Source organism: Haliotis rubra, unplaced genomic scaffold (assembly GCF_003918875.1).
Source record: "Haliotis rubra isolate DU_JTF1 unplaced genomic scaffold, ASM391887v1 Scf752, whole genome shotgun sequence".
In the NCBI taxonomy this organism is placed as follows: Eukaryota; Metazoa; Mollusca; class Gastropoda; order Lepetellida; family Haliotidae; genus Haliotis; species Haliotis rubra.
Genome location: NW_025767471.1, coordinates 1 through 72,089, shown reverse-complemented (window position 1 = coordinate 72,089; position 72,089 = coordinate 1). Strand labels below are relative to the sequence as shown.

At 41.8% G+C, this 72,089-nt stretch overlaps 2 protein-coding genes across 2 annotated transcripts; both read left to right on the top strand.

The window, feature by feature from the left end:
* Nucleotides 1–59,328: 59,328 nt before the first annotated feature.
* LOC124260170 (protein O-mannosyl-transferase TMTC4-like) lies at nucleotides 59,329–65,263 on the top strand. The gene is made up of 5 exons (XM_046694427.1): nucleotides 59,329–59,611; nucleotides 60,147–60,349; nucleotides 61,220–61,397; nucleotides 63,757–63,828; nucleotides 64,778–65,263. The coding sequence occupies exons 1-5, from the start codon at nucleotides 59,453–59,455 to the stop codon at nucleotides 65,261–65,263; spliced, it is 1,098 nt and encodes a 365-aa protein (XP_046550383.1). The 5' UTR covers nucleotides 59,329–59,452.
* Nucleotides 65,264–66,079: 816 nt separating this feature from the next.
* LOC124260165 (trichohyalin-like) lies at nucleotides 66,080–71,894 on the top strand. The gene is given in 9 exon segments (XM_046694424.1): nucleotides 66,080–66,298; nucleotides 66,300–66,360; nucleotides 66,443–66,647; nucleotides 66,988–67,162; nucleotides 67,204–67,937; nucleotides 68,213–69,181; nucleotides 70,392–70,848; nucleotides 71,127–71,482; nucleotides 71,537–71,894. Coding segments are annotated over 9 exon segments (3,534 nt in total).
* The last annotated feature ends 195 nt before the right edge of the window (nucleotides 71,895–72,089 follow it).

Sequence of the window (72,089 nt, the reverse complement as noted above, 5' to 3'; positions counted from 1 at the left end):
GTAAAGCTGTGAGAGTGAGTGACTGATTAATGCAACCATGAAGTGTATATCCCAAGTTATATCACGTGGTGTCAGCAGGGTAAATACAAGAGTGAAACAGGTTCTGACGTTTATCATTTTATAGAAGGGGCGGTTGGGTAGCCTAGTGGTTAACGTGTTCGCTCGTCACACCGAAGACCCGGGTTCGATTCCCCACATGGGTACAATGTGTGAAGCCCATTTCTGGTGTCCCCCGCCGTGATATTGCTGGAATATTGCTAAAAGCGGCGTAAAACCAAACTCAGTCTGTCATTTTATAGAAACCCACGCTGCTAACATTGCTGGAGTATTGCTAAAAGCGGCGTAAAACCAAACTCAGTCAGCCATTTTATAGAAACCCACGCTGCTAACATGGCCACATAATTTGGGAGAACCTGGAATCAAACCCACATTCATATGCATTTTGCGTGCCATAGGGAGGACACTCACGGCCCCATAAGAGAACAGGTGGATGTCTTTATCCGCAGATGGTAGACCTACGGAGCATCACCTCAGTTATTGTAGTACTCACCTCTGTAGCGCCTATGACAGTAATCCCCAACAAAGCCATCTGTGCAGAGACACGTCCTGTTCTGAGGGACGAACGTCGCACCATTTTCGCATGGATTCACCTACAAAGAGTAAAGTTCCAATCTGCTTTCTTTCAAAGCCCAACTCAACTCAACTCTTTCAAGTATAATCCAGCGTTTTTCAGTATCGTATCACAGTCTTACGTCTCACCAAAACACAATAATCAGATGAAAATATGATATTTAATCTTGCACGTAACAATACTACATAATTGCTGAAGGATGAATTTTTCAAAAGTTGAGTTGATTTGTGCTGCACGTCACATCGGCATTATTTCAGCCATATAGCGACGAGAACAAGTCTGCATTCATGGACATGAGTTTTAGTTTCAAAACACATACATTCATCACACTCTTATCCCAAAGCAGAAGATGCCATAGCACCACATCCAAAAGGAAGCGATTCGTTATTCACATTACAAGGTTACAATTTATGATACACGTCAACTTCCCTCAGGAAGTTAATAATGAGATGCCCGCTCACGCGGGAAAACAGATCTTTCAGATTTCTCGCATCATAATGTGCATCCATTGCAGTCGAAAAGTCCACACAGTCAAGCGGAATATGCTTGATGGTGAACACTTCTTTGCAAGAGACACACATGGGAGGTCCATCCCCATCCGTGTTCAGCAGATAGTCATGTGTAAACTGACTGTGGCCAATACGACATCGTCATTGAACTACCTCATCACGTCTTCACTGACAACCCAAGTAGATATAACCAATTGTTGGCTTCAATTCATACAGTTAATTTCTCCCCACTTGGGTGTCCCACCTTTTTTGCATTGGGTCCCAAGTATAACTTTTGATAGTAAGAACTAATCAGGACACCATCATTAATAACATAATATATGTTTCTAATTTGCTTAGTTTCAGTGAGTGGTAATCACATCTTAGATTACAGATAATGCGGCTCAATTCCACCTCGTACACGTTTGAATCTTGTATGCCACCATGATTAAACTGATACCAAAGTCACGTGAAACCGTAATCACTTAATCACTACATATGTTTAGATACGCATTTTGATACAATTATTTTAACTCACTCATTTTATCGGGGGCGGTGGGGTAGCCTGGTGGTTAAAACGTTGGTTCGTCACGCCGAAGATGCAGGTTCGATTGTCCACATGGGCACAAGGTGTGAAGCCCATTTATGGTTTCCCCCGCCATGAAGTTGCTGGAATATTGCTAAAAGTGGCGTAAAACCATACTCAATCACTCATTTTATCACTCTCTCATCACATGTCTACATTCACATATTAATTCTCAACCCACCAAAACGGACTGACTGCAGGCACTTTCAGCGGCAAACTCACTACAGCTTCCGTCTGCGTAAAACCCACTCAGCTGACACGTGTAGCCATTGGTTGTCTTGCAGTAGGAAACCGACAGACAGTGAGGGTCATTAAGGCATATCACAGAGCACTCAATCCTGCTTCCAGCGGGTTTGAATGTCATTAAATCATTTATCGGTTTTGTGAATGGACAGTTGATGAACCGAACACGTCTTCGTTCAGCAGAGATGACCAAAACGTGAACAGTTAGTATCAGACAGGCTTGGAGAATGTTCATAATGAGCATCAGTTTCGGGGTCGAGGTGTGGTTCTTCACAGTGTTTACCTGAAGCCAAACAAACCAACACAGATGGATCAATGCTCACTCTGCATGTCCAAATATAATGGGGGCAAACCTAAACATTATTTTCAATTGGATTATAATCATCAACTGAAGTTCACATCCAAACTATCTGTTTTCTTCCCATATTGTGGCAATAGAGCGTAATTTTGTAGAACCATGCAGTAAAACATAACAGAAAAGATCTGTTCGATCGCGTCAATGATAAAGTTAACTTTTACAATCAAAGATGTCAAAGGAATTTGCAAATACTAAATAACAATAAATCCAAAGACAAACCAAATCCACATTGGCATTGAGTAATTTCTTCCTCAGTTGTCATGCTAACAATCAGCTGTAAAACGTACCAATCCGTAAAATGGCTTGCCCAGATTACAACGACAAAGCATCAGAGAACATATATTTTTAAGGTCGTGTTTGTGCTCATGAGAATAATATGATATATGATTGAGCTGTGTAATCTTGATATATAGTGTATCACTTCAAATATTTAAGTTTTGGTGTATTTAATTCACGTAGAGGCCTACACACCAAGGCGACAATGTCTTCCTCCTTCATAAGCTCAACAGGACCCCAAACAAGTTTGTTGGATCAAACTTAAACAGAAGAATATCCTTACCTGTTCCGCGGCCAGTGCGTTGTGAGTAGGATTACGCCATTGCTCAGGAGTGTGCAGGCTTGTTTGTTTACTCTACTTTGACAAGTTTTTTTCATTTAAACAAATCTGTATTTCATTCATTCGCTATTTCACCTAATCACCAAACATGTTTTTGATGTCTAGATGGTGCCAAAAAAAAATAGTTTCTGTTGTGGCTATTAATTTGTTTGCACTGTTATTCAGTTGCGACAAATTTCATTTCATTGTATGACCGTTTACGTCAATGTATGTATATTACAATGTTTGTTATTTATACAACTTCAGCCCACGTCTTTACAATATGTGCTGCTGGTGCAAGTCGTACCACTTATAAATGTTAAATGCTTTCCTTGATACAAAACTAATCGATGACATAAACAATATTTCTTGATTTACGATTATGGTCCTTGGGTGTTTGCTAAAACAACAACATGATTTAGATTACATTAGTATTAACACGAAGAGAGTCATGTTAGATATGAGAAATAACATTCTACACTCACACAAGGCACAGGGAAAGTGTTTAATGTTACACATTCGTTTGCTGAAATATTGGCAATATGGCTTCTCGAAACACAGACCTTGCCAGCATAAAGCAGTTTGAATTAATTAAATTTCTATTTTGTGAACAACTATAATTCTGGGTGTTAGGGAAATATTGCCCTGAGTTGTCAAAATACATGTTTAAGCAAAACAAGTTGCATTAGTAGGCTGGTTTATTTGAGGTGTGTTTATTATACGCACATACGTATAGCAACTATTAATGTTTTATTCTTTGTATCTTTGATGTTAAAAATATAAATTTTCCACATTTTAAACGTAGTATTTTTGTTATTTTAACTGTCGGCTAAATTTTCCTACAATCGCCAGCTGCTGAAGGGATGGTGTAAATCCAGCTAGGGTCACTGCAGATAGCAAAAGTAATGTAAGTCCCCATGGTTCCTAGTATGGTGATCTACCTTCAACTGTTGGCGATCAATAGCCTGTGTTTTATACTGTATTGTCTACTTTAATTGGAATGTTTTAGCTTTGCTCGCTAGTATTATATTCATATCTGTGATTCTCTAGTATCTTTACTGTCCATCGTCGACAGGTGTTAATGTTCAAAATGTTTCACTCTTACTTGTATAAATAGTTTTCGTCACGATATGGCTGAGATATTGGTGATGTGACGTTAAATATTAACTCACTCCCTTTGATGTTAAACGCCGTTCGCAGCAACATCTCGGCTGTATGGCGGCGGTCTGTAAATAATCGAGTCTGGACCAGACAATCCAGTGATCAACAGCATAGGCATCGATCTGCGCAATTGGGAACCGATGGCATGTGTCAACAAAGTCAGCGAGTCTGACCGTCAGATCCCGTTAGTCGGCTCTTACGACAAGCATGGGCTACTGAAGATCAATATTCTAACCCGGACCTTCACGGGTGGATTTGGCAAGTCTGAACAGCATGGGTATGGTGCTGACGGACGTATTATTAAGGTCAGCGTAAAGCAGGGATTCGGCAAAAAGATGGGACGAGTCTGGCACGTAAAAAAATATTTAAATGGCATGGTGCAACTCCGTAAATGGGATATAAATGTTTTCACTGAACATCTTTCTCGTACAGGTGAATCCTTGTGAGAATGCAGGGACTTTCTCTTCTGAAAACAGGACCTGTCACTGTGTTGAAGGTTTTGACGGGGAATACTGCCAAAGGCGCTATCAAGGTACGTCCTTCGTATGTCCCATTAATTATAGCAGAAATATTGTAAACATGGGTGAGCATGCAAGGTAGCTTAAATGTAAGATAGCTTAAAAGTATGATTATTTACAAATAGAAGATATGTTAGGAGCCAAAATACTTCACAAAATACAATTGAATCATGCCAGATAAACATGTATAGGACATGCCATTATTTGGTACATCTACATCATGTGGTTGTGCATAGATTTATGTGTATAACATAATACAAGCAATATTTATTGTCACAACGTCGAGAAAGGAAATTCCACAACCACGTCCCTGAGTGGCATTTCGGCAAGCAGACTGTCCTACTATAACAGTAAATCTGTTAATCTTCCATGTCAATTTCCCTCTGCCGCGGGCCTCCTTTTTCAAACAAAACCTCCGAGTCGGTTTTGATCATTTCACTAATAGCCCATATGATGACAGACTGAAGGCTAAATATTTTATCTCCATTATGTACGGACATGATGCATGTATTTGTTCATCGAAATTACCATGTTACAAAACAAGGTCATCTGCTACATACATTTTCACAGGCCATAGTACAAGTTTGAAAAACTTCAGGAACTCATTGGCAGTTGTGCCATTTCGGTTAACTGGCCAGTACGCTCCATTTGGAGTAAAGTCCAAAATCATACATCCAAGTGGGTTGTACCACCATCCAATATTTTTTACAGCGGCACATCCATTGACGTCATTGTCATATGTTCCAAAACGAGCTCCGTTCAAATTCTTGGTTTCATCACCAGCACCCCCAAAGCCGTCTTGGTAAATACTAACGTTAATTAAACCAGACCTTTTGTCCCTTTCAAAGTAATCCCAGTGCATTGCATATCCCTCTGCTTCAGAGTCCACACGAATGTTTCTGTACCACAGCACCCCGTAGTCAGGACCCCATGTGTCTACTGTCACAGACATATCGTACGAGCCCTGTTTTGTCAACTGATGTAGACTTTCCAGGCCTAGAAAGAAAAAGGCTCCTGGTAGGATGGGAAGACCGCTACGTATGGCCTGCCACTTCTGGATGTAATTGACGGAAAGCGCATAAATGGTTAGGGTAACACTGTATGCTTCATTGCATTGCCATTCAAAGATATAGTCTGACCCAAATGGTTGAATGTGGTAGAGCCGATTCCTTCCTGGTGTCTCCTTACAATCTGGAATATGATAAAAGAGTAAACGCCTGTATAGCGAAAATAATTAATTATTGTATATTTAGTTGTTGTGCGGTCTCTAAACGTTCTAAAAAGCCCGAGACATATGTAATGCCATAACACATTTACAGTGCTTTACCATTCGTTTGTTGCAATTAACATGTCAGCGTATCTGGCTGTAATGACTTATCGTTGGTTGTAAGTCAGTACAAATACATAAGGCGTAATTCCTGTAGTTACTCCAGTATGAACGACAGATAGAAGCCAAGCATACCACTTGGGGCGGTGGGGTAGCCTAGTGGTCAAATCGTTCGCTCGTCACGCCGAAGACCTGGGTTTCGATTCGCCACATGGGAACAATGTTTGAAGAGCATTTCTGGTGTCACCCGCCGTGATATTGCTGGAATATTGCTAAAAGCGGCGTAAAACTCACTCACTTTATCAACAAGGACAATTCGCAAAGTAAGAAAAGTGATACAGGTTTTTGACGTTTATCATTTTAAAGAAACCCACGGATATTGGTATGCTACTGACAAACACAGTCACATAATGTGGGCGAACCAGGAATCAAACCCACATTCATATGCATTTTGCGTGCCATAGGGGCGACACTCATGGCCCCATAAAAGAATAGGTGGTTGTCTTTATCCACAGATGGTATACCTACAGAGCATCACCTGTGATATTGTAGTACTCACCTCTGTAGCGTCTATGACAGTAATCCCCAACTAAGCCATCAGTACAGAGACACGTCCTGTTCTGAGGGACGAACGTCGCACCATTTTCGCATGGATTGACCTACAAAGAATACTTTTTTATGAAACTTTCTTTCAAGTACATGTATAATCGAACAGTTTTCAGTATCGTAGCACAACCTTAAGTAGTACCATAACATCTGACGAAAATGTTATGTTTAATCTCTCACGAAATTATACTCTATATATACTTCTCTCCTCAAATTTTCGAAAAGACACCATCGTTACAAAAAAATAATCCGGACAGCATCATTAACAACATAACATAAATGTTTAATTTGCTTATTTCCAGACAGTGGTGATTAATCTCAGCATCTTAGATTATGTACACTCATGGAAACGAATAAGGAAACACCTGAAGGTATAGGTGTCCTTGTATTCTTGTCCAGGTTATCTGTACTTTCAGATGTTCCCTTACACGTTTCCATGAGTATATGATATGGCTCAATTCCAACTCGTACACTTTAAATCTTGTCTCCCACCACGATTAAACTGATCACAAATTGATGTGAAACCATAATCACTTAATCACTACATATTTCCACACACGAAATTTGTTATGGCTATTTCAACTCACTCACTTTATCACCCTCTCGCGATATGTCTCCACTCACATTTTTATTTAACTCACTCTCTCGTTACATGTCTACACTCACGTTCTAAATTTGAACTCACCAAAACTGTCTGACTGCAGGCACTTTCAGACACGAAGTCACTACAGCGTCCATCTGCGTAAATCCCACTCAGTTGACACGTGTAGCCAACATTAGTCTTGCAGAAGGAGGCTGACAGACAGTGTGGGTCATTCAGGCAGATCACAGAGCACTCTATCCTGCTTCGAGTGAGCCTAGTCGTCATCAAATCACTGTTCGGCTTTGCTGATAGACAATTAATGAACCGAACGCGTCTTCTTTTAGCAGAGATAACCAAAGCGTGAACAACTAGTATCAGACAGACTTGGAGAAGCTTCATTGCGAGTATCGCTTTTGAGTTTCTGGTGTGGTTCTTCGAAACAAAAGAACACTGGTGGATGCATATTCATTCCTGCACGTCCAAATATAATAGTGGATAAACCAAAACATGATTGCCAATTGGAATTTCAAATTCCGGAAGTAAACATTCAAACTCTCTCTCTCTCTTTCCCACGGTGTGGAATAAAGTGTTATGTTTTTAGAACCATGCAGTAAAACAACAGAAAGTAAAGATTTGTTTGATAGCGCCAACGATACACGTCCACATTCAAAATAATCAAAGGAATTTGTTAATACTAAAAAACCGAATAAATCCACATCAGTAGTGAATAACTTTCTCCTCATTTATCATGTTAATATTGCACAAAACAAATCCTTAAATCCTCCAATGTAGATGTGTGTTTGTGCTCATGACTGACTGACTGTGTTTGGTTTTACGCCGCTTTTAATATTCCAGTAAACACCAGAAATGGGCTTCATATACCCATGTGGGGATTCAGCTAGGCAATGGCTGCCCTTTACTAATTATATAGTTCAGCTAGGCAATGTGTTTATTAATCGAATATCCTCCTCCTGATATATAGTGTATCATTTCAAATATTGAATTATTTGTGTATTGAACTCAGGGTAAAGATGTCTTCACCAAGACAATATTCTGTCTTCCCCGTGGTCCTCAAACATGTTTGGTGTGTAGGATTAAACTTAAACAAAAGGATTTGCTTACCTGTTCCGCGGCCAGTGCGTAATGAGTAGGATTACAATATTGCTTGGGAGTGTCCAGATCTGTTTGATCACGTTACTTTTTAAAGTTAAACTTCATTTATTTCACTTTTTTGTTTGAACCAAGCACCAAAACGTGCTGTTAGTGTGTAGGTGACGAGAAAACTTTTAGTTTCTAGTGTGGTTATTAATTTGTTTCCACCTTTGTTCAGTGGAGACAATTGAATTTCATTGTGTGACTGTTTAAGTCGATATTTCTTTAATTTTACGTCTGGGTCCTTGGATGTTTGCATACACAACAACATGATTAATATAGATCACATTACTATGAACATGAAAACAGACCTATTTGACTTGATGAACAAGCAATATGTTGAGAGGAAATATTTGTCATGAGAAATAAACATGTACTTCTCATATCTCTGGTATTGTACACTGGCAGAAGGCACAGGGTAAATATTTACGTTACAACTTCTTTTGATAATATGGCAGGCAGAATCACAGAACCTGCAAGCATAAAGCATCTTGAATCAATTATAATTTATATTGTGTCAACAACCATGATGGTTTAGGAAAATATTGCCCTGGGCTTTAAGCAGAACCAGTTACATTAGTAGGTTGGTTTATTTAGGTGTGTCGCAAAATATCACTTAACAACTGTACGTAAATGCATACGATCCATTAGTGATGTTATGCTGAACTTGCTGTTCACCAAATCAAGTTTTGTATTGTCTGACTTAGCACCACCATACAGGATATATTCACACAGAAGGCATACTTTGATGTGTCACGTGCTTCCTTACAGGTTGACAAATAACCGTGCTGTTCATGTGCAAGTTAGCATCGATGTTGCAGTGGGACATCACTGCCATTAACTTGCCACCGGGTAGTTGTTAAAGTATGTGTCTTGTCATGTCAAGGACGTCATTCTGAATACTGACGTCCTTTAAATCAGTTAAGAAAACTGTAGTGGTCGTCCTGTGCCTATGCAAATAACACATTGAGTTTGGCGCCTTCGCAGCACTCTGTATCAAAACATTATGTGTACTGTGTGCGGATAGAGTATAATCACTTGTATAAACACTGGAAGGCCTGTCTCTTTTACATGTGGCACTTTAAAAGTTGGGGGAAGTAAAATAATGGCAAATTTATTGTTATCAACTTTGAGTTTGTGAGTGCGCACTCACGAAATAACAGAAGTTGTTTCGAAATACTTTTGTTATTATCAGACACACAGCTACCATTCTCCTAATAGATCCTCAATCTGTAGCGCAAAGTACAATTGTATTATGGGTGTGTGTCACTTGATTCAAAATCTAAGATATAAGACTTCATATCATGTTACCAGAGCGTTCTAAAATGACTATACTTATTCATGGGGGAAACGCGACCATTTACGATTTTACACAGTCCTGTGGTGTTCTGTGATTGTAACAAAAAGCAAAAGGATGTCCATTTAGTTATTTACCACAAACGAAAACTAGTTGTATGAAGCAAAGTGACCGCAGTCACATGTGTCAAATTTGATCTGATTTGTCTACTCTGAACTCTAACGACTGCCATATCAAAGTACACACCTTACCTTGCAAATAAAGGATCTTGCTCTGCGTTTCAACTTTTAACCTGTATTTTTCATTGTCCTGCATTTTAATCAAAGAATATGTTCTTATATTTTCTGAAATAAAGGTGTAGTGTAAACACAACTCCGGGATCTTTTTAGTACTCTTAAATATCATTTTATTATTGATTTTTAAAGATAAATTGAAATTAATTAAAATTTTGATTGAAATTAATATGTATTATAGATAGATGTATTGTTCATAATTATAAGTTTAAATCAGTACCTGGGATTGTTAGTGGCTGTGTCCTTAAAGGGGGTTAAAGTATTGTAAAATTACTGTCCTTCTCATAGGGTACGGTACGTAAGCCCAAGAACATTCAAAGAACATTGAATCTCTCCACTCTTTTCGATCGTATAATATTTGCCCTTATAATGTATTGCTAGATTTGTCTGAATTGCCAACAGCTGAAGGGGTGGTGTAAATCCAGCTAGGGTCCCTTGTATGGTGATCTACATCCAGTTGTTGGCAATCTATAGCCTATTCTGCTCCATGTCCACACGGGGGAAGAGTTGCTAGTGGTACCCATCACTCACCAAGAGGAGGCTGCTCTTCACCAGTGCCATAAATGCCAGAACAGTAGGACTGCGATGAGAAACATCTGGTGCAGCATAACAATTTACGTTCCCTGTGCTCGCTTAATTCGTCTAGAGGTTTTAAGGACAATATTGACCTATACATTTCAGTTTGGTTTGAAGAAAACAACAATTATTCTCTTGAAGTGATCAGTACAAGAAGTTCCTTCTATTTATTAAATAAATACCTTCCATGCCTGCTGATTAAGTATAAATAACTATATATATTTTACATGTTGCGTCTTTATAAAGACACAGTAATATAACATAAAAACATATAATATTAATTAATACTTTACGCATTTTCTAACAATAACTTCTGTTTGTGTGTGTTTGTCAATCCATCGGTTGGTAGTCTTAAAGCAGTTAAAGACGTTGCAGTCATAACATAAAAGAACATAAATCCCTAACTGAAGTACAACAGCTTCACTGGCTGTTCGCCATAACACAAAATGACAGAGAGCTGCTGTCGCATGTGAATTACTTCAATTTAGTGCTGGCATATTAAAAATGATATTTTGCGAAATGATTAAAAAATGGCACAAATGACAATGAATAAATTAGGTTAATTAGGTTCAAACATATTTGCAAAAAGCTTATATTGTTAAATATTCATTGAATGACTCTTGGTGATAGTTGACAATAGACAGGCATTTGAAGACATATATTATGCCGTATTGCTTTGGGAGACTGGCCACAGAGACAAACTTCCTGTCAGCAGTTTTTGCAGATTCAAGTTCAGTTTGGAACGTACGCATCCGCTTTATTCAGTGCATGCTACTTTTAAAAATAATAATCACTGTAAATGTGAAATTGTTCCTATAATGATATCATATAATGCATTCAAGCCTGTGTTTCTGGAACCCTTTTGTTTGCGGCAGCACTATATGTTGTTGTTATACCGAAAGTGAAAGTAAACAAAATACATAGCTAACTGGTATTGACATTATTATTTCATGATAAATTAAAAAATATACAACAATATTACAGAAACACTACACAGAACAACTTGTTGTGGCAACCGAGACCTACTACCACAAAAATGCAAGCTCAACATCTCCGAAGAACCACGTTTTCGATATCAAATAACAACTTTCAAGTAAATGCAACCACCGCGACTTCCCTGCGGTGAAATATGCACCATGGTGTATAAAGTATAAAAAAAGTTTGAATCATAAGGTATTTTAACTTCCTGGATACGAGGTCTGTTCGTCTTTTGCACCAATTTGTCCACAGAGAAGTTTATCTTTGCGCAAATGCTAAACGTGATGTAGAACGGGAATATTTATCACATCATATGTCAAAAGTCTCGTATGATGTACACATTGTACTGCCCAGTTTAGTTGTATAATTGTTCATATTCTGGTCGTGAATATCCTGGTTACAGGTTACATTTGGTGTAGCAATACCGAGTAGCAATGAAAATATGAAAGCCTGTGTTTGCTGTAGCAACTAGCCTACGCCTTTACCTCATCGCTGACCACCTGATACAGTACGCATCTTAATCGATTCACGTTCTTCAAAGCCAAATCAAACTTCAGATACGTATGCATAAACATACCTACATACCTACACTCCTTCGGTGATTTAGATTTCTCACAACGCACTGGTGGCCAACATGTAAGTAAATACATAGTTCTGGGCAATGTGTGATATCATGTGCTTGTTAAGAAGAATGTATATTTGAGCTTTATATATTGAAAGTCACCTGTCATGCTGGGTAGAGGTCCTCACCAGACATAACGTCAAACAGTAGTGATGCACCTTTAATTACTCTAACACAGATTTAAAGATAGTATAAGTAAACAATGTACAGTCACTTGTCGACCATTCAGAAATATCATTAATATTGCATAACATTTGTGGGACACGATGTTAAACAATAAAGACACTGGAAGACTATATTAACATAAATAATGGGACGTCATGTCACCTTGTCATTCTCTTGTCGCGAAAGAACAGTTGAATTAACTTCGGTGGTGATATGCTTGTTGTAATCATGGTTGTCTCTGTGTGTATTTTACCTGGTATTTCCTTTTGTGTGGACGTGCAAGTATAATCACAATTCGTCAATTTGTTCACTTCAGACAGGACTGTTGCAGATACTGACTGAGCTCACACTATGAAGAAGCTTCTTGAGGTCTGTCTGGTACTTGCTGTTCACACTTTGGTCATCTCTGCCAAACGAAGACGTGTTCGGTTCATGAATTGTCCTCTGGCCAAAGCAAACAGTGGTTTAATGACAACCCGAACAGCACGAAGTATGACTGAATGTTCCCTGATCTGCTTGAATGACCCTCACTGTATGTCTGCATCCTACTGCAAGACTACTGAAGGTTACACGTGTCAGCTGAGTCGGTTTTACGCTGATAGAAGCTGCTCCGGGCTTGTTGCTGATGGCATGTGTAGTCAGATAGTAATTGTAAGTTTAAATAAATATGTAATTATATAACATCTAAACAATCATAATTGACTGAATACGATACTAGGTTCTCATGGTCCCCATCATCGTGATCGAAAGCCCTATTTTATATTGTGTTGTTGAATTTTTTTAGGTAGTTTACATTGATCTCAAACTAGTTTTAATTATACTGAGATAGTTGTTATACTGTCCTTCGCGGATAGCTGTTTAAAAAGTATAGATATATTTATTCTCAGTATGTGACCTTTCGTCGTCAAGATATGGCTGAAATATTGCCGATGTGACGTAAAATACTAAGTCACTCACTAACTGAATGTGATGCATCACTGCAATGTAAAAGTAATCATCAGTAAAATCAGGAGCTGGAAATAGTTGCGTCTGGACAAAGCAAAAAGTCACTAAATGAAAGATACAAAACAGGGAGCGAGTTTTGTTTTATGCCGCACTCAGCAATATTCCAGCTATATGGCGGAGGTCTGTAAAAGATACAAAGGAAAGTGGGTTAATTTTAGAGTGGCATATTGTATGTATGTGCAACCCAACATCTGGACAATGATAACGACTGGGGTATTTATTAAATTATTATTTATGCAAAGCCTTTATCAGTCATTAACAAGTAGTCGCCTCGAGCTACGGGATGCCTGTGAACCAGGTACTCGTGGATGTACATTTCAATGTATACCTGTATGTACAACTACATTATATTATATAGGTGATAGGGTGTTGGATTTTACTGTTTGTATGTGAAAAAACAAAAATATAAGCGTAACCAATTCTGAACCAAAAACACAGATTAAAAGTTTCATAACGCCAACCAATACTACCGAGTGTGTTGGGTATATTCACTACTTACCCAGAGACGTATCATTGGGATCAGTGTTGGGATTTGAACCTAAGATAGGAGGATTCTTGCACGCAAAGAGTGTACTGAAATGGCATGATGCATCTCTGGAAACTCTCGAAATGGGATATAGATGCCTGCTTTTATTGTAAATCTTTCTCGTGCAGGTGAATCCTTGTGAGAATGCAGGGACATTCTCTACTCAGAACAGGACCTGCCACTGTGTTGAAGGGTTTGTCGGGAATTACTGCCAAAGGCGCTACCGAGGTACGTGCTTCATATATACCATTCATCATTTTAGACATGAAATAGTGCAAACATGAGTGAGCATGCACGATAGCTTAAACGTACGATAGCTTAAAAATATGATTGAATTTACTGATATCAAAAAGTAGAAGATCTGTTTGGAGCACCGACCAATACTTCACAACACACAATTGCATTATGCCAGATCACCACGTATCAGTGACTATTACTCGGTGATTCTACATCACGCAACACGATGTGGTTGTGCATAGATCTGTATGTATAAAGGAACATAATAATAGAAGCAATAGTTATTGTCACAACATCCAGAAAGGAATTCCACAACGACTTCTCTGAGTGGCATTTTTACTGTCCTTTGTCAACAGATATTTTAAAATGATTACCTTGTTTCTATCGCTATATGGCTGTAATATTGCCGATGCGATGTAAATTTTTACTCACTCACACTCACTGAGTGGAATTTCGGCAAGCAGACTGTCCCACGATGACAGTAAATCTGTTAATCTTCCAAGTGACATAGTCTTCGTAAGAGTGAGTGAGTGAGGTATTAATTGTAAAATATCTGTCGGGAAAGGAAAGAACAATAGTTTGGTATAGCACAGGTGTTGTCATTTGATGAAACCAACTTGGTGAAAGTTAAGACAGAATGGTTAGCAATGAATTCATTCTTTCAATAAAAACAACAGGCCATAAACCACTATCAACCAAGGTTTGACTGCCTACTGGGATTCAAGCGGACCTACTGTACTTTTGCTTCCTACATTATTTCCAAGCAGAAGTGAGTGAGTGAGTTAAACTTTATCTATAGGCTGGGTTCATAAAGTTGATAAAATATAGCTAACTCTTGATATAGTCAACACGAATAAATGTAATTTATCTACAATGAATAAACAGTCCAAATGTGAACACATGTTCAAGCTTTCATTTAGTGATTTTCATACATCAAATAACAAATTGAGGACATTCAGATTGGTCAAGTCATCTATAAAACTCGAGAATTATCTATTCCATTGTAAAACCACATGTCATATCTCAAAACTACGGCTAAGTAATTACACACTCAAAATTAAAACTGGTAGATATACAGAACAACGTCTCTGTGAAATGTGTAATGTCTTAGAAGCTGAGGCAACACCATGTACTTTCCTATACAAACTATACCAAAGAAAGAGAATCATTTCTACAAACAATCCTTAATCATGATCAAGAATTTGCACACACAAAATTGTCATCATTACAATTTTGAAGGAATTCTGTATATAACCATAGTCTCCTCATATTGTTTCCATGTCATTATACTTCATATGATTTGTGATATTGTTACAATGTACATCATTAGTATGTGAACTACATCTGTATATTTCTATATCGTTATACCTACTGTGTAGTTTATGGAATATTGGCACTGTTCCTTCGTGAAATGCAATGCATTAAATGACTTGTCTTATCTTATCAACCATGTCCTTTCTGGTCTAAATCGTCATGGTGAAGTAGTGATCCGTAGGTGTTGCATTTGACACTCTCATTATTGATTTTATTCAAACTATTTTATCCCTGTCATATTTGTGTACTTAGAATATTAGCAGATTGTAATTGCTGGGCAAAAATGCATGCAATCGCAAACAGCTAGAGAGATTGTGTACATCCAGTTGGGAAACCATGCAGGGATCAACAGTACTGTAAATTCACACGGTCCCATGCCAGACGAACAACCTTTAGTTACTGACAATTTAAAGCAGGTTTATATATTGTATTGTTAGTATTAAGATATATATTTTATGGTTACATAGTAATTTTTAAATATCTGTGATACTGTCCTTTGATGACAGGATTGTAAATTAACTATATTATACTGACGTTTCTAGTCATCGTGTGGCTGAAACACTTCAAATTAAATTTTTATTCACTCATTTCAAATGACATGGTCCCACACAAACCAAATGACACATGCATTCTGGTCCAGCTCAACGTTTGGTTATCACTACAGTTTTCGTCTTATATGACTCGGCAATATCCATGTCTAATGCACAATTAAAAAGGTGTTTTCATGGCTATACAATGATTAAACATGTGTTCATATTGAATGGGGTGAGTGAATGAGTTTGGTTTTACGCCGCTTTTTGCAATATTCCAGACATATCACAGCGGGGAACACCAGAAATGGGCTTCACACATTGTTCCCTTGTGGGGAATCGAACCCGGGTCCTCGGCGTGACGGGCGAACGCTTTAACCACTAGGCTTCCCCACTGTCCCCTCATTTTGATTGGTGTAAATAATGTGATTGCAACGTTGTGTCTCTCTTTTCATTTCAGACTGCATGGAGACGTCACAGCTCCAGATATACACCATCCAACCGTTAGGATCTGACAGGAGTTTTCAGTGGGTTTGTAGCCGACACGGGTCGAACTACACTTTGATAACACTTACCACCGACCATGTACCCATGAACCATACACAGCCTTGGCGGGATATGGAACGTGGTATTGTACCAAGTATTCCTGTGTCAGAATATTTTTTCATTGGCTTGGAAAACGTGCACCAGTTAACTGAGCAGGGAAGATACGATATGTTAGTAATTTTCTATCCCAATGCTAAACCAAGTGGAAGGGTTTGGTACAGAAACTTCAGGGTCAAGTCAAAGTCACAAGGCTACGCGTGGTCTTGGGACTACTTTGAAGCAGACATTGATCACTTTCCTGACAGTGGCGACTATCTAGATGGATTCGGAGGTGCGGGTGATATGACAACAAACCTGAATGGACAACGGTTTGGAACTTTTGACAACGATGTTAATGGTTGTGCCGATGCCAAGAAGGCATCATGGTGGTATAACCCAAATGGATGCACGGTGTTAATTTTTGAACAGAAAGGAATATCTGGCCAACTAACCGATCCGGGATATTTACTATTGAGTATATTGAAATCGTAATGATAGGCATAATGCCAGTTTATTGGTACGTAAACGATGACATTGTTCCTGAATAACGTTTGCTCTTTCTACTTATACAAGTGTAATGTCGTCTTTTCGAAGTTCAGTCATTGGCGAGGTTTTGGATTAGACCTCGGTGGATTCAATAATTTGATAGTGCCGGCAGTTAACATAGCCCAGAGGATGTCTATACCAGAATGTTTGGCAAGTTTTGTGACCAGAACACTTTGAAAATCCTCAGACCTTTCAACACTAGACACCAGACGCCAGAACAGACGCATGAGGAGTGATGATTTGATTACTTAGGTATATTTACTTAACTATCATTGTCTTGGTTTCGTTTTTAAACACATGGTCCGAAGATGAATAAAGTATGAACTGAATAGAGGTGTGTTTATGAGTGAGTAACACATCATACATGGTACCCCTGTGGGGAATCGAATCCATGTTTCGGCGTCACGAGCAGACGCTTTAACCACTGGGCTACTCTCACGACCCTATTGTGTGTATGAATTTAATGGGATTCAGAACACTATTGGTTAACGAATCTTACAAGGATGCAAGAAGATGACTTCTATTAACGTTGACTCTACATATGGCTGGACTATTGCTGCGTGTGGCGTTTCACACCAACCAATCAGCCAACATTATATTGGAATCAGTAAGGGAACGAGTGTAATTGAAACACCATCATTGACATTTTGAGCTGAATTCAGTACTTCCTAAGACAAAATGGCAAAGGCATAAACATGTTTAGTGATTATGAATTTGTTGTTGTTTGTCAAATTTTGGACGCAAACACGAAAGTCTTTGCGCGAAGAGGCATTATGAATCGGAAGCGGAAACTTGATGTGTTTATGCGTAGCGAGGAGGATATGCTGTGGGAAATAGGGATCACAGAAGAACACCGCAAGAAATGCTGGACACAATCTTCTACCTAAATCGCATCGGTTTCTGTTTAGCTGCTGGTGCTGAGCACCATGATATATCAGTTGGAGAATTTGGTAATTTTGAAATCTCTATGAAAAAAGGTACCAAGCATTTGAGGTATTAAGAATGTGTAACTAAGATGAACAACAGTGGATTAAGCACAAGAGTTGATGAGTTTAGTTTTACGCAGCACTCGGTAATATTCATGTTATGGCGGCGGTCTATAAATAATCTAGCCTGTACCAGACAGCCAACGTCCCTAGGAAGTATGTCACTGTTGGACCAAATGCAGAAAATACTCCAGAAGTCGAGTTCAAATTCACGAGAACTACATGTCACACAGGTGAAGTCAAACACTTCGTGTACGTGATATAGGTTATGGTTGGGAAAGTAAGACCCGACTAACTTTCCCAACCATAACCGAGGAGGAGTGCTTTATCATACATATAAACCGTTATAAGATTTTAAAACCATATTATTGTAAACAAAATCGATGTGAAAATGTTTTTTCTCGCCCGTTACCGATTTTAGCAGTATATCGCGAGAAGCGTTATAGAGACGACCCAAGGGACTGATAGTAGCGCGCATTTTGGCTGCACGTGCACTTTACGACGGGGTCTGATGCTCACCACTGTCAATACACAATTCAGTCAGTGAAAAGCAGAGCTCGCGATGGAAGACGACGATATCTTCATCACATAGTCTGTGTTTCAAGAAAATAACATTGATAAAGACGAGGATGATTTTGTGTTTCGGTTCAAAGAACCATTAACAGAGAGCGAGTTGGCGACAAAAATAGAAAAGAGGATTTCGAAAGCAACTAAATACAAGGTGCAGTGGGCGACATCGGTTTTCAAAAGATGGCAGGAGGAGCGACGTAGCCGAAGTATTGGTGATAACATTGCTTTGCAGGGTGAATCCTTATGCTGTTCTATGGATGATATGAGTGCTTATGGACTAAATATAGCCCTTAAATACTTTTTGTTCGAGGTTTCAAAACAAGATGGGTCTGATTACCCGTCGTCAACAATATATGGCCTTTTTGGCGCTCTACAATCCTATCTGAAATCCCAAAATTCAATTGTGAACTTATTTGAAGACAACGAATTTATTGAGGCCAGAGCCGCTCTCGATTCCGTCATGAAAGAACGTTCAGCAACCGGTTCGGGGGAGTCTTCCCGAAAAAAAGACCGAAGTAATCAGCGACGACGAAGAAAACCAGCTTTGGGAGAAGGGGGTGCTTGGCGAAGATTCCCCACAGAAATTGCTTGACACCATTTTGTATTTGACTGGTAAGTACAATTTATAACTGTTTGGTATTACTTGAAAAGGTATAAGTGAATGAAACGTGGTCGTAGCCTGTAATTGTTGAAATTGTTTATTTGCACATTGTGTACTGCTACATGTATACGAAAAAGCTGATGTATAGTTTGGTTAACATTATTCAAGTATATTTGATGAATAAGCACTGAATTTTCTCACAAGCTGTTTTATCATGTACTATTTATATTTATGTTTGCACTTTTCACTGAGAGGTGGAAATGAACATCGGCAGCTGAGACTTTTCGACAATCCACAGATCACAGGACCATACACAGATAAAAACGGCCGGTCTTACCTTCTGTGCAGAGAAGACACATCGAAAAACAACTCCGGAGGTCTCAAACAACGACAAGGAACGCAGAAGGAAGTCCGAGCTTACGATAACCTGACTGTGCAGAGAGATGCGTACCAAGTCATTGTGGTAAGTTACAATATAAACTGAACCTTTCAGTTTTCCAATACTAATGAAAACCATTTAAGAAGAAGAAATGAAATACTATTCAGACAACATTTAGAAATTGTGAAGTGTATAACACGTTCTTTGAGAATAATTTGAAAGTCATGTAATCGGATCGATTTTATTACAGTGAACATTTGCGGGACAGGAAAGTCTTTTACTTCATGACCTTGAAAAATCATGAGAAAGGCACTTGGTATTCAAGTAAACCGGTTGGACATAACACACTTCAAGGAACAGTTAAGAGGATGTGTCAGAGAGACCTGGGCACAAAACGAACCATTCCCTGAGGGCCACCTCCGTAACGAGACTGTACCAGTCAGGCGTCCAGGAACAGCTAATTTGTGAACAGGTTGGTGAGATTTTACGCATTCCATATCGGAAATTTACTACAATATGATTCTATTGATTATATAATTGTTTTGTTGGGTAAAGATGGCACTAATGAAGTGAAATCAAAGAAACGTTCGTTAAAGATAGCACGTTTCTTATTTCAGAACATCGCAGCGAAGCGGTCAGAGCGTATAAGCGCTCTTCAGATGAACAAAAGAGCAGTGTTTCAGATATGCTGTACGTGTCGGAGAAGGAGCGAAAAGAGGACCAACCGGCTGCGGAAACCGTCGCTGAGAAATCCAAACCAACTACTGTGACAGTTGATAAAACAAAGGAGACTGACGCAGGAAATCCTGATTCTGTTGTCCTGCATTTGTATTGAATATTAAAGATTTGGCGTGTTTCTTTGACAAGTGTTTTGTTATCTTTCCTTATTGAGAATGGAGGGGGTTTACTTTTCAACAGTAAAACCTCTGAACAGGTTTTACTTTATAATAATAACCTGTTCAGAGGTTTTACTTTTGAAAAGTAAAACCTCTTTTCACTTGAAAGGGGTTATTCCGGGAAAAGAAGTCATGCTTAATATATAGAGAGAAACATCCTTCAGGTTTATATGTTAAATACAAGAATCCTTCACGCCATGTGTATTTAAATGTTCTTCGTTTGACGCAGACTAGAAAAGTGTAGCGATATTCTACACACGACCCCTCAAATATCAGAGACCGGATATGTGGCATTGCCCCTTACCCATTGGCAGGCTGACGCTGGAGGGATGTGGGGGCTACTATCCTAATCATTCACGGCGAGCAAGCGGACTTGATGAGCAGTTGATCGCTATTCGGACAGGTCACAGGTCATCTGCTACCTGAGGGCAGTGGGTGTTTTGAACGTTAACTTATTATGTACAAACCCAAATAAAGGACAGTTGCACCACGTTCTCTAGCTACGAACGCTTAAGTTAAAAAATAATAGATGTATAATACAGAAACACTATAATAGCTTATATATACTAGGCACATAAAGAAACTGTGCATACAAACATTTAAAATCTAAATTTATCAAACCTGTGTAGACACATAAGGATTTAAACTCCGAGATTAGTGACATGTATCCAACATGCATGTACGTGCCACGTTCCGTGACGTCAGTGGGTTCGTTCTTGAGACGTGCAATACGTTGTTGCACGTGCATTCCGGGAAAGAGAAACAGAGCAAATGAATGCCACACAATACTGTCACTTTGGAAAGCTGAACCCTGCCCTTGCGATCGTTCAAAATATAAAACGGCTATTGAAACGCATAGCATGCCAAGGCTCACGTCTGCACAACGTCATGAGGCCATTGGATGGTCCGTGGGGGAATGTCTCAACGACAAGTGGCTGCACATTTCAAGTGCCACCGGAACACCATTTCTGCACTAGTGAAACGCTACCAGAACACAAATGACGTCATCGGTCGGCCACGTTCTGGAGGTCCACGTGTAACAACGCCAAGACAGAACAGATGGATAAGGGTGGCCCATCTTCGCCACAGGTTACAGACTGCAGTGATGACTGCCCGAACCATCCCAGGACTTCGCCGTATCCACCCCAACACAGTTCGACAACGTTTACGTCATCACGGGATCAGACCACGACGTCCCGCCATACGGCCTATCCTGACACAACGTCATCGACAAGCTCGCCGAATGTGCTGCCGAAATCATGTCCGCAGACCCTTGTTTTGTTGGAGAATGTTGTTTTTACAGACGAGTCCAGGTTTAACATTTCCCATAGTGATTGACGTCAACGTGCCTATAGACGCGTGGGAGAACGTTATGCACAGGCCTGTGTCTTGGAGAGGAATCGCTTTGGTGGTGGTTCCGTGATGATTTGGGGTGGAATAACAGCACGCCAAAGAACTCCTTTGGTGATTGTTCAGGGCAGCTTAACTGGTGTGGGCTTCGGGGATCAGATTCTTCGACCTGTGGCAATTCCTTTTCTGCAACGTCATGGCCCTGGGTTAACATTCCAACAGGACAATGACCGCCTTCATACGGCAAGGGTTGCTATGGATTTCTTGCAACACAACAACGTTGACTTACTGCCTTGGCCTGCAAATTCACCGGATCTCTCCCCGATAGAGCATGTTTGGGACGGGAAGGATCGATGTCTACGCCCTCTTCCTCATCCGCCAGATAACGTCCTTGACCTTGCAAGAGAACTTGAGAGAATCTAGCGTGATATCCCACAAGCCTTCCTTGCACGTTTGATAGGCTCTATGCGTCGTCGTAAGTAAGTCCCAGAACATTTCCAGTCAATTTAAGTGTACCAGGTTTTTAATCGTAGTATTTTTGTGTTTTTAATGTATGGCTAAATCTGAGCATCAACACCAATGGCTGAAGGGATAGTGTAAATCCAGCTAGGGTCCATGCAGGTAGCAAAAGTAATGTGAGTCCCCATGGGCCTTAGCATGGTGATCTACATTCAGTTGTTGGCGATCTATAGCCCGTTTTTATCCCCCGCAACGCGTTTTGCGGGGGGGATTAAAATGGACTCCGTCCGTGCGTGCGTGCGTCCGTCCGTCCGTCCGTGCACATTTGTCCTTTCCGGAGCAGAACTCTAAAACTGTTCAATATTTCTTCACCAAACTTGGCACATAGATAGATCTGGTGGTGTACTGGTGCCTTTTGGTAGTTTTGGATTTCTGAATAAAATATTGTTGGCGTTTCCGTGGCAACAAGTTTGACTTAGCCTGAAATTAGTGGTAGTGCACTTTTCCGGAGCAGAACTCTAAAACCGTTCACTATTTCTTCACTAAACTTGGCACATACATTGGTCTGGTGGTGTACTGATGCCTTTTGGTAGTTATGGAATTGTGCATAAAATATTTTTGGCGTTTCCATGGCAACAAGTTGACTTAGCCTGAAATTGGTGGTAGTGCCCTTTTCTGCAGCAGAACTCAAAAACCGTTCACTATTTCTTCACCAAACTGGACACATAGATAGATCTGGTGGTGTACTGGTGCCTTTTGGTAGTTTTGAAATTCTGAATAAAATATTTTTGGTTTTTCCGTGGCAACAAGTTGACTTAACCTGAAATTGGTGGTAGTGCACTTTTCCGGAGCTAAATTCTAAAACCGTTCGTTATTTCTTCACCAAACTTGACACTAGTGGTGTACTGGTTCCTTTTTGGTAGTTTTGGAATTGGTGGTAGTGCTCCTTTCTGGAGCAAAACTTTAAAAACCTTTCAATACTCTCTTTCCACTTTTCTATAATACACACCTAAATATTTGACATAATCATACCTCGTAGACATAATCATGAAGAGTATTTTGCCATTGCGGGGGATATTGATGACTTTGTCTTCTTGTTATATTGTATTGTTTTCGTAATTAAAATAGTTTTACATGTTCATGCTAGTTTTAGACTCCATCTGTGATACTGTAGTTATTTTACTGTCCTTCGTTGACAGGGTTTTATATATTATATGTATGTATTATAAATTTAGAACTAGTTTTAGTCACGATATGGCTGAAATATTGCCGATGTGACTTTAAATCTTAACTCACTCACTGACTTTATGCGTCGTCGATGCACTGCTGTTCTAAATGCCGATGGTGGACATACCCGTTATTGAGCTTGTGACATGGTCGTTTGACCCCTGTCCCGCTTGTGGACTCGTGACGTCATTGTGATTGAATTCTTCCCACTTGTTATGGTCTTATGATCCCTCCATTAAAGTGTATATGAACCTTTGACATTGTTATCGTACAACTGGGATAATATTTTGACAATGCACAGTTTCTTTATGTGACTAGTATACATTGCTGGTAACTGTACAGGACAGGTTGCAGACGGTGACTGTATGCTTTCAGCAGTTGTACGTTTATTCTTGTGTGGTGCTGGGTAAAGCTAAGAGCTCTTCAACCCCCAGCTGTGGACCCTGGGGTATATTTGGTCCACCAACCCGTTTGTCGTGGGTTGCGATCCTGTGTCGGTGGAGGACGGGAATCTGGTGGTTGAGGGCAATAGGATCCTGGAACCGTGTTCCTTTTGCCCAACACACCACTTTGGTCCTTACTTCACCTAGACGGGTGGTAGGACTGGCCCTGTTCTATCAATTGGCTGGTCAAAAAACTAACTGTATTAACTTCATGAATTTGTAACTAGTTTTAGTCATGATCCGGCATTTGTGGTGAAGTGAAATACTGCCGATGAGACTATAAACTTTAACTCACTCACTCACTCTTATTTTATTTTTTCCATTTTCCTTGAGCTAGTTTTAACAAATATTTGATAATGTGGTTATTTTAATGTCCCTTGACAACAGGATTTTACACTGTTTATAAATAATAGTTACTTAATACCTTTGTCTCGTCATGATATTGCTGAAAAATAGCCGAGGTTACTGAATGTGAGGTTACATTTAACTCATTCATACATATAAAGATCGGAAATGTCAACCAACATTTCCCCCATTTGTCACAAAAAAAGTTAGTTCAAAAGTCTGCACATCATAGAGACAGGTCGTCTTCAGTATACCAGTAAATTGGCATTAACCCAACACTAACATGTTCACATTGCTGAAGTTCCATATTGCCAGTTCGATTGCTAGGCCAGTAAAGCCCATCAGCGTCAAATATCAACATTGTACAGTTGAGCGGGTTATACCACCATGATGCATTATGTGAACGAGCACCGCCATTGACGTCATTGTCAAAAGTTCCAAAACGGGCTCCATTTAAGCTCATGGTGGCAACCACCTTCTGCCCCGAACCATCCAGCAAGTAATCGATGGTTGACCGGAATATGTTATCCTGTTCGACCTTATTCCAATGCAATGTGTAACCTTCTTCAGCTTAATCCACGCGGACGTTTCTGTACCACCCAAATCCTCTTTTCTTGAAGTTAGGTATCTAAAGCCGCACAAACATATCAACACGCCCTGCTTCGTTAACTGGTGTAGTGTTTCAAGACCAAGAAAATAAAACCCAAACCCAGAATTCTTTTGAAAGGGAATACCATCTCGCATATCCTGCCTGTTTATTGAGTTGAGTAAAAGAATGAGTGAAAACATCCAGCTCAGTTCCATTCAAACATGTAATCAGTTCCCAACGGCTGAATCAGATGATTATAGTTATCGCTTGTGTCTCAGTGCAGTTTGCATTCAAAGATAGATAACATCATATAAATATATTGGTTGTGAAATATGAGCCAGCTACTGATTCACATTGTCCTACCAATAGACTATGACTGTGTGAACCACTGCCATCTCATTAAACTTTAATGAATAACATTATTGTTTAATACTGTTCTATTTTCAATTGATTGTGATCGAATGTCAACTCACTGGAATGTAATTCTTGTGATGATATGTCAGTCAATGCTTGCCGTTAAAAGTCATACCGAAAGATATGATATATATTATGTATCTTGTAATAAGCAGCATTTGTATTCAATGTAAATCTACATGAATAAAATACGTATCCCTGTAGCGTCTTTGGCAGTAATCCCCGACAAAACCTTCAACACAATGCCAGGTCCTGTTCTCAGAATAGAAAGTCCCTGTATCCCCACAAGGATTCATCTGTGAACGAGTGAAGAGTGAATTCAGGCTGGAGAGTGGTATGCTTAAGTCATTGATGTTAGCGACATCACCAACCACCACAACAAGAAATGCAGATTATTTGCTCCACAATCTTATGAAAACGTATCAAATAGTATTTAAGGTTTAATGTTGATAACAGCAATGTAGGTTAACTAATAAGTACTAAAAATAAGCACATTATCACTGTGTGCGTGCGTGTGTGTGTGCGGGGGTGTGTGTTTCTGTGCGGAATAAATTTTAAATTGCAGGTTTTAGAGAGAATTCTCTGAGTATGAATATCCTTCATTACTTCTGAGGAGCAGGGAATGTAGAGATAGTAATTAGAAAAGTTCCCCCCACTAATAGAATGAGTGCTGATGTTGGAAAAGCAATGCCAGCGAAAACCGGTCTTAACACACTTGTCAGTTCACTTCGAACCCTCCAGATCACCTTGAATATGCCTGTGAAGGTGGAGATGTTGAGATAGTGAAGTATGCCCTAATCCTTACATTTGTGGACATCAGATATTTGTGGAATTGTGGAGAGCTGGTGATGTGGGTAGCACAGAGGGGCAATACCGAAGTTGTTAAGGTGTAGAGGAGAAACATGTCTTCGCTCTCACTTCTTGTGGAATGTGTACGGAGAAAGCAAACCATCATGTGTTTAGCTTAACGCAGTTTGTAAATGTTGCCTCTGCACAATACACTAATCCCGTATTGTGGAAACATTCCAAACCTCGCACACATTGCACTTCTAACTTCTACTAAAACCCGGATATGTTAACATCGGAGTGCAGCTCCAATTCCTCTCCCGTGTTGCAAGTGCCAAACGTCTGGTGTTTGTGCCAGGACCTGTACATGCAACATAGGTAGTCGTTACAGCGGGGCGCGCGTCTGCCCTGAACGCATTAATGCAATCACGTGTGCCAAGAAGTCCACATTACATGAGAAGTGAAGAAAACACTACCGACAAAGCCCCCAAAGCATGCGGGACCATGTTAACATTACATCCCTTTTGAACAAAAAGTGTACAGCCAAGCAATGGCGACCCTATTGATGAGGTTGACACAGGTTGTGTACAGTATTTTAGTAAAATCTTGACGTATTTACCATATGTCAAGTGATGGCATTCGTACAGGTTCGGCACTAGTACAACGAGCTGACAGGGTCGTGATGCTTACGAACGTATGTCGAATTTGACCTGACGATCGACGGATCCTGGTATAAAATGTGACCTGGTGAAAAGTTGACAGACCAATGAATTTAACCATTGAACTGTATTGAAAACACAATTTACAAAAAGAATGCAGATATGTAGTATACAAGCGTTTATTCAACCCTGCGTTCGTTCCTTAAGATACAAGAAAACAGAGAGGCTTGGCGTAAGGAAATATTGAAAGTTTTACCGTGTTTGTGAAATTGTTGCCGCTTTCACCGATATTCCAAAATATCACCATACATCTCCGACTATGTAGGCTAACAACATCAACTATCGAATTGCAAATGATATATCATCCCTTTCGGAAAGTAAATATGACTGAATTTCGGCTTTGGCGATTGTATTTTGCAACTATAAAGGGAAATTGTTCACAAAGATCTGTTTACCGTTTTCATCAAAGTGACTTCGACACAGTGTAATCCTTCTAAGACTCCTAACGTGAATTCCAAAGATTGTTTGAAAGTATCGAATGAATACATCCAGAGTAGCATGGCTCAACCACATCTGTATATATTCATTCATGACAGAGGCCGAAATAAAGTATCCTAATGATCATGACCAATGGAGGGAAACGTTGAGGCTGTATGTGAACCTTTACATATATATATAACTGGGCATTAAATCCTGTACATTAGAAAACATTGACGTTTAGTCTCTTATGTAAATTTGAATGTATACATCCAGGGCAGCATGGCTCAACTACACCTGTATATATCCATCCTCCCAATGGAGACCAATATACATTTCATGGGACGGTTTGAGTAAGTGCTAACACAGGGGTAAATAGTATTGCCAAACAATAGGGCTGCTATGTGATGAATGAGGTTGACAATGAGTTTGGTAATTCCATTTAAGCTAAGCGTGTAATTATTACGTTGAACTAACAATTCAGTTTACTAGCAATGTGTAATGTAACAAGTAGCAGGGGTTGAATTGCAGACGTTTGACAAAGACATCAACTGGTATGTTGAACTCCATCGTGGTGATAATGATTATGAGTGTTGTCTTCAGTGACAGGGCCGAGTAGCATGGCCATTGGGAGAGTCCATTCCTTGGGATTTGATCCGGGAGGAAATGCCTGTTGGTGAGAGATGGTGGATCATTAGAGATGCATGATAAGTTGTAGATGTAATATGAATGAAAGATTTGACTAATTAGAACCGAATGGCACATTGTAGAAGCTGATATGACGGGTGATATTTTGATGAGGATAGCGACATCAATATGAAAGCTTAATTTTCAGTGATAATCGACACATTCGATGGGTAATTGATTTTACCATTTGGGTTAACAACTACTGTTAAAGGCTGTAGGTAAACTACAGTGATATTTGTAGATTTCCGTAGTATTCACTGGGAATAGAGATAAACTGGAGTTTACCGAGCAGACACGCACAGACTGGAGTGTAGTCAATTGCAGTAGAAAGGTAAAGGGGAGTGTTATTTTCTAGCATTTCCATATATAATTGCAGTTGTTATACTAACTTTATTAGCTGATTCTGTTCATTTATCCATCTTCGTGGTAGATGCCAATTCCATACCGTAGTACCGCTCATGATCAGGAACAACTGTCTAGTGATAAGCGTCCTCAACTCATTATCCATGATAATAAAAACAAACTTTTCATATGTGCTGATTTTCCGGCCAAAAAAGGTAATTCGATATTTGTATAGACACTACTGTGAAATACACCAGAACAGTCTTCTCAGTGAAAGGCTTTGAAACAATAATATGCCAAAAAACGTTGACCAAGTACAAGTTATCCAGGAGATGCTTGTGAATACAACCATATCGTCGTTCAACCAGAAGGTGTTAGCGGGAATTTCAGGTAGGAATGTGAGCCATGAAACATGAAAGACCCCTCAACACCTCAAAGCTGCCGAGTCATCAGCAGGTACTCAGGGAACACCACCTGGGGTTTTTAAGTGGACGATCATTTCACGTTTACACTGAAAACAGATTGCATTACCATGTAACCTTGGGATTATGCTGGTGATTTCAAATCGTCGAAGTAGTTTACTTCCTCGATAGGATATTAAAACTGGTTCAAGTTCACACAGGATAAAGTAGTTTCTGTGGAAACTGCTTTGGAGCACTTAGTCATGGATATGGAGAGTATCAGAAGGAATGAATTCCTGTACATGAAGCGGTTTAGGTGGCAGGTGTTCGAGAAAGAACATTGTCTTGGTATCTGAAATAGAACAGTATCATTTGTAGTTTTTCGGAATTATTAGGTTGCTTCAATAACGAATCATAACAATTCACGAGTGTCGAGCCTTTTTTTAATTCAGGTTGGCGAAAAATGGCTTTTATATTGCTGAATGCAGTGTCAAACTAGATTTAGGTTCATAGTGATTGTTTGAGGGAAAGTTGACCTGGACATACAGAGAGAGGACGGTAAAATGATAAGCGAGGACAAGTTATCACATTTGGGCTGCTGGATGTTAACTTTGCAAGAATATGGTACATAGCTGCACAACCTGCTATAGAGACTATAAGATCATATAGGAAATGACGTAGTGAAATTAGTGGCAAAGTAGGCAAACAAGGAACTGAAATGTCGGCGACTGCGTTATACGAAGGCTGGTTCCAGAGAATCTCTTTATAATAGAAGCTATACTGTTGTGAAACACTTGCTTGATAAGCTGTATGTACAATATCAGTGACATTTGGAAAATGTTGTTTGTTTGATGTCGTTATGGAGACGTCTGTAAACAGATCCGGTCTTTATAGAATATATGCTATTTTGTTAACTGCAGCTATGGGCTTTATTACTCACCACAGACAAGAGTGGAGACAGGCGTCGTGGACGTGGTGTGCACAACTGTGGCAAAGGCGCCTGTAAATGCATAGAATGTAATCAAATGTCATTTCAAAATCGCCAGCAACTAATATTTAGAATAGCATTTGTATGGTTAGTTCATCTGAGAAGAAAGTCTGAGGTCCTCGATATCTTATGAAAAGGTTGTTGGGAACAGTAAGTTTCAATGTTTGTAAAAATCAAATAAGAGCAGTATGAAACTCACCATATCCATTTGTCCTTTGAGCAAGCGTGGTCAAGCCAACACCATTCCGTAGCACCGCACATGGCAAGGAATGACCCATGTCACCTTATATTATGGAGGATACTGAATGATTTTATTGAGGTAATTTAAAACCTTGTCAGACATACACAGACGTTCAAATACAAGTTAACCCGAGGAAGCTTGAGAATACAAATGGAATCATCGTTCAACTAGAAGGTGTTAGCGGGTATTTCAAGTAGGAATTTGAGCCATGAAACATGAAAGACCCCTCAACACCTCAAAGCTGCCGAGTCATCAGTAGGTAGTCACAGGACATCCATTAAGGTGTTGCAAGTGGACGATCGTGCCAGGTGTACATACGAAACAGATTGGGTTAATACCAACATTTGGAGATGGAGGAAATAGTATCTGCAGAGAGGTGAATATGGAGTAAATGAAGGTATCAATTCCTGCACATGAAGCGGTGTAGTTGGCAGGGGTGTTGGGGAAGGTATCCGTGACTCTCACAACACCTGGAGAAGAAATTTGATTTCATTTATTTTTACAGATCAATATGATCAGCAGTTCATATAAATTGCTGATCATACACCCATACAGGATACTCGACAGACCACTTAGTCAAGAGCTGTTAAGGTAAGATAAGTAGAAGCGTATTCGTGATTGAAGACAAATCATGTTAGCCCAAGAGAATTAATTCCTGTGATATGATTCATTTAGCAGTTTACTTACTGCATCTGGAGAGGTGACACAAGGTTGAAGTGGCGTCTAACCATGGAGGAGGAAAGACTCATTGGCGGTTTGACGTCGACAAAACGTTGGAGCTATTGACTTGCGACTGGAAGGCAACTAGGAATGGCAAATGAAGACAGAACATAAGACCGCCAGCTATTCACCCCGATGTGTCTAACGTCGGCGGCGTTGTTGTCGCTGTTGCCGCTGTTGCCTTTGTTGTTGCTGTTCTGGTTGCCGTCGTTGTTGTATAAACGTTGTTTGTTCTGTTGTAACAACATCTGAAGTGAAAAGATTTTAATCAACATGTAACATCAGGTAATGAAAATTATTAGCACAAAAAAGATCTACAAATGTATAAGCAGATATGTAGATTGTTATTGTTAACACAGCTGAGGATAATCTCTTTGAAGAATTGGGCTATGATACTCACACATTCATAGTTTACTTTGAGATATTTTTAAATACTGCAGAAATCTAGAGGTTAAAAATATTGAGTAGCACGTCCCCAATAGACTAAATGATGGTTGGGGAAAAAAGGAAACAGTTTATTTTCTTTTGATGAGATGACATGAAACTGTCATCTATGCAGTTCATCCCATGACAAACAATGCTATGTATTGTGTATTGTTGATTCCCAGGGAACCTGCACACTGAATGTTGAGGGAATGAACTTGTTCACCGCCTTGAATGGCTGTAAAATATATTCATGTTTAAAACACATGAAGGCATTTGCTAAGTGAACAGCAACGTGTTGGGGCAGTAGTGCATGTCTGACCCTGTAATAGTGGTGAACATTGGCCTAATAAAACCAGAAAGGGAAATTACTCAAACACGAGCCATATGTGTGTTTAAGTTGTAATATTCTTGACAGCAGCAAGCATGACTGGCAAGCATATGATTGTAGGAGGGTTGTAGAATAATGTACTTGGGCAATGCATAATGTATTCAACCAAAAGGATAATGTAGAGGATGACGTATTCACGGATTTCCCATCGAGAATATATAGACGGTGAGTGAGTATAGTTTCATGACATTTAACAAGATTCCAACAATATCACAGTGAATAACACCAGCAATGGGCTTCCCACAATGTACCTATGTGGGGAATCGAACCCAGGCCTTTAGTGTGATGTGTTTAACCACAAGGCTACCACACCGACCCTATAGACAGGGAAGTAGCACAAACAGCGTGAAGTCAGGTTGGTATTTGAATAAAGACATATGGGGTAATAATTCAGCTGTATGGAGGCGGTCTGTACAACTTGTGACCATGGACTAGATAATCTAATCAGTGGCAGAATTAACATCGGTCTGCTGAATGACCTGCACACTGACCACGCAATCCCGTTTGACATCTTTACAACACGCATGGGTTGCTGTAGGTGTAAACAATATAGGGTGAAATGTGGGTGAGTGGGTTGTTATGCCTGTATAGTCACTGCACTAATATCAGGGCGTGGGACAAAAATGAACTCACCAAATGTTATGGCATGAGATCAGTAACCGTTCTGTATGAGAAGCCGGTGGATGAATAATAAATTAGACAAGAACTGTGGAATGGCTAGTTAACTTACTTTGATGTCAGAACTATACTACAGGAACTTGAATGAACACTTTGAAGTCAACTTACTCGTCAATCCTCCACCCATCGTCATCTGGAGAACACCAGCAGGTCTCCGAATACGGCCTCTGCTCTGTAATAAAGAAAACAATACTTTGCCTGTACTGTAGCTATTAGGGCTACAAAGTCCATGTACCAGGTCAAATAGAACGATATAAATCATAATAGTTCCTGTGCTGATTGAGTGAGTTGCGGAGTATGTAGTGCAAGTGTCACATGTTAGAAGTTACTTTGAAAACCACGAGGATGTGTTTTGGGGCAGAGAAATTCAGAAAAATTCTTGGGACGAAGTGGAATTCGAACTCATGATCATCGATCTTTATGTCAGCAAGGTATTCGACCATGTACAGGACATTTCAGCGCTTTTTAGTGCTGGGTAACCTGTGTCTCTCACAATAATGAAGCAGTACAATGTACTGTTACATAATATATGATTGACAATGCATTTCATTTGTATGAAAAGGTATGGCGAAATACAAGTATTTTTTCAATGTTTCGGTTCTGAAATCTGTCACAATATGACATTTAGACAGGGAACAGATGAAAATAAAATCTCACTGAAGTTCTCTGTGTTTCATCGAACTGACGAAGGAGTTCCTGGTAGGGCTGTTGTTGCTGCTGCTGAACTTGTAGGGCCTGATGCTGACGAGCCCGTCGCTGTTCTTCCGCTCTTTGGGCTCTCTGGCGTTGTTGGTGCTGTTGTCGCTGTTGCTGTTGCCTGGCCTGTGTGAGCTGCCTGTGCCTGGCGTCTCGCTGCTGGTTGAGAAGTGTCTGAGTCTGAAATAATGGCCATTTAAAACAATATCATAGTAACAGTTGAGTTAATATTTTACGTCACATCGGCAATAATCCAGCCATATCGTGACGATAATTATATACTGAGAGAAAATATATACATATACACTTTTAATATGCTGTCAGCAAAGGAGGTTATATCAAGATGATGACAGTCATTAAACCTAGTATGAGATCAGTTAAATGCTAAGGCAGTCATCAACACCAAAATATAAATCAAACTATAGATCCCCAGCAACTGTAGGTTGGTTGGTGGGTGTTTAACGCCGCAATAATCAATATTTTAGCTATATGGCGGCGGTCTGTAAATACGAGACAAATTAGTGATCAATAGCATGAGAATCGAATTACGCAACTGGTATACTATGGCATGTGTCAAGCAAGTAAGCGAATCTGAGGACGCTTTCCTGTTTGTGGCATCTTGCGACAAGCATAGGTTACTGAAAATCAATTCTAAACAGGATCTTCACAGGTGAGCAAGTGAAGGTATAAATAGTTTGAAAATAGTGCCACCTGGATAAGATAGACAAAACTGAATGTGATCAATGGTCCATATCATCGGTGTTCATGATACTCAATCTACCAAGTGTTTGAGCTGGTCGGAGGAGAGTACTTAATACCAGAGATAAGTTCCAACCCAACATCCACATGAGGTAGCATGTTGATTATACAGTTCTCCACAGATGTTGAAAATGATGTTTAAATAGAGTGAGGGAACCAAGATTAAAGGAAGATGGAGGTAACAAAATAACCTTATTGCAGGGTTTAAGGTCTTTCGGAAACGTCAGGTTAATATGGTAAGAGCGAATGTAATTGTTCCTAAAATTGTCGTTACTCACAGTTGGCACGGTCGCCAATGTCGCCAGCGTGACTGTCGCTACAGATGGTAATGCCAAGGTGGAGGCCAATGCCGAAGTCGATGTGGATGCGGAGGAGGAAGCAGAAGTTGAGGCGGAGGTCGAGGCAGAGGTGGAAGTCGAGGCAGAGGTCGAGGCGGAAGTCGAGGCAGAGGCCGATGCCGAAGACGATGCCGGGTAAGGAACGAAAACCTGCAGGGATGAAATAGTGATCATCGAGTGTACTCGTTAACATTTACGCACTAAGACTACACTTGTTCAGTTTGTACATCCAGTTAGGGAGAACTGAATGTTTTCCAGTAATGTGTTTGTAATGAACTCCAAGACGGGCATTCTTGGTAGGATGAAATATCCCGGTCATATTTAGCAATATATAAGATTATGTAATTGTCAGACATAAAGCTGCTTGTTTATCAGTCATTAATCATAATCAGAAGAAGAATTAATCGCACTTACAATTGGCAACGTCTGAGTGGCTACGCTGACTGCCGCTGATGTCACTGTCGCTGCCGATGATGTTGCTGCTGATGTTGCTGCCGATGATGGTGTGTTTGCTGGCTGTTGTAAAACCAAAAGGATACAGAGCAGATAGTACACATAAACACATGAAAACACTGCACTTTTGTCTCGTGTACATTGTTAGGCGCATTAGGACGGAAATAGTAGGTGGCCCAGATGGATGTGTTCAGAAATTACAGATGAAGTAATTAGGAAAACTTCCAAGAAATGATTACAATATATTGTGAAGTTACATAAATAGCCGGAAGGTATTTCAAGCTGGTCTATAATCAATTACCTTCTTATGCAGAGAAAAGAAATATCGCTAACGCCGTATGTCCGACCTGTGCACTGCACATAACGGTTACCCTATTCACATTAATTTGTTTGGCTTACGTTTGCTTTCAGTCGGCGGAGTTCCTGTGTCAGCTGCCGGTTCTCCTCCTGTGACCTTCTTAGCTCCTCCTGTGACCTTCGGAGATCCTGTTCCAGCTGCTGGAGCCGAGCGTCGACAAGCTGTAACATAACAAATATAAGACGGGTAACCCTACTGTTATTATCAATTTTGATATGTATATTCAAGTGTGTGTTCATGTAAATGATTACTGAAATACTCCGCTTTGTTTAGAATTTAACTACACACCCAGCAATATCTCAGCCACATGACAACAAAACATGGTTTTTCTGCGCTTTGAGGGCGATTTTATTATCCCGATCGGGGTTTTAGTTCCAGAACAGCCTCAAGTACACGTTTGGGGTTGTACCGAACCTGATAAACTTATCTATCGTCGGTTACACACGATCATACATGCTGACTTGTCAGTGCTTTCTCACTCACCCACTACCTTTTGTAAGGCACACAACCACATGCTACATAGGAATAAGACGGTAAGGGTGTAAAGAACGTGTAATCATATGGTAGAACAAGTTGAATGAGTGATACAGAAACATTAACAAATATTTTGTTTACTCACATTTATTGCTGTTGCACCCCCACGTGCAGCTGTGGGAACGGGTGCGGTAGCCATCGGTGTGGCAAACGGCGTTGATGATGTCGACGAGGTCGAGGCCATCCTGGGATGCCGATCCCTGGGTCCCGTGCTGTGTCGTCGGGGTCGCCTGGGTTCCTTGGGTAGACTGGGTGGTCTGGGCTCCCTGAGTGGTCTGGGCTCCCTGGGCTGTCAGTCTTCCGAAGAAACTGAACATGATAACCGCAGAGTGAAACGATTGTAATAACAAGTATGAAAGTAACAAAGTAACAAAGTAACGTAATAAGGAAGTAACGAAGTAACAATTGCGATAACGTAGTAAGGATGCTGATAACTAGAGAACGAAGCGATAAATCGACAAACGTGACAGACGTGTGAAGGTATTAGTGTTATATAGTACATCAGGGAGAAACCATTTCAAAGGTGGGGAGGGGAGGGGATTGTGGTGTGAGATTAACATTTTCTACATATGTTAAGATTCCTTCTTGCCAAATTAAACGAAAACAATGGATTACTAAATTAATGTTTCGATTCATACCAACTGCAGGATTAAGGGACATATATATTCCAGTAAAACAGAGGCTTTACTATATAGGACCTCTCCCCACCGTGAAAATCAAATAGTTGCGCTCTTGAAACCAATGAGCACGTGCGAATCAGCTGAAGATATGTGCTGTCGTACAGCCCCGTGAAGTTCAAGCCTTATGTCAAATCACAAGCGTCTGAAACAATGGAGCAGGGGGAAACCTCCCCGAGCCCCAGACCCATCGGACTGCGTTATGCAACAACGTCAGGCAAGCTCTGCTGTTCATGATTTTCATAACTTTCTGGTTTATCAGTGTGTGTGTCAATTTATACTATTTTAAAAAGTTATTTTTCGCAGGTTGATGGTCGCCAAAACAGTATTTTTAGGTTACTGATATATGTATTAAATGAATACAAGTGTGAAGTAGGTAAAACGACAGTTGTGACAGTGAGATTAGCATTGTATAGAGAACTGCCGCACATCATGTGGGTAGGTGGGTCGCTAAGCGTTACGTAATCGAGCTAAGTAAGTGGTTACACACAGCAGAATGTGTTATCTGGTTGTTGTTGTTGTTTTTGTGAAAATGCGATCCTGCGTTTAGTACATTTCAAGTTAGTCCGCTTCGTTCATTCATAACAACAGCAAAACCAGATAGGAATATGTACACTTATCGTGTCCACCACGTGCCACACAATTAACCACCACCACCTACTCCACTACTATTACTACTACTATTACTACTACTACTACTACTACTACTGCTGCTGCTGCCACTACTACAGCTATTACTACTGCTGCTACTACTACAGCTACTACTACTACTAATGATACTACTACTAATGCTACTGCTACTACTACTACCACCACCATTACTACCAATACTACACGTGAATCGCTGGGTTAGAATTGAGCTTCAGTAACCCATGCTCATCTGGTGGTCAGGCACGCTGACTTGGTTAACACATGTCATCGTATCCCAGTTGCGTAGATCGATGTTCATGCTGTTGATCTGGTCCAGACTCGATTATTCACATACCGCCGCCATATAATGATAATGATAATGAATTTATATAGCGCCTGCTTCAAAAAGGTATTTGCTCAACGGTGCTGAAGAAGCTGGAATATCGCTGAGTGAGGCGTAAAAATTAACTCACTCAGGTAGGAGAAATAGTTTTAATATTCGGAATAGCACCTTACAGGAAACAGCTGCAAGAAATGAACGTAGTTGGGTCAATAAGCGTTTGGTAATCAAGCTTGTCAAACGGTACACTCATGAGAAAGTGCCACTGTTTTCTTTTGTGAGTGATTGAGTTTAGTTTTCAGCCGCTTTTAGCTCATTTTAGCAGTCACGGAGCGGGGCACCACAAATGGGCTTCACACATTCTACCCTGTGGTCATTTGTGAAAATAGTTTATACGATTCTGCGTTTAGTACAATTAGGCAAGTCGACAGTGAAACCTGTGGCTGATAGAGTTAGTGAGTGAGTGAGTTTAGTTTTACGCCGCACTCAGCAATATTCCAGCTATATGGGGGGCAGTCTGTAAATAATCGAGTCTGGACCAGACAATCCAGTGATCAACAGCATGAGCATCGATCTGCGCAATTGGGAACCGAAGCCATGTGTCAACCAACCCAGCCAGCCTGACCACCCGATCCCGTTAGTCGCCTCTTACGACAAGCATGGGTTACTGAAGGCACATTCTAACCCGGACCTTCACGGGTTAAATGTCTGAGTACAGGGTAGATCAAGGGTAAGATATTTCCCTGCAGCATTATATTATATTCATCACAAAGACAATTCTATGAATATTTATCAGACATAAACTCGTCAAATTACTGTTCTTCTGGTTGTTGTTTGTGCCTTTTCATTCTTCAACGAGGTCCACACCCATCTGAATAGGTCGGCTGATAGAAATAGGTACAATTATCGTGTCCACCACCATCACCACCACCACCATCACCACCACCATCACCACCACCATCACCACCACCACCACCACCACCACCACCATCACCACCACCACCATCACCATCACCACCACCACCACCACCATCACCACCATCACCACCACCACCATCACCATCACCATCACCATCACCATCACCACCACCATCACCACCACCACCACCATCACCACCATCACCACCATCACCATCACCACCACCACAACCATCACCATCACCACCATCACCACAACCACAACCATCACCACCATCACCACAACAACCATCACCTTCACCATCACCATCACCACCACCACTACGACCACTACCACCATAACCAACACCATGACCACCACAACCATCACCACCATCACCAGCACCACCACAACCACAAACATCACCACCACAAGCACCACCACCATCACCACCACAACCACCATCACCACCACAACCACCGCCACCATCACCACCACAACCACCATCACCACCACCACAACCATCACCACCACAACCATCACCATCACCACCACAACCACCACAACCATCACCACCATCACCACCACCATTACCACCACCACCACCACAACCACTACCACCATCACCACCATCACTACGACCACCACACCACCACTACCACTACTACAACCACTACCACTACTACTACTATTATTAGTAGTAGCAGTACTAGTACTGCTACTGCTACTACTAATGTAGCTATTGCTGCTACTACTACTATTACTTTCACTACTACCTCTACTATCGCTACCGCGAAGACTACGATTGCAAAGCGATTAATCTTGAAAACAAGAGTCTGGCGTGCTTTCTGTTTACAGAAATGTCTGCTCTAGTTGAATATGTTCAATAATTTATCATCTGTTTATTGTGGTGCGCTTGTGTAATAGTGTGACTGAATTTACTGCTACGTTCATAAAACAACAGTGAAACCAGTACAGTTATCGTGTCCACCACGTATCACACAACCTCCAACCAATATCTCTACTGCCACTACCACTACCACTACTACCACCACCACCACTACCACTACTACTGCAATACGATTTGGTTGATTGCAAAGCGATTAAACTAGAAAACAAGAGATTTATGTACACACAAAGGTCTGATCAAGTTAAATATGCTGAATAAATTATCATCTGCTTATTATGGTGCGCATGTGTAATATGTGACTGAAATTACTCATACGTAGATACGGTTATTCTCCATTTCCGTGTCCGTGGTGGTAGTAGTGGTAGTTGTAGTGGTAGTGGTGGTTGTGGTGGTAGTGGCAGTTGTGATCGATCGATCTGCGCAATTGGGAACCGATGACATGTATCAACCAAGCCAGCGAGTCTTACCACCCGATCCCGTTAGTGGCCTCTTACGACAAGCATGGGTTGCTGAAGATCAAGAAAAAGATGTATAACAAGGACGAATACACTTCACGTATCCATGGATTAAACCTTTATCAAATTAGTGTTTCAGATACAACGAACAAGCGAGGAAATGCTACAGGTTGTCGACAATGTTGAATGGTGACTATTAATTTAGACACCTATCCTCTCGCAAACAAATTCATTGTTGCATCTTCGTCCGCATCGACGTCCGTGACGACAAAACGTTTACCAACATCGGCATTACTGTCTCCACAGTCGGTGGAGCAGCCGAAATAATTGTTGGTCCTTCCATTAGCCGGGGAAAGGAACAGAGCTGAAGTCACATTCTACATGTAATCAACTGGTTGTTGTGACGAAATAGAATAAATATGAAATAACATCGTTGCACTTTTCATGTTCATTGTCATTCCACCTCCTCATTTTCGACACTCATTTAGTCTAAATCGACTACCTTCTGTAAATACAATAATGTCCAAAATTATACAGATACTTGTACTTGAAGTCCCGTTTGGAGGATCATTTTCCATAAAACGAGTAGATTGACAAGTACCCCCATATGTCCATCAAATGTAATCGGTCAAAAGTTGAAAATTATTAATGGTTAAAAAACTATTGAAGGTATTTTGGGATCTAAGATGGAATATTGCCGACTATGGCCTTAAACAACAAACAAAGGAAGCAAACCTCTTGATAATGAGAATCCCTTTTAATGGCAATATCCACACAGTCAAGCCCAATGTGCATGACAGTGAGCCATATATTTGGAGGCATGTGCTTATAGGATTTCAGCAGATAAGCCCACTGTGGCCGATATGACATTGTCGCAAAATGATCTCAAATGTTTTGAATTATAAGTCAAGGAGGTGATCAATTGTTGCCTGAAATCAGTGTGAAGCTTATTGATTCCTATCTGGGTGTCACACTGTTTTAGCATAAGCTACCGAGTATGACTTATGATAGCTGACTTAGACAAATCAGATCAAATAAACTACCGGGCAAAGGAAAGTTATCACCGACTTCATGTGACGAAATAATTGAAACAAAGACATGTATCACCATCCTGAACATCTATACACGCGAAGACAGTCTCCTCATTGACGTCCTACAAAATACTCTGTTCAAGTACCTGTCGGTTCGCTGGGAGTAGTACATGCTGTATCAGCTGACGATGAAGAAGATTCAAGAATTGTTCAATGGGGTTTATGTCTGGAGAACGCGCTAGCAAAGGCAATAGGTTGATGTTAACATTGTGCAGGTATTCTCGAACAACTCTGGCGTTTGAGGCCTTACGTTGTCGTGCTGAAAAAATGACTCTCCGTTACTCTTGTCGAATAGAATGCACCACAAAATCACTTCATACCTCTATCGCTGGGCGTTGAGATTTGCTCCTCAATCGAGCGCATGAACGTCTTGCACGTAGTTTGGCGCTAGTTCCTCTCCTCTGCGTCGACAAATCTCGAACTCTGCCATCGTTTCTAAACAGATTGACCCGACTTCCATCTGTAAGGAGCACTCTCTGCCAGTTACAGCGTTGTCACCAACGTAGAGTTCATGTCCATTGCAGCCTGTGATGACGGTGTAGACGGGTCAAAGCCACTCCACGGAAGGGGCGGTAGGCTGGTATACCAGCCATAACAAGTCGTCGAGGGACTGTTCGTATGCTGATGGCGTATCCTAGTGCGGCCACCGTCAAGGTTCTGTGCTGGAGGTGGATCTGCCGGATGTCGTGTTTTTTTAGCCGATGTCGTGACTCTTGGTCTTCCCGATCATGGGCGGTCTTAGGTCTACTAGGCTTCCTAGTAGCGGTTTATAATTTTGCTGATGGTGGCCTTTCTGTAATTAAAGGTGGTTGCCAGCTGACGTTGTGAAGGAAGACCTATATTGACCATACCATCACATACGGTCCCGTTGCGCTTGCGTAAGTCTTGGCATATTTGAAGGTTAATGCATGCTTGCTCTGTTCTACATCGGTATTTATGCCTCAAGCATACAGGTGTTTTTGGAACGATGTCTCACAATTACTTTTTTGTCATTTTGAAAAAATGCACGATTCCTAATACGTTTTCGGACAGCTGTTATCGGGGCCATGTTGCATTTTGTCGAATGTTTTCTGCTTGTTGGGTTCAAACCTGTAAAAGCGTTTTGTGTTTTATGCAATTACTTTAGAAGTGTTACCTATCTATTGCCCGGTTGTTTACATGCAAATTGGCAGTTCCTGGTTTCATCACCTGCACCACCCAAGCCATCGAGATAGTGATTGCTCATTTCAACGTCATCCCAATGCAGAGCATAACCTTGCGAGTCCACGCGGAGGTTTTTTTTGTAGATTACACGACCCCTATCTTCAACGGAAACAGCTAAAGCAATGTGTAAATCATAAACGCCCTGTTTGGTCAGCTGATGGAGATTTTCAAGACCGAAAAAGGCGAAGCCTTTAAAAAATGGACAATACTTTTTCATCTGTTGCCATGGAAGTGAAAAGCTTGCATTGTACTTTTTCGGCCAAACGTATATGTCTGCCAAACGACTCCGATATTCATTTGAAGGGACACAAACCCAATCAAGTGCTTCTGTTGATCCAAAAGGCTGGATGGTGTATGGAATGAAGACTGATTTCCAAGGTACCTCCAAACAATCTGAAAGCGAAGATGCACATGCATGAAACTTAGACATGATGTAATACACAAAGTGTGTGGAAAGAGTATAATATGCAATGGTGCAATATGCAGAGAAATATTTCATTGACTTTAATACTACTAAAAGGCACTAATTGTGTTGATATCTACACTTTTAGTAAGACTCGTTTTGATGCGAACAGTTACAAAATCGTTGCTGTCAACGATATCGATAAGGTACTGTGTTGCTGTCAGTGATATTGAGAAGTTACTATGTTGCTGTTTGTAATATCGACTAGGTACTGTGGCACTGTCAATAGTATCGATAAGGTACTACCAGTGTTGATGTCATTATCGATAAGGTACTGTGCTTCTGTCAACAATATTGACCTGGTACTGGCTGCATTGATTTCAACAATATCAATCGTTACTCTCCACAACAATTTTGGAGTGATTGGTGTCATTTTCCCAAGTTATGAAACAAAAGATTGATTCCTGAATTAGATCTGCCTACCACGATAGCGCCTCTGGCAGAATTGTCCCGCAAAGCCTTCAGCACAGAAGCAAGTCCTGTTCTGAGGGTAAAACGGCCACCTGTGGGAGTTATTATACCATGAAAGATGATATCATTATGGAAGTGTTGGAAATTGGGCGAGAGAATTAAGATTTTAGGTCCCAACTGCATTATCCCTGACGTAAAATGACGAGGTTAGAGAGAGAAATGTCCTTGCCCTAATCAGTTCTTTAATGTTTTCACTGTGTGAGTCACAATATGGACGTGGGGCCAGCGTGCGCGTTAACGCATACACCTGCGTGTTACACGCAAATAAATCTACATTTCACGCACGACATTTTCTACCTGCGTGTTCTGCATGTTGTGTTCTGGAAACAAGTAACCGAGAAACCTATTTCCCCCAAGGAAGCAACAAAATAAAACAAAGTTTCTCTCACCTAATTTTACTTGCGAATGATGACAACATGCTCTGAAATGTAAGGAAATGATGTCCAAATTTTAAATTTTAAATTTTTACGGGAACCGCGCCGCTTTTGGCGCGGGTATACACCTGCGGTGCATGCACACGCAGGATTCTAGGGGCTTTGCATTTTAGGAACGCAATAGAAAGCTATTTTTCCGACCGCAAAGCCTGCATGGAGCGTTGATGGTTAAAGCGTTCGCTCGTAACTCCGAAGACCCGGGTTTGATTCCCACATGGGTACAATGTGTGAAGTCCATTTCTGTTTGTTCCCCGCCGTGATATTGCTGGAATCTTGCTAAAAGTGGTGTAAAACCATACTCACTCACTCACAATACACACGTGGCTTATTTTCTATGACTTACATGCCGTTACAAAACACAATATAACGATAATTTCTTAGGAAGTGCTCAACAAAATATTTAATAATGGAAATAAAAAAACTCACCATGACTTTCTGACCACAGCTATTATCAGCACCACGTCTCGAGCAGTTTGATTCCACACTGACAAGTGTATCCGATTCCTTCTTACAGTAGCCCTGGTTATTTATGCACAGTATAGAACACTCTATCCTGCTTCGGGCTGGTCTGGACTCCAGAACGTCAATGTCCATGTTTGTTAACATGCAATTCGCAAACGAAACTTGCCTCCTGTTTGCAAAGGTCACCCAGGGGTAGGTAACTACCATCAGCAGGACAATCTATGGAAGCTTCATGTTTTTTGGATGAGCTGGTGTGGGTCGAATTCTATTATGTTCACCTGCAAAACGTTGGCGGTATCTCCTGTAGGACGTGCCTCCGAAGGAGAGTAATTAGAACATGAACGAAGAAAAGCCAAAAAGACTCAGATGTGACAGTGAATTTTACACGTAATTAGCTTGTTGAATCTCATCACCTGTTAAAACTGGTCATGTGAAGGGGTGACTTTGATAATAGCGAGTACGTGTATTACACTTCAAAAACCTGGTTCCGGGAATTAGGGTAGCCGAGTGTTTAAAGTGTTCGCCCGTCACGCCGAGGACCTGGGATCGCTTCCCCACATAGGTACATATGTGACGACCCCGTCAGAATATTCCTTGAATATTCGACCGCCTCCGTGGTGTAGTGGTTAGAGCGTCCGCCCGGAGAGCGGAAGGTCGCTGGTTCGATCCTCAGCCGCGTCATACTAAAAGACGTTAACATATGGTACTAGTTGGTGCCTGCCTGGCGCTCGGCATTAATGGGTACAACAAGGACTGGTCGGCTCGGGGTCATTATAATGAGAGAGAGAGAGAGAGAAATTGTTTATTGTGTTCTCACCCAACACATTTACAGATATATAAACAATGCTGCCATAGTAAAATGCATTGGCCACCATAAAATGGTTATGAGAGAATTTTAAAACATAGTAGGCCATATTAAAATATTATATAAAAAAAGGCTTTTGCCCCATAAGTAACATTTTTATTTCAATCATTCAAATACTTTCATCCGGTTAATAAAAAGATATCAAAACCATTCATACTTCAACAGTGAGTGAGTGACTTATTAGTTAGCGGCACACAGGCACTATTTCAGCCATATTGTGACGAGAACAATCTAAGTTATATCAGTATTAAAATCAATAAGGTTAGAACATAAAACCCTGTCATCGAAGGACAGTAAAAAATATTAGAGTATCAGAGATATACAGTACACTATCGTAAAATTAAATGTTTATAGACAGTACAGAATAAAAACGGGCCATAGATCACCAACAACTGAAGGTAGATCACCATACCAGGGTCCATGGGGACTTACAGTACCTTTGCTACCTGCATGGACCCTAGCTGGATTTACATCATCCCTTCAGTCATTGGCAATTACAATGTGTCTAGGAGGGGTATTCATGCTTCACTGCGGCATGGTATCTCGGTGAGCTAGCACTATGAAACTAGCTTAAGTCTGGGCTAGTACAAGCAGCCACACATATACACGCATGCACGTCGTCATATGAGCGAAATAATCAAGTACATGTACGACGTAAAACCCCATTTCACCTCACTTTGAATATTCGTAAAACCTCACTCACGCAAGATTTTAGCGGACATAGGCATAATGGTTGTAGATTAAGATCATACTTTCTTACATGATGATACCAGTAATATATAGAAAAAACAGAAACAAACATGGGTACATAATGCTCAGAACCGTGAAGATCCGTATTAGAATCGGTGTTCAGCAATCCGCGCTTGTCGTAACACACATGACATCGTGTCCCAATTGTGTAGATTGATCACTGGATTGGCTGGTCCAGACTCGATTATTTACAAACCGCCGCCTATACAGCTGGAATATTGCTGAGAGCGGCGTTAAACAACAAACCAACGAAGCAACCAAGCAGCAAAGTTTCTTAATTTTTTAACATTAAACAACCAATATAATGATCAATACTGAAGCATATGAAACACAATAGAACTTACCGTCACACTTCTCAACTGCCGCGGTTATGGCATCTGTAAAGCGAGTTTAGGGCGTACATACAGGTTTATCTATTCTTCACCGTGACATTATCATTAACTCTATTGAGTACAGGAAGAGTTAAGTTTGTGAAATAGATAAACTGAAACCCCAAACGGGTTAACACATAAAACAGTACCATGCAATACGTGGCCACAACAACGGAGACATGTTTACATGTTTATAGTACGTACGAATAATAGATTTATCATATTCAAGAAGAAATATGGCGTCAGTGGTGGAGGGATGTTTAAAGTCGCAGGGCCAACAAATGAGACCAACAGATTCAAGAACTTTCCAGTACAACTGAAGGTTTTGTTTGTTTGTTTGCCGTTTAAAGCCGCACTCGGCAATATCCCAGCTATATGGTGGCATTCTGTAAATAATCGAGTCTGGACATGACAATCCAGTGATCGAAAACGGCGCAAGAACTTGTAAATACAGATTTATATGGACAATAGGTTTCGACAAATATGCAGACTAAGAGCAAGCATCAATTTACATTATTTCTTAAACCAAATGAGATAAAATTACATATCAGTTAACTGTGGTTTACAATATGAATCTACTATTATCTATTTGTGGGATGGTTCAAAGGTAGAATGAACGAATATCCCCCACGATACGGGACGCACTACGCTGGGTCAGGTCGATTACTTAGATTTGTATACAAAACGCAGCAATATGCTTGTAAAGGGCAGGCGGTCAAGAAACTTTATCCTATGTAATATTTAGCTCTTTAGCCCTCGATCTCTAGATGTCCACTTTAATTTGTTATCGGATAGTATTTGAGCTATGAATGTGTGGACGGGTCGGAGTGAATTGTAATCAGAAAAGCCCTACGGACCCGTCAACCACTGGAGAAAATAATTGTTTACATTCTTTACATAATAAGCATTAGCGCAAGTTTATGAAAACAATGGAAATCGCAGATCGTAAAATGATAATAAACACGATCTGAATTCACATGTCAAGTTTCTGTGAGTGGCACACAAAAAGTACATTTTTTACGTGGCAGTATTTATTGCTTAACACCAAACATTATTTTTACTACTATTTTCTGTCCTCAACGATTTGCGTTTTTGTAAATAAGCGAAATATCTAACCGTATTTCAAAGTCATATTGTTAATATTTGGATATGAAACAATGCAGTTAACCATTTGCAAGAGGCATGTCATGAATCAACATCGCATGCATGTCTAAGTGGGCTGTTCACTGAACCTGACTTAAGAAAACAAGTAACAGCAACCTAACAAACATACAATGAGATGTAATTTGTTTTCTTTCAACAACAGTTCACGGAAATCAAACTGGAGGCTGTAAGTTTGAATCATCATTCAGATAGGTAAATAAACATATGACCAAGTATCGCCATTGCATTGCTACACATGTTACAATACTAATTTGTGAGGGAGTGAGTTTACTTCTACTCCGCACTCGGCAATATTCCTGTTATATGGCGGCGGTCTGTAAATATACGAGTCTGGACCAGACAATCCAGTGAACAACAGCATGAGCATCGTTCTACGCAATTATGATATGATGATGTCAACTAAGCCAGCGATCCTGACCACCCAATCCCGTTAGTCGCCTCTGGGTTGCTGAAGTTCAATTATAACCTGATCTTCAGGGGTCTACTGTGAAGCAAACATAAACAGAGTAATGTGTTGTGGGAACCAACACTGACGATTTACAGTATGTTACAGTACATATACAGTACAGTAAGATTTACATGACACATTGTTTATAGATAACAACTTATTATTCTTTATACGACGCTTCAGAGATTATTCGTTCTCCTTCAGGTGAATAACCAGAGAAAAAGAAGTTGTCTTCAAAAAAATCCGTGTCATCTATTTCATCTTCGTCCAACGTATACATGTCTTTCAAGAACTTCATGCTTCGATTTGATTTTCAATTAAACATGACAACGAGCCTACTTGAAAACTACAAGGAAAGGGCCCGAATAATAACGCAATGGTCACGGAAAGGGTAAGCAAGTAGTTCTGTTGTCCAACGAAATATTTGATGAGGTCTCATAAACAAATAGGCTTTTCAGTTGTAATGTAGCAGTACATGGATGCCCCGAGCGACTGGAGTGTATATTACACAGTGTCATCAACAAAGACTTGTGTATGTCAGTGTTCATTGATGATATACGTCAGTCAGGCTAGACATGGCCGAGAGAGTCCATAGCAACCTTGACAACGTCTTAGGGCGTACGTTTCAAGTACACTGTAACTCTTCACAGGGCAGTTTTGGGGGAGGGTCGTTTAAAGCGTCCGTAAAATATGACACAGGACCAGTGAAGGCGTGTGCTCGTGAACGTCATGCTCTGCTGTTGTTTCTCCTACCAAACAACACAATAGTACTTGGGTAAATGCGACTATATTCGAAAACCTTGAAAATCATAATCACTTATCACTTGAGTAGGTTAAGCATATCGAATACATGATTAACATGATTAAGTACTTCTGCAAAATATTGAATTGGGTGTTACGAAAATGCAGTAAATGTCACGGTGTGTTTCTCACTGACTGGTGTGGGGCAGCAGGCACTGACACGAATAAACCGTGAAGATCCGTGTCAGACGTGGCCTACAGCAACCACGCTTAACGTAAGGGGCTACTAACTGACGCTACTGACGCTAAAGGTCCGGATAAGAATTGGTCTTCAGTAACCCATGCTTGTCGTAAAGATACGATGACATGTGTCAACCAAGTCAGACGAGGATGTGTTACAGCCTAGTGGCTAAAGCGCTCCCTCGTCACGACGAAGACAACAACGTGTGAAGCCATTTTCTGGTATCCCACGCCATGATAATGCTGGAATATTGCTAAAAGCGATGTAAAACTAGACTCACTCACTCACCACTCGTATCCTCTGGTGTATTAATGCTAAAGCGGTGTAAAACTAGACTCCGTCACTCACCACTCGTGTCCTCTGCCGTATTAATGATACAGGAGGTGTAAAACTAGACTCACTCACTCACTACCCGTGTCATCTTCCGTATTAATGATAAAAAACTAGACCCACTCACTCACTCACCACTTGTGTCCTCTGCCGTATTAATGCTAAACGCGGTGTAAAACTAGACTCACTCACCTAGTACTCGTGTCCTCAGCCGTATTAATGCTAAAAGCGGTGTAAAACCCGGCTCACTTACTTTTTTAATGCTCATACCGCCAACAGCTGAATTGCCTGTTCAGACAGGATCCTCATTCCCTCATCAAATCAAACAGGCCACAACTCCCCGTATTTAAGCCCCATTCATTTGCACAACATTTGCCCATGTGAGTAAAATTCCATATTTGCAAATATACAAACGGATGTAGATAGATATCGTCTCCCCTAAGAATGCGGATACATCCTAGTTAATCGAGGAAGCCAATAGTTAAACGATCAGTAATCATATGATCACGATAAGCTGCTTCCGTGTTGCACTGCTATCCCAACTAATTGTCAACGCGTGGTATGTGGTCGACTGAAGAATTAGCTCATGATTAAGATGAAGTGTGCGTTGACGAAGACGAAAACTTCTTTAGTTACATACAAACAAATACACAAGACATAAATGCGGTGAGCGGAGTACCTGCTCAACCCCGGGGCGTTTCCTACGAGCGGCATTATCCTGCTCGTGGTCGTCCCAACATAGACAGTCGGAATACCGGACCTTTTCTCTTTGACAATGCATATGTGAGCATATATATATATATATATATATATATATATATACAGTTCTTGACAACAATGGAAAGGCGACGACTCAACAATGGACAGACAGAAAAACAATAGCACTTCCTTGACCAGTTAATGTGATGGCAGACACGGCCAATGGGGATGATCAATTTAGGTTATAAAGGTCATATACAGTAATTAATTGCCTGACAAGTCAATGTACAATGCGGAAGTGATAAGGATTACATAGAATACAGTTTAGCGTCATATAAATAATTACAATAAAGTCTCACATATCTTTACTACATAGTTTTTTACTTTTTAAATATTTGGACGACGGCTGTCCTACATTAGTCCCTATAACATAATCATTCCAAAGCCTTGAATATATAACTCAGTATTGTAATGTGTGTAATTCATTTGATGATACATGACAATTAGTAATAATAATACTAATAATAATCCATTTGTAATGTGCATTATGTGAGTGAGTGAGTTAATATTTACCGTCACATCGGCAATATCTCAGCCATATCGTGACGAAAACACTTTATATAATACAAAAATGATAACATTATGTCGACGATGGACAGTAAAAATACTAGAGTATCACAGATATAAATATAAAACTAGCATGTAAAACTACAACAGTGTAATTAAAGAAGACAATACAATATAAAACACGGGCTATAGATCCCCAGCATCTGAAGGTAGATCAACATACTAGGAACCATGGGGACTTTTGCTACCTGCATGGACCCTAGCTGGATTTACACCATCCCTGCAGCCGCTGGCGATTGTAGTGCATTATGGGAAGTATTAAGAATTGCAGACGTAGTTTCTTTAACACTGCTACAAGTGATATTATTCATTTGATGATTCCCGACATTCCACGCCATAGTTACTGCACTCTCCACCATATAAAGTTATTGTTTCGTCAGATAATCGATGAACTGGAGAAGCAGGGATCTTTGGGTAATATATCAAAACCCAGTCTTTTCTAATCAAACTTTTATTCTGCTGCGTATGAATATTGCAAAATTTATGAAATATTTGACATGATTGGTGTTTGGTTTCTACTTTTGAAGTATTGAAACATGACTTAACGATCTGTAGATACATATATAGCGTGCATTCTGTTTAAACTTTATGTGTCCCTGAATTTCACCACGGAGATGCAACGTTCGTGGAGTTTTACACGCCAAGTTGCACAGTTAACAACAGGTTTACATGCGTTGGGATTACACATTCCCCGTACAGTATACACATTCGCCGTACAGTATACACATTCGCCGTACAGTATACACATTCTCCGTACAGAATACACATTCTCCGTACAGTATACACATTCCCCGTCCAGTATACACATTCGCGTACAGTATACACATTCGCCGTACAGTATACACATTCCCCGTACAGTATACACATTCCCCGTACAGTATACACATTCGCCGTACAGTATACACATTTGCCGTACAGTATACACATTCCCCGTACAGTATATATTCCAGTACATTCGGGGGTTGAGAAGTTGGGAATCAAGCCTCATAGCACTAGAATATCTGTACTTTATAACGGAAGTGTGCTTCCAAAAATAACACGTGTTATATTGAACACATTCTAAAGGCTGTTGGTATTCACGGCGTGAGCGCATCTGTTTTGTACAGCCCAGTTAATACCGCCATTGACGATTAAAAAAGTGGAGCCTCATGATTTCAATAGCTAATGCAGATTTGATACAACCAGGTGATATCCTGCTGCGAATCAAATGAAGATATATTGTAATAAAAAATTGTATCGACACAACACAACCCCCTCTCAACCGGGGGCCTCTCCTTCTCTTTTGTATCCACACAAGGGCCTATCTGCTCTCTCTCTTCCGTATGCACACAAGGGCCTCTCTTCTCTCTCTCTCTTCCGCATGCACACAAGGGCCTTTCTCTCTTCCGCATGCACACAGGGGCCTCTCTTCTCTCTCTCTCTCTCTTCCGCATGCACACAGAGGCCTCACGTCTCTATCTCTCTTCCGCATGCACACAGGGGCCTCTCTTCTCTCTCTCTCTCTCTCTCTCTCTCTCTCTCTCTCTATCTCTCTTCCCTATGCACACAAGGGCCTCTCTTCTCTCTCTCTCTTCCGCATGCACACAAGGGCCTTTCTCTCTCTCTCTTCCGCATGCACACAGGGGCCTCTCTTCTCTCTCTCTCTCTCTTCCGCATGCACACAGAGGCCTCTCTCTCTCTCTCTCTCTCTCTCGCATGCACAGGGGCCTCTCTTCTCTCTCTCTCTCTCTCTCTCTCTCTCTCTCTCTTCCCGCATGCACACAGGGCCCTCTCTCTCTCTCTCTCTCTCTCTCTCTCTCTCTCTCTCTCTCTCTCTTCCGCATGCACACAGAGGCCTCACTCTCTCTCTCTTCCGCATGCACACAAGGTCTCTCTCTCTCTCTCTCTCTCTTCCGCATGCACACACAGGGCCTCTCTTCTCTCTCTCTCTCTCCGCATGCACACAAGGGCCTTCTCTCTCTTCCTCACTTCTCATGCACACAGAGGGCCTCACTTCTCTCTCTCCCTTCCGCATGCACACAGAGGCCTCTCTTCTCTCTCTCTCTCTCCGCATGCACACAAGGGCCTCTCTTCTCTCTCTCTCTCTTCCGCATGCACACAAGGGCCTCTCTTCTCTCTCTCTCTCTCTTCCGCATGCACACAGGGGCCTCTCTTCTCTCTCTCTCTCTTCCGCATGCACACAGGGCCTCTCTTCCTCTCTTCCGCATCTCTCTTCTCTCTCTCTCTCCGCATGCACACAAGGGCCTCTCTCTCTCTTCGCATGCACACAGGGCTCTCTTCTCTCTCTTCCGCATGCACACAGGGGCCTCTCTTCTCTCTCTCTTCCCGCATGCACACAGGGGCCTCTCTTCTCTCTCTCTTCCGCATGCACACAGGGGGCCTCTCTTCTCTCTCTCTCTTGCACATGCACACAGGGCCTCTTCTCTCTCTCTTCCGCATGCACACAGGGGCCTCTCTCTCTCTCTCTCTTCCGCATGCATGCATACAGGGGCCTCTCTTCTCTCTCTCTCTTCCGCATGCACACAGGGGCCTCTCTCTCTCTCTCTCTTCCCATGCACACAGGGCCCTCTCTCTCTCTCTCTCTTCCAGCATGCACACAGGGCCTCTCTCTCTCTCTCTCTTCCGCATGCACACAGGGGCCTCTCTTCTCTCTCTCTTCCCCATGCACAGGGGCCTCTCTTCTCTCTCTCTCTTCCGCATGCACACAGGGGCCTCTCTTCTCTCTCTCTCTTCCCCATGCACACAGGGGCCTCTCTTCTCTCTCTCTCTCTTCCGCATGCACACAGGGGCCTCTCTTCTCTCTCTCTCTCTCCGCATGCACACAGGGCCTCTCTTCTCTCTCTCTTCCCCATGCACACAGGGGCCTCTCTTCTCTCTCTCTCTTCCGCATGCACACAGGGGCCTCTCTTCTCTCTCTCTCTTCCGCATGCACACAGGGGCCTCTCTCTTCTCTCTCTCTCTTCCGCATGCACACAGGGGCCTCTCTTCTCTCTCTCTCTTCCGCATGCACACAGGGGCCTCTCTTCTCTCTCTCTTCCGCATGCACACAAGGGCCTTTCTCTCTTCCGCATGCACACAGGGGCCTCTCTTCTCTCTCTCACTTCCGCATGCACACAGGGGCCTCTCTTCTCTCTCTTCCGCATGCACAGAGGGGCCTCTCGTCTCTCTCTCTCCCGCATGCACACAGGGGCCTCTCCCTAACTGCTTCTTTTGTATCCCCACAGGGGTGTCTCCCTCGCTCTCTCACTTTCGCAGTAAGTATTGCCTAATATCATGATCTGTTGCACAGCTCAGTGTAGAAGTTGATGTTTTTCTCTGATGGCTGACTATGCTATGGAAATACCTTTGAATTATCCATCGATTTTGTGGTAACATGTGGATGGTAGTCACACGAGTATGTCAGGTGAAGCTCATGTCTGAGACGTCAGTTGTGAATTCGACAAATGTAAGTAAACTACCTACTTTAATCCATACGTGCAAGGTGAGGTGAGGTGAAATTGGGTGTGACGTCGTGCTTGATAATATTTCGCTCATATGACGACGTGCATGCGTGTGTATGTGTATGTGTGGCTGCTTGCACTAGCCCAGACTGAAGCTGTTTTTATAGTGCTAGCCCACTGAGATACCATGCCGCAGTGAAGCATGAACATCCACTCAGACCCATTATACAGATACATCTATGCCGAACGCCAGGCAGGGACCAACGAGTACAATATTTTAACGTCTTTTGGTATGACGCTGTCGGGGATCGAACCCACGACCTTCCGCTCTCCGGGCGGACGCTCTAACCACTACACCACGGAGGCGGCCTATACCATACGTGCAAGATTGACCACTGTTCAGAAGCAAGATCTTATATCAAAGTTTGATCTGCATATAAAATATAACATAATAGTAGCAAAGTGAGTGGGGGGCGAAATGTATTTCTCTATTATATTGAAGCTTGTTATTGTATACTGCCGAGGAAACATACAATTAACATAAGTCACTTTGTATAAACTGTGATGCTGGCTGTAAATGAAATATAAGCGACACAACTTCGTCCACATCCATAAAAATTAATTATCAATTGTACATCTCCGATTATGTTATGTACATGTGTTTGTATGTTTAACGCGACACTCAGCAATATTACACCTATATGACGGAGGTCCGTATACAATCACGCCTGGACCAGACAATCCAGTGATAAGATGACAGAACACGTGTTTATGAATCTCTATCAAGTGTTTGCTAAAATGTGAGCGTATCTGCCTCACCGGTGGCACCCGCCATAAACATATGCAAAAGCTGGCCAGTTGTTCACCTCAGAAAAGTAAGAAACGGATGGTACAAGTTACAAATAGGGAATTTTTGTCACTGATGCGTCAAATTTTGAATTGTCCTTCACATGTCTACTATAAAGCTTTTTGAAAGCTTTACTGAGGTAATTCGATAACAAGAATTGGTTATCAGATTGTATTTGAAAATAGTGTTTCACCAAGGACTGAGGCTCTGCCTGGGAGCTTTTAGGACCTCTCCGGTAGACAGTCTATATGCAGAGGCCAATGAACCTTCCCTTGAACAACGCCGCATTAAACTCTCACTGCAGTATATCACTAAATTACGTTCAAATGAGTCCAATCCAGCATACAATTGTGTTTTCAACCCGCTCTATGAAAACTTATTTCCTAAACTGCCAAGCCTGGTTCCACCACTTGGAATCAGGATCAAACCACACATAACTGCAGCTAAAATTGATCTCGACATCATTGCACCATACCGACTTCTATCCTCACCACCATGGCAAATGGTGAAACGACAGGTCGATCTCACCCTCACCAAACTCAAAAAGTCTGAAACAAATCCCTGGTGTTCCAACAGGAATACAACCAGTTACGTTCTAAGTATAACACTCACAGATCCATTTTCACAGACGGATCCAAGGACGATGGCCAAGTTGCCAGCGCTACAGTCATTGAGCCAAGACTGTCTCCTCTAGGATCCCCGACAACAGTTCCATTTTCACCGCTGAAGCCAAAGCTATCTTCTCAGCTTTGACCTACATTCAACAGCAAAATCAGTCCAAAAACTTCATCGTATTTACAGATTGATTATCCTGCCTTCAAGCACTTCTAAATGTGACTTCAAGTCACCCAATCATCCTGGACATATTAGAACTGTACAACGACCTTTCGACTGGCCAATATGACATCATCCTCTGCTGGTTGCCGGGTCACGTCGGCATAGCAGGTAACACTAAGGCCGATGCTGCAGCAAAAGCAGCTCTCGAAAAGCCCCTATCTCCACTGCTAATCCCATACAGTGACTTCAAACCCACTATCAAAAGCTATACTCGGGACCTGATGCAAAAAAGGTGGGACACTCAAGTAGGAAGAAACAAACTCCATGAATTGAAGCCAACAATCGGTTATACCTACTTTGGTTGTCAGTCAAGACGCGATGAGGTAATTTTACGACGATGTCGTATTGGCCACAGTCGATTTACACATGACTATCTGCTGAAAACGGATGGGGATGGACCCCCCATGTGTGTCTCTTGCGATGAGGTGTTCACCGTCAAGCATATTGTGCTTGAATGCGTGGACTTATCGCCTGCAAGGGACTCACATTATGATGCAACAAACCTAAAAGATCTGTTCTCACGCGTGAGCGCCCATCTGATACTGAACTACCTGAGGGAAGTTGATCTGTATCATAAATTGTAACTGTGAAATGTAACAACCATAAATTGTAACTACGAAATGTAACAAACCGCCTGCCTTTAAATTTGATGATATGACTTTTTCTGCTTTTGAATGACAATGTAATCAATAAATGTCTTTGAAATAAAACTCATTCCGAGTATGTACTTACAATATTTACTAATGCAAACTTGTTCTCGTCACTATATGGCTGGGAAAATGCCGATGTGACGTAAAGCTCAACTCAACTCAACTCAACTGTTTTAGGGGAATTTCCTCTTTGTTTTTTGACATGTCATTTTGATTTTCGAGTGCAAACTGTTATTTTCACTCTTTCGTGTATTTTATAAGAAACAAATTGTATAAAAGTCAAACACATTTTCAGTCATTACCACAAGAATAAGAGCATATCCTACAAACAGTCGCATGAATTGAAAGCATGTTCTATGTCGGATATACAATTCGACTCTTCCCATGTGTCAAAATTAGCTCCGACTCACTCTGCGCACTCAACGAAACGAGTTGGACTCGAGTTGGCGAAATGTGTGTCACAAATATGTCGCCATAGAGGTCAATATCATCTGCTGTATCGTCCGCTCATAATGAAATATGCATGAGCTAAGGGCAGGAATATCAAAATGCAGTTAATCGATTGTTCACGTTGGGAACACCGTTGAAATTCCGTGTTGTTTGCTATTTCATTTTGTGAAACGTTTTATTAACATATACATTTTAACTTACGACCAATATGCCTTTTAACGAGACTTGTTAAGGCATACATATTATACATATCCATTCTCTCTAAGTTATCGTAGTCTGCGTGGAGCCTAACGATAAAAACGTCTGCTTGTAGCCTAATGGTTAAAGCTTCTGCTTCTCACGCTGAAAACTCGGCTTCGATTCCCACATGGGTACAATGTGAAGAGCCCATTTCTAATGTCCCTTGTCGTGCTCTTCCATGAATAGCGGCGTAAAACAATACTTACTCAATGATTTGCTGCACCATCGCTTGAGTGCCTGGCTTGTAGTGGTGATCGATGCAGCAATAAAGTATGGGATCGTGATCCGAGGTTCTCGATACAATACATCCATTTACAACTTCTCCGTTAAGGCAATGCGCACGACTGATTATTTTACATGTGCTATTGATGTGAATTCCAGTTTCATTCATGTATGATTTCGTATTGATTATTTATAGTTTTAACATCGGTAGTATAATGTTTAAGCGATAGTCGATAGTTATTTCTACCCGTGAAGATCCGGGTTAGAACTGATCTTCAGTAACCCATGCTTCTCGTGAGAGGCTGGGTGGTCAGACTTGCTGACTTCGTTGAACACATTTCATCGTATTCCAATTGCGTAGATCGATATTTATGCTAGTGATCACTCTATTGTCTGGTTCAGACTGGATTATTTACAGTCCCCGCTATATAGCTAGAATATTGCTGAGTACGGCGTAAAACTAAACTCGCTCGCTCACTCCTTGCCAGTCAATGGCACTCTTTGTGCTCCCAAAAGTGTGTTATATCACATTTATTTAAATTTATTTATTTCCTATTCCATTCCAGCCAATACACAGACCTAACTGTAGAGCGTATGATCCAATGTCTTTCAGAGTGTTTTTTTATATGATTTCCAGTGTCGTAATCGTAAAAAATGTGTTCGTGTAATGCTTGGCTGTTATTCGCTAGAACTGACATCACCTGAAGTGATCATGTAAATCCAGCTGGGGTTCGTGAGGCAGTAAATGTACTGTTTCTACTGTAGCCCGTGTCTATATGGTATTTTTATACGGATATATATTCTGAAATGTTTATACGTTTAGTGAATCTGTCATATGATATCCTCATAGGGTACGTAAGTCCACTAACATTCAAGATAAATTTAAACTTGCCAGACTATTTAATCGTAGTATTTTTTGTGATTTTAAATTCTGGCCATCTTTAACTACAGTTGCCAGCGGCTGAAGGGATTGTGTAAATGCAGCTAGGGTCCATGCAGGTAGTAAAGGTACTGTAAGTCGCCATGGTCCCTCGTTTGGTGATCTACCTTCAGTTGCTGGTGATCTATGGCCCGGTTTTAGATAGTGTTGCTCTGTTTAGTGATATGCTTATAAAATAACATTCTACTTTTACCTTTTTCTGTGATACTGTGATAGTAGTTTTACTGTCCATCGTCGACAGGGTTTAATCTTCAAAATATATTAATCTTTAATATATAAAATGTCTTCGTCACGATATAGATGAATTATTGCCGATCTGACGATAAATACTCACTCACTCACTCACTCACTTGATATTAACCTTAATGACATCTGCAGAATACCAAACTCAGGGCGATGACAGGCAGAAATGGATGGTCAGGTAGATCCTCCAAGACTAATTTCCGGGAACCACAGTGGGATGATGTGTTGCCTGTACCCAAACTCAGCTTCTCTGTGGCATCTGCTCTCGTCTTCTCTCCCAGGCTGCGACTTAGTATGCAGGGCAAAGTCCACAGATAACAGAGACTACCATTCCGAGACGAATGGTGCGGTTTTCCTCGATTGGGTTAAAACAAGTTGGTACCAGCTCTACCAGAGAAGTCTTTTATCATAATGGACAGTGCCCCATACCACAGCGTGCAGGACCCCGACAGTGAAACCCTTCATCGAACAGTCGAAAAGGTGATATGATATCATGGCTCGACAAATTGCAGATCGCACGGCCTTCAATGGCAACGAAGCCTCAGCTATATGAGATCATAAAAACCCACAAAGGTAAACCTTTCTACAAAGTTGACAGTTACATAAAAAGTAAGGCAGAATATCGTGACTCTTCTTTATTTCGTCAGTGCGATTTATTTCGATACAGATACTTGTACCGTTGTCGAGCACCAGTGAGGGCAACGGTACAAGAATCTCTATCGACACGTCGCACTCACGAAGTAAAAAAGTTGTTATCCATAAAAAGGTGTTCTATATTTTACGTCTCAACTTCTAAAATGCCACTCTAACAAGTGATATAATGTTGCTCTATCACATTGCCAAGACTGACTGACTGACTGAGTATGGTTTTACGCCGCTTTTAGCACTATTCCAACAACATCACGACGGGGGACACCAGAAATGGGCTTCACAAATTGTACCCATGTGGGGAATCGAACCCGGGCCTTCGGCGTGATGAGCGAGCGCTCTAACCACTAGGCTACCCCACCGCCCCTGCATTGCCAAGAGCTGTGTACATAACCTATCGTATTTATTTTCCAACAAATACATGTCAGCAGAATATCTACAGTAGTGACAACACCGTGTGTGGAGACCAACTGTCCAAATCAGCCACTACGGTTATTTGTCTACTTGTGACCAAGCGCGTGGCTACAGGTCAATAAACATCGTCCAAGATCTGTAAGACCCAGGAAGACCAATGCCCGCAATGTAGGACTGGGAGAGTCCGACTCTCAACTTGTATACCAGAAGGTGACTGCGGGCTGCTGATATAAGGGCCCGTTGTCTGATCAGACATCACTTACCCAACGACCAAAGGTTATTAGTGAGAACCTGGGTTCAATCAGATTGATGGCGTAGTGATGATGCCCATTGTTTCCGGAATTGTTGGTATATATTTCGTCGTGCATTCATCGCAGATTGCAAAAATATTGTAGGCAAATTTCAATTTCACTTTTGTAATAAAATATGTTACAGTTACCTTTTTAATATTATATTTAAAACATGCACGCGAAGTGTTTTCGTACTTTTCATATGAAAAATCGATCAATGCTCATGTTATTTTTTTTGTATCTGTAGGGCATCTGTAGCGCTTTTGACATCATCGTTGTGTGTAGAATCGATCCCTTCCAGCTGCTGACGAACAAGAAACGGATAATCAATGATTTTGTCAATGAGAAGGTAACACATGCGTGTATCAAGTAGATATGCCGACATCAGTTGCTGGACGTTATTCCCATTAGCGACTTTTGTTCGGGTTTGTCTCATGAGGTGTCGATATTTTGGTCTCGCTACGTAAAGGTTAGGTGATGATGGCTTGTAATGTTAACCTCATAACTGAGTCCATGATTCTGCTGAAATTGCCGAGTTTTATCATATGCTTAGTACGCTTATCAATTATGCTGAATCAGCTGAAAAAGAAAGATTGAAACAGAAATAACCGTTGTAATAGGCGACTGAAGGAATCGAGTGATCAGGCTCGCCGATTTAGTTCGTTGATGCCATTGTTTCTCAATGCTCATGATATCAATCACTGGATTCACTTGTACAGACTTGATTTTCTCCATACAACCGTCATATACCTGGAATATCGCTACATGCGACGTTACACAAACAAAACAAAAACTGTTACTTCCATTGTTTGATTCAAGGCCACGTGTATTCATCTCTTGCAGAAGAGAATGTCTCGATGGGTAAAGAGTCTCATTAAGCGTCATCTCATCCTGTTTCTGACCGGCATGTCTGTCCTTATAACTCGAGTACGGGTCATGGGATCAACAGCGCCCTTATTCACGGAGAATGACAATCCACATTCCTTTGTTAATGGCACTATGCTGAGAGTGAGTTCAATACTGTTCGACACTGTGAAAGATAATTAAACCTAATGAGTTGATAATATCACTGACACTTCTTCAGAAAACTTAAGTATTGCAAACCGAAGGGGGTTTGGACATAGTCAGACAATTCGTTCTACAGTCTGTGATTTAGGAATGTTTCACTTAATTTCCCAATGCGTTCTTGTCGCGATGATTATGATTCCATCGGCATTAAAGCTTCTATTATCAAACTGTCCAATCTGCTTTATTAAATTTAAAAAAATGTAGATTTTTGCTGAAATCTCATCAGTTTAGAAGTCCGAATAAATATTCAGAAAGGTACGTTTATGACGAACATGCTCATGTTGTTGTTTTTTTCTGATCACCTGTACAGTTTAGTCGAAATGCGTTTATCAAACCACGGTTATAACGAACTAAAGTTAGTGACCCTTTTCTGCGCATTATAACCTTGTTTACTTAAATTAATGTTGCCATATGTTGTTTTAGTTTATGATTATTACGATCATTTCGAGTCGTCATGAATGCGCTCTGATTTCAGGTTTTGAATTACAACTATATATATGCAATGAATGCTTGGCTGCTGTTGAACCCATGGTGGCTGTGCTGTGATTGGTCGATGGGTTGTATCCCCGTCATCACGTCATTGGCAGATTCCAGGATACTAGCAGATATAGCGCTCTGGGTTGTCTTTGGTGCTTTGTTTTACCATTGCTGTGTTGGTGAGCTCACAAGAACTCGCAGGTACGGCTCACATCCTAATGATCTCCTGTGAAGATTATTTTGGAAGGAAGCCATTGCAAAGATACTTTTCAATTTAAATTAAGATGTGTATTTTGTGAGTCAAATCGGGACGATTATACATTTTGATAAAAAGTGATGACTTATAAGTTTGCCAGTACTGTCAGTATATGATATTAGATTAGAGTCTTTTACCGTGTTTTACCTGCCTAAAATTTACTAATATACTATCCATCAAAAGTTTAGTGTAAGTGCAGCCACTTACTTAAGTCAACTGTTCTAAACTAGATTTTGCAAAATATTCCACACTATTTAAAGGTACTGTTTACACATGAACTGATGTATTGTAAAACAAATTCGCAACGTTGAAAAGATTATTGTCATGAGTTCAATAAATGATGAAACTCAGTGAAAATTGGTGAACTCCTAACAAAGATTTACACCTAAATGCAGCTGTTCACATGCACAATATTTGCACATGCCTTTCAGCAATTTGATGCATGGTCCTCGTGCAATTCTTCTGCATAGGGATTGCAGTCGGTTCCCCTAAGTTAGTGGAGAAATTCATATTCGATGTAACCACATATTACATACATAACATATAGTGAGTGCTTTAAGGGAGTCTAAACTTTTGATGGGTAGTATATATGATATTATTGTTATGCCAGCATACGTGACGTTCATAAGTAAACGTTATACATGTGGTTTCATGCATGAAGTCAAAAGAGACATTGCTATGATAGCTATCATGCATTTCATTAATATCACAGGAACATGCTGAAACAATGTGCAATCTAAACATGGTATATGGTTTTTTGTTGACATCACTAAAACATCTCAACATTTAAAAATATGTTCATGTATCTTTTCCAGTGTGTTGATTATGTCCCTGGCCGTGTTGGGTGTTCCGTTCCTGCCAGCCAGCAACCTGTTTTTCCGTGTGGGCTTCGTCATCGCAGAGAGGAATCTGTACCTGTCCTGTGCTGGCTTCTGTATGTTGGTGGTGCTCGGGGCCAGGCACATCTGTCTTCATCTACATAGTTTCAAACAGGTAGATGACATGTAGCGAAACTTTGAAAATTATACGTTACCGTTAAATAATCTCATGCATTCTATCAGTCTGATTGGGGATGATATCAAGGGTTAAAGTGGTATTCTTATATCGATCCTGTCATGGGTACTGTGTGATCGTTGGGGCGTTGTTGCCTAATGGTTAAAACGTTATTCATTCACTCACTGTTTGGTCACGATATGTGAAAGCCATTTCTGGTGTCTGCCGCAGTGATATTGTTGGAATTTTGCTACAAGCTGCGTAAAACTAAACTCACTCACTCACTGTGTGATCCTATATATTTTTCTGTTTTACTCAGAAACAGTATTTATATGGCACGTGATTCAGTAACAATTTTATTTTATGAAATGATTTGATTTTCATGATCTGTTGTAAGTAGTGAGTGAGCAAGTTAAAATTTATCGTCACATCGGCAATGTTTCAGCCATAACGTGACGAGAGAACCTTATACAGCAATAAAAAATAGTATGAAATATATTTAAAGGTTATACAATGAAAGGACAGTACAACAACTAGTACATCACATTTTATTTAAAACTAGTTAGGGAGCATATAGAATAGTAAACTGTTAAGTGGCAACACAATATAACAATTGCTATAGGTCGCCAACAAGTGAAGGTAGGACGCCATACTAGGGACCAAGGGGACTTACCGTGCATTTTCTACCTGCATGGACCATAGCTGGATTTACACCATTCCTTCATCAGCTGGCGAATGAAGTAAACTTTAGCCAAAATTAAAATCACAAAAATACTACGTATTGAAAAGTTGGCAAGTTTAAATGTACTTTGTAAGTTTTGCTTATGTACCCTATTGTCAGTCAAACACATAATTATTTACCACCATCATTACAGATGCATGTGAAATAGTTAGCAACGACACTGTGTTCATTTCAGTTGTAAACAAATAAACAAACGACATGCTGTGGCACAGTACAGTATGTGAGGGTTCATTTTCACGATCACCTGGTATCATCACTATTTGATTCGTCAACACCTGATCATGATATTGTCGGAATCGAACACTCGACAATTCGACTTTATGAGCATGTGAAAAGGGTTTTGTTGCTCATGTTCAATATTGTTTATTTTTCGGTTACTGTTACAGTCAGTATAAGTGAGGTTGTAATCACATTTAGGACCTCTGGTGAGGCACATACATTACGTATTCAGTACAACATAATCGCTCTGCGCTTGTGGCATTAACCAACATAATATTTGTAATAACTTAACATATTGTGCTTTTTACTTTCTACAAGAATAGCAAAGAGCACTATAGTGTCATTAGATTTACTCGTCCATCGATAGATCACTTGATTGTCTGGTTTGTTTACAGGCTGCGTTCGAACTACAATAGTACTGCCGTGCGGCGTCACGCAATAAATACTCACTTTATCAGGCAAATTGTGAGAATGTCGAACGCTATCGTAGGACAGGACATGCTGGTGTCTGGTTTTTTTGCCCGTCCATATAATTGTCACAGCTATTTTGCCAAATCGAATCCTTTCCTGACGATAGGCAAGACTGCTTATTCTTTACAATTGGCGTTTTACAGACACAGCTATGTCGAAGTTGAATTGACCTACCTAAAACTTTGAGTTATTCGAGGTTCGTGACAAACGCAATTGATGACTAAGAAGGCATAAGCAGAGACAACACGTTTACTTCGTAACAACCGTAGCTCAAAGGTCGCCATAGCTGTGTTTAACTGTATATTATGTTGTACTTCAGTTGGCGAAGACTGGATTCACACTCCTCATATTGGTGTTCGTGCTGCGATCAATGAAGGTAAGTGTGACTTTATCTCGAATTCGGTGTTTCAGGAATTCAGTTACGAGCCATGATCTAACATGACTCTTGTTTGTGACAGATGTCAGGGATTATATATTTACGACCATTTCTGCTGGAGCACAGCATACTGAGTAAGTGAGTGAGTGAGTGTGTGAGTGAGTGACTGAGTATTTAACGTCTTATCGGCAATATATCAGCCATATCATGACGAAAACAATGTATACAATAAAGATGAAAACATTTTGAAGAGTAAAACCTGTCGATGATGAAAAGTAAAAATACTAGAGTATCACAGATAACATGAAACTAGCATGTGAAACAAAAACAGTTTAATTGAATAAGACAATACCATATAAACACCGTTCGGTCTGAGAATCGCCTATTCTTACAATTATGAGACAAATCGTCAGAGTTGGTCTGTCGATGTCTGCGCAGAACTTGGTTTTGTTACCATTATTAGAATTCGTGTTTGTGAGCAATTCATCGGTCTCAAGTGAAATCACACGTACTGTAGTTGCCTAACAACGATACATGGTATTTATTTCTAGAGATGCCAGGAGTATGGTGGGAGAAAAACGCTGTACACCTCTGCACTCAAAGTCTGTCCCCTGAATGCTAAGGTAAGGCGTACATGCCACACTGTTGTAGCATGTCTACAAGGGCCATGTGTTCAGACATTCGGGCTTTAGTTACAGAGTAGGGCAGAGGGGACAGGGAAGGAGAGATAGAGATAGAGAGTAGGGGAGAAGGACAGGGAAGGAGAGATAGAGATAGAGAGTAGGGAAGAAGGGACAGGGAAGGAGAGATAGAGATACAGAGTAGGGGAGAAGGGACAGGGAAGGAGAGATAGAGATACAGAGTAGGAAGAAGGGACAGGGAAGGAGAGATAGAGATACAGAGTAGGGGAGATTGGGACAGGGAAGGAGAGATAGAGATACAGAGTAGGGGAGAAGGGACAGGGAAGGAGAGATAGAGATACAGAGTAGGGGAGAAGGGACAGGGAAGGAGAGATAGAGATACAGAGTAGGGGAGAAGGGACAGGGAAGGAGAGATAGAGATACAGAGTAGGGAAGAAGGGACAGGGAAGGAGAGATAGAGATACAGAGTAGGGAGAAGGGACAGGGAAGGAGAGATAGAGAGGGGAGACAGAGTAGGGAGATACAGAAGGGACAGGGGGAAGGAGAGATAGAGATACAGAGTAGGGGAGAAGGGACAGGAAGGAGACAGGAAGGAGAGAGAGATACAGGAGAGAGGAGAGAGAAGGGGGACAGAGACAGGAGAGAGAGATAGACAGAGAGGGAGAGATACAGAGCAGGATAGAGACACAGGGAAGGAAGGAGAATGAGAGACAGAGAGTAGGGAGGAGGACAGGGACAGGAGATACAGGAGATAGAGAGACAGAGAGGAGGAGAAGGGACAGGGACAGGAAGGAGAGATAGAGAGGCAGAGTAGGGAGAGAGGGGACAGGAAAGGAGAGAGAGAGATAGAGAGTAGGGGAGAAGGGACAGGAAGGAGAGATAGAGATACAGAGTAGGGGGGAAGGACAGGAAGGGAGAGGATACAGAGTAGGAAGGACAGAAGGAGAGACACAGGAAGAAGGAGAGACAGAGGAGGGGAGAGGAAGGGGACAGGAATGGACAGAGAGATAGGAAGAAGGGGAGAAGGAGGACAGGAAAGAGAGAGAGAGAGATGACAGAGAGGAGAAAGAGGGACAAGGAAGGAGACAGGAGAGAGAAGGGACAGAAGGAGGAAGAGACAGAGGACAGGGAAGAAGGGACAGAGGACAGGAGAAGAGGAAGGAGACAGGGGAGGGAGAAGGAAGGAAGAGATAGAGACAGGGAGAGGGACAGGAAGGAGAGACAGAGACAGAGGAGAAGGACAGGAATGAAGACAGAGACAGGAAGAAGGACAGGAAGGAGAGATAGAGATACAGAGGGAGGAGAGGACAGGAAGGAGAGAGGAGACAGAGGAAGAAGGACAGGAAGGAGGAGACAGGAGGAAGGACAGACACAGGAGAAGATACAGAAGGGAAGAATGGACAGGAAGGAGAGATAGAGACAGAGAAGGACAGAAAGGACAGGAAGGAGAGAAGGACATGAGATAGACAGAGAGGAGGGAAGGACAGGAGAGAGAGATAGAGGGAGAGAAGGGACAGGGAAGGAGAGACAGAGGAGGGACAGAATGGAGAAGGAGAGACAAGGAGGGAAGAAGGGACAGGAAGGAGAAGACAGACAGAGGAAGAAGACAGGAAGGAGACATCAGGGAGAATGGACAGGAAGGAGACAGAGACACAGAGGAAGAAGGACAGGGAATGAGAGGAGGAAGGAGAAAGGACAGAGATGGAGAGACAGAGGAGACAGATGGAAGAAGAGGAGAGACACAGGAGAATGGAAATGACAGACAGAGACTGGACAGGATAAGGACAGGAAGGAGAAAGAGACACAGAGGGACAGAAGGACAGGAAGGAGATAGAGACAGAGAGGAATGGAGGAAGGAGAGGATAGAGACAGGGGAGAAGGGACAGAGAATGAGACACAAGAAGAAGGGACAGGAAGGAGAGACAGAGAAATGAACAGGGAAGAAGGACAGGAAGGAGAGACAGAGGAAGAATGAGGAGAGGAGGAGGGAAGGAGAGATGAGAGACAGGAGGAGGGAGGAAGGGACAGAAGAAGGAAGGAGGACACAGAGGACAGACAGGAAGGAGAGACAGAAGGACACAGAGGAAGGAATGGAGGACAGAGACGACAGAAGGACAGGAAGGAGATAGACAGAGAAGACAGGGAAGGAGAGACAGGACAGGAAAGGAGAAGACAGGAGGAGGAAGGAGAGGAGGGACAGAGAAGGAAAGGAAGGAAGGAGATCCAGAGGAGAATGGACAGGAAGAAGGACAGAGGAAGGAAGGGAAGGAGATCACCGAGACAGAGAATGGACAGAATGGACAGGAAGGAGATAGAGACACAGAGAGGACAAGGAAGGAGGACAGGAAGGAAGGAGACAGAAGGGAGGAAGGAAGGAGATAGAGACACAGAGGGAGACAGGAAGGAGACAGAGAAGGACAGGAAGGACAGGAAGGAGAGAGAGGAGAAGGAAAGGAGAGAGAGAGGACAGAGGGGAACAGGAGGGAGAAGGACAGGAAGAGAAGGAGGACAGGAAGGAGACAGGGAGAGGACAGAGAGAGAAGGACAGGAAGAAGGAGACAAGGACAGGACAGAGATAGAGAAGGACAGAGGACAGGAAGGAGAGAGGACAGAGGAGGACAGGAAGAAGGGACAGAGGAAGGAAGGACAGGAAGAATCAGGAAGACACAGAGGAGGAAGAGAAGAGACAGAGGAAGAAGACAGGACAGAGACAGAGAGGAAGAAGGAGGACAGGAAGGAGATGACAGACACAGGAAGGAGGAAGGAGAGGAGAGAGAAGGAAGAAGAGGAGAAGGACAGGAGTGGAGACACGACAGACAGGACAGGAAGGAGATCAGAAGGACAGGAAGGACAGGACAGGAGAGAAGAGGAGGAAGGAAGGACACAGGAAGGAGACAGACAGACAGACAGAGACAGAAGGAAGGGACAGGAAGGAAGAAGACAAGGAAAGAAGGACAGGAAGGAGACAAGGAAGGACAGGAAGGAAGGACACAGGAAGGAAGAGGAGACACAGAAAGAAAAGAGACAGGACAGGACAGACAGGGAAGGACAGGAGGAGACAGAGGAGACGGACAGAGACACAGACAGAGGACAGAGACAGAGACAGAAGGACAGGAAGGAGACAGAAGAGAGGACAGACAGACAGAAGGACAGACAGAAGGACAGACAGACAGGAAGAGACAGGAAGAAGAGGAAGGAGAGGACAAGGAGGAAGGAAGGACAGAGGAAGGAGAGACAGACAGACAGAGAGGACAGGAAGAAGAGAAGGACAGAGGAACAGGAGGAAGAGGAAGACAGACAGGAGGACCTGAGACAAGCCACAGACAAGGACAGGAAAGAGACAGAGGAGAGACACAGAGAAGGAGGACAAGACAGGAAGAGACAGGAAGAGATCAGAGACACGAGGAGGAAGACAGGACAGGAAGGAAGACAGAGGAAGAAGGACAGGAGAGGAAACGAACAGACAGAGGAGAGACAGAGGAACAGACAGGAAGAAGACAGAGACAGAGACAGAGGATGGACAAGAAGACAGAGGAAGACACAGACAGAGGTGGAGACAGGAAGGAGACAGAGAAGAAGACAGGACAGAGGAAGAAGGACACAGAGACATGGAAGAGAAGACAGGAAGGAAGAACACAGGACAGGACAAGAGACAGGAGGAAGAAGGAAGAGGAAGGACAGATGGAAGAGACAGACAGGAGGAAGGAAGAGAGGACAGACACAAGGAGGAAGAAGGAAGGACAGAGGAAGAAGAGAAGACAGAGGGAGAGGAGACAGGAGGAAGGACAAGGAAAAGGATCAGAAGACAGAAGGAAGAAGGAGGAAGACAGAGGACAGGACAGAAAGACAGAGGAGGAAGGAATGAGACATGACAGAGGAAGAGAGACAGATACAGGACACAGAGGAAGAATGGACAGGAATGAGACACACACAGAGTGGAGAAGGACAGAGGTAGACAGAAGAGAAGACAGCAGACAGAAGACAGAACAGAGAACAGAAGACAGAGGAAGAGAAGAAGACAGAGGAAGAATACAGAAGGACAGAGAAGTGAACAGAATAGACACAGAGACAGAGGAGAGAAAGGAAGGACAGTAGACACAGGAAGAAGGACAGACAGAAGGACAAAGACAGAGGAAGAATGGAAGAGAGACAGAGGAAGATGGACAAGAATGAGAGACAGAGGAGAGAAGGATAGAAGACAGAGAGACAGAGGAGAAGTAGACAGGAGAGGAAGAATAGAAGGAAAGACAGAGGAATGAGACAGACAGGAAGGAAGAACAGGAAGGAGACAGAGGAAGAAGGAGAAAGACAGGACAGGAAGAGACAGAGACAGAGGAGAAGAAGGAGACAGAGAATGAAGACACAGGAAGACAGAGGGAAGAGAGGAAGAGAGAGACAGAGGAAGAAGGACAGGAAGGAGACAGAAGACAGAGAAGACAGGAAGAGACAGAGGAAGAAGAGAAGGAAGACAGAGGGGAAGAACAGGAGAGACAGAGGGAAGGAGAGAGAGACACAGAAGGAAGAAGAGAAGGACAGAGGAGGAAGAGAAGGAAGACACAGTGGAAGAAGGACAGAGGAAAGAAGAGGACAGAGGACAGAGAAATGGAGGAAGAGAAGAGAAGGACAGAAGGAAGACAGAAGGACAGAGAAGGAAGAATAGACAGAAGACAGGAAGGAAGAACAAGGGGAAGAAGAGAAGACAGAGTGGAAGAAGAGAAGTAGACAGAGGAGGAAGTAGAAGACAGGGAAGAGGAGAGAAGAGGAAGACAGAGGACAGAGGAAGAAGAAGAAGACAGGACAGAGGAAGAAGAGAGGACAGAGGAAGAAGAGAAAGAGAAAGGAAGAAGACAGGAAGACAGAGGGAGAGAAGAGAAGGACAGAGGAAGGAGAATAGAAGACAGAGGAAGAAGAGACAGAGGAAGAGAAGGACAGAAGAGAAGGACAGGGAAGAAGAGAATAGACAGAGGAAGAAGAAGGACAGGATAGAGGAGGAAAGAAGGAAGGAAGACAGAGAGGAAGAAGGAAGGACAGAGGAAGAGAGGAAGGACAGGGGAAGAAGAGAAGAGACAGGAAGAAGAGAAGGACAGGGAAGAAGAATGGACAGAGGGGTGGAAGAGACTGGAGGAAGAAGGAGGAGAATCCAGACAGAAGGACAGAAGGACAGAGGAAGAAGAGAAGAGGAAGAAGGACAGGAAGAAGAGAAGACAGAGAGAAGGAAGAAGAGACAGAGGAAGGAAGGAAGAAGAGACAGAAGGACAGAGGACAAGAAGGACAGAGAAGGAGAGAAGAGAAGAGAGGAAGAAGAAGGAAGAGAAAGAGGAATAGAAGGACAGAGGTGAAGAAGAGAAGGAGAGAGAAGAAGGACAGAGGAAGAAGGACAGGGAAGGAGAGATGACAGAGGGAAGACAGAGGAGAGGACAGAAGAAGAGAAGGACAAGAAACGAGAAGAGGAAGGACAGGAAGAGAAGGACAGGAAGGACAGAGAAGAAGAACAGAAGAGAGATGGAGGATAAGGACAGAAGGAAGACAGAAGACAGGAGGAAGAAGACAGGAAGAGACAGAGGAACAAGAAGAGAAGAGACAGAAGGAAGAAGGAAGACAGACAGAGGAGACAAGGACAGACAAGACAAGGGACAGAGAGACAGACAGACAGAGGAAGAGAGAAGCAGACAGGAGGAAGAAGACAGAGGAAGACAGACAGGAAGACAAGACAGAGGAAGAAGACAGAGGAAGAGAGAAGAGACAGACACAAGGAAGAGACAGGAGAGAGAAGGAGAATGGACAGACAGAAGAGGACAGAAGACAGACAAGGAAGGAGGAAGACAGAAGGAGAGACAGAGGACAAGAGAAGAGGAAGACACAAAGAGGAAGACACAGGAAGACAGACAGGAAGACAGAGACAGAGGAAGACAGACAGAGGAAGAAGAGAAGACAGAGGACAGAAGGACAGGAAGAGGACAGAAGAGACAGAGGAGGACGAGAGAAGGAGAGACAGAGAAGACAGACAGGACAGACAGACAGAGGAAGACAGAGGAAGAAGGAAGAGACAGACAGACACAGGAAGGAAGAGAGAGAGAGAATCACAGACAGAGGTGGACATGGACAGGAAGACAGACACAGAGGAAGAAGAGACAGACAGACAGAGGAAGAGACAGGAGGAAGACAGGAAGGACAGGAAGACAGGAGACAGACAGAGGACGAGAGAGAAGACAGAGACAGAAGAGACAGAAGAGACAGAGGAAGAAGGAAGACAAGACAGGAGACAGAGAGACAGAGAAAGACAGAGAGGACAGACAGGAAGAGAGGAGACAGAAGAAGAGAGAGGAAGAAGAAGACAGAGACAGAAGAAAGGAACAGAGGAAGAAGAGAGACAGGAAGAATGGAGAGAGAGGAAGAGACAGAGACAGACAGAGAGAAGAAGACAGACAGAGGACACAGACAGGAGGAAGAAGGAGACAGACAGAGACAGACAGAGGACAGGAAGACAGACAGAAGAAGAGGAAGAGACAAGGACAGGAAGGAGACAAGACAGAGGAGAGACAGAGGAAGACAGAGGAAGAAGGACAGAGAAGAGAGAGACAGAGGAAGAAGAGAAGAGAGAGAAAGAAGAGACAGACAGAAGAGAAGACAGAGGTGGAAGAGACAGAGAGAAGAGGAAGACAGAAGAGAGGAAGGAGACAGAGGGACAGAGACAGAAGGAGGAAGAGGAGACAGAAGACAGGAGGAAGAAGAGAAGACAGAGACAGGAAGAAGGACAGGACAGAGGAAGAAGAGGAGAGAAGAGAAGAACAGGAAAGAGGTGAAGACAGAGGAAGAAGAGACAGAGACAGGAAGAAGAGACAGAGGAAGAAGGAAGGAGACAGAGGAAGAATGAGAAGGAGGAAGAAGGAGGAGACAGAAGGAAGAAGAGACAGACATAAGAAGAGGACAGAGAGGAAGGAGAGGAAGGAAGAAGGACAGGAAGAGAAGAAGAGAGGGAAGGAAGAGAAGGAGACAGAGGAATGAAGAAGAGAAGTAGACAGAGGAAGAAGAAGGTGGAAGAGGAAGGACAGAGAAGAGGAAGAGGAGGAATGACAGAAAAGAGAAGAGAGAGGAAGACAGGAAGGAATGGAGACAGAGAAGGAAGAAGGAAGGAAAGACAGAGGAAGGAGAGAGACACAGGTGGAAGAATAGAAGAAAGACAGAGGAATGGAAGAAGAGAAGGAAGGAGAGGAAGAAGAGAAGGAAGGACAGGAAGAAGAGACAGGACAGAGGAAGAAGAGAGACAGAGGTGACAGAAGAGACAAAGACAGAGGAAGGAAGAAGACAGAGGAAGAAGGAAGGAAGAGAAGACAGAGAATGGACAGAGGAAGGAAGAAGAGAGACAGAGTGGAAGAAGAAGAGGACAGAGGAAGAAGAGAAGACAGAGGAAAAAGAGAAGGAAGACAGAGGAAGAGACATGGACAGAGGTGGAAGAAGAGAAGGACAGAGGAAGAAGACAGGAGACAGAGGAAGAAGAGAAGACAGAGGAAGAAGAAGACAGAGGAAGAATAGAAGACAGAGGGGATGCAGTGGAATGGACAGAGGGAAGAAGAGGAATAGACAGAGGAAGAAGAGAAGGACAGAGGAAGAAGAGAAGAGACAGAGGTGGAGAGAAGTAGACAGAGGAAGAATAGAAGAAGACAGAGGGATAGAGAAGTGAAGACGACAGAAGTGAAGAAGAAGAGACAGAGGAAGAAGAAGTGAAAGAAGAAGAGAGAAGGAGAGAAGAGAATGGACAGAGGTGGAAAGAAGTAGAAGAGGTGGAAGAGGAGAAGAAGGAAGGACAGAGGGAAGAAATAACAGAGAATGGAAGGAAGGACAGAGGAAGAATGAGAAGACAGAGGAAGAAGAGAAGTAGAGGAAGGAAGAAGAGTAGACAGAGACAGAGGAAGAAGGAAGGACAGAAGAGAAGAAGAGACAGGAGATGGAAATGTAGACAGAGGAAGAAGAGAAGGACAGGTGGAAGAATGGAGAGGAAGAAGAGAAGAGAAGGAAGAGAAGGAAGGAGGAGATGGACAGAAGAATAGACAGGAAGAAGGAAAGGTAGAAGAGACAGAAGGACAGGAAGAATAGAGGAGGAAGGGAAGAAGAGAAGGACAGAGGAAGGAGAGAAGAAGACAGAAGGGGAAGAATAGAAGTAGACAGAGGGGAAGAAAGAGAAGGGACAGGGGAGGGGGATGAGAGACAGAAAGAGGAAGGAATAGAAGGACAGAGAGGAGGAA

What these genes read in the sequence shown, in the direction of transcription:
- LOC124260170 (XM_046694427.1), top strand. Translation starts at nt 59,453, where the DNA reads ATGTCTCGATGGGTAAAGAGTCTCATTAAGCGTCATCTCATCCTGTTT. An exon ending in ATCTACATAGTTTCAAACAG is followed by an intron (nt 61,398 to 63,756) that starts GTAGATGACATG and finishes ATTTATTTCTAG; the next exon opens with AGATGCCAGGAGTATGGTGG. An exon ending in TCTGTCCCCTGAATGCTAAG is followed by an intron (nt 63,829 to 64,777) that starts GTAAGGCGTACA and finishes GATACAGAGTAG; the next exon opens with GAAGGACAGAAGGAGAGACA.